This window comes from Cornus florida, unplaced genomic scaffold (genome assembly GCF_030987335.1).
Source record: "Cornus florida cultivar Cherokee Brave unplaced genomic scaffold, ASM3098733v1 CherokeeBrave_3.0.0_Hap2_Chr08, whole genome shotgun sequence".
Taxonomy (NCBI): Eukaryota; Viridiplantae; Streptophyta; class Magnoliopsida; order Cornales; family Cornaceae; genus Cornus; species Cornus florida.
In genome coordinates, this window is record NW_026775578.1 from 6,400,103 (window position 1) to 6,472,191 (window position 72,089).

The following is a 72,089-nucleotide window of genomic DNA, read 5'->3' on the forward strand; positions in this document are numbered from 1 at the left end:
GTATAAATTAATGGCAATATAGGTATTCCACTAACAAGTGCATTCTACAAAAATTATTTATTTAATTTTTATAATAAGAAAAAGACAATTTTACTAAATCATTATATTTTGATGGTATACAAAAATGATATATTTCATATTTTTTTGAAATATTTTCATACATTGATTTATATTTCACACTTGATACCGTGGTACACTTCTTCCATACTACTTGCACGTGGTTGACGCGGGTGAAAGAGGAGCGCGGTCCAGACAACCATCCAGTATTCAAGTGCCCAAAGCAGAAGTGTGTTCAACCCCCGGCAATAAAATCCACCCACCCAGCTCTCCCTCTTTCTCTTGCCGCGAAAGTATTGTTTTGTTGAACTCTAAGATCTATGTTTGGTTCTTACACCTCATCCTCTCTCTCTAAAACATCTCTCTGAAACAGAACATCCAAACCTCCTTTAAGTTATATCCACTACATTCCATGGATACATAAATAAACAGACCTGCATTGTTATCTGTAATCCAGGGTTTACCAACCACTCTTTGCGCATTCAAAGTCATGCACTCTTCTTCTCTTTCGAATTCAGAAGGAGATAAATAAGATAATGAACTCCGCCGACGGCAAGCACCCCAGCGGAACCCTATGAATTTCCGTCAACACTCCGGCGAGGCGGTCCAGATTCGTGGTTTTGGATTCTGACCACGGTGTGTGTGAATTTGATTCTAAACAGAGAAGATGCGACATCTGATTCTTCTTCTTTATCTTCTTCTCACTCTGGTCTCCACTAGCGGTAATTGACCTTTTTCTAATCTCTTTAATTGTTCGGATTGTTAGTTTTACACAATGCTTGGTTACCGAGAAAAAAAAAAAAAAAGAAACGAAAAGAAAAGAAAATTGCGAGTGTTCTGCTTTCTGTTGTTTTGGATTATTGATTCCAATAGTTATTTCAGGCCCATTCGAGTGCGGTGTCAAGATTCTGAAATTTTAATTTATTTTCTCACTTGTTTACAATTTTATTGGTAACCAACCAGATGTGTGCTTGGACCATCAGGGCAGTTGGTGTTGCGTCATTTAGGCTTTCTTTGTGTGACGATGGTCTTTCCATTTTTGTGAAAACATTTGTGATCCCTTCCCATAGAATTAAAATATTTAAAATAAAACATCCATAACAGTGACAATTAAAATAAAATATCCATAACAGTGACAATTATTCAGTTTATCTGATAAATACAAAACCCCCCTTTACAATGTGAAACAATGAACTGCCTATTCAATGATGAAAGCCATGGGTCAATATTACAATGCCACATCCCTCTCCTCCTTTTAAGGAACTGCACTTGTTTTTTCTTAGTTTGGGAGGTAAAGCAGGATTGGATTTATGGTTTCATTGGAATGCTGGGGTATATTTATGGCCGTAAACTAGTGAATGGTATTCTTGATTCCTTGTTTTTGCAGTTTGTGTCAGCTGGCTATACATCTATAACATATTTATTTTGAACTTTTACATAATCTAGTTATCTTACAGGTGAACGCGGTAGCATCTAGAAATGACAACAATTTCTTACTGGCGTTAATTTTGCATTCAGTGTGCAGTGAATTAATGGCATAGGCTTCGCTCATAACCTCCATAGAATATTCTTTTCCCTTATCCATTGTTTTTAACTGCAGACGGGGCATGAAACATTGGTTCTTGGTTAACAATCTTCCTTTTGCCACTATCTTTCTTTCCAAAAATGCAGTTTTTTAGAAAATGAAAGCAATACGATTCATCTTCATCTTCAGCTTTTGGCTCACATGTTAGTGCAACGTACAAGAAAATGTTCTGAAAGAGTGAAATCCAGTATTTATTTATTTATTTGTTTTGTTTTGAAGATTTTCCATGTATTTAGTTAATAATATTGATTTTCTGCAGTGTAATGTGACTTAGCAGTTGCTGTTTGATACTTGAGCTCACTTGTATGAGACGTTGAATTTTACTGAATTTCTACATTAATGTCGATATTGTTACATGTTGGACGCCATGCCTCAGTATCGGGGGAATTAATTTAGATAATGATCAACCCGTTTATAAAATGGTATTATTGTATTCTGATTAAGAATGCAGAAGAAGAGCTATAACGAATATATTGTTTGACTCTCTCCAGTCAGCTAAACTTGAATTTAGAAAACTAATTAAACAATTAAGCATCAATTACTCTTGTTGTGGTCTAGTACAGGGGCAGAGCCAGAAATTCAATTCAGGGGGACACAGTGTAAAAGATAAAATAAAATCAATGATCAATGAACATGACAAATATAGGTTCTTCAAATCAAGAGGTGAATAAGAAAAAAAATGTTGTAAAATAATATGTCAATCGGTGAGTGGTATAAGAAAGATAAATAATTGACAAATATAAGAAAAAGGAAAGAAAAATGAGAGAATTTTGAAAGGAAAAAAAATTAGAGTTTGATTCAAGGGAAATTTATCTATTTATTTATTAATGAAATTAAACAAAACTTTAAGGGTAAAAGAGAAAAGAAATAAAAAGTTAAGAGATAATTTTAGAAAATAAAAATTTTAGGGGGGGAGGCCCCCGGGCATCCACTTGTCTAGTATAATTAAAAAAGTCAATCCAAACATTCAAAGGTCATCGACTATTTGGTTAATGTCATGAACTAAAGGGCATTACATAGTGTTGTTCCCACTTACACGGGCCACTGGTATGGAAACACTGGAAATAGACTTAAGTTAGTATTTTGCACAAAGTGGTTACTCTTAGATTCGAAAATTTAAACCCATTTTCTCACATTTGTCCACGCCAGGAATGTTCATTGTGTCTGAAAAGTCCGCATTTTTAAAGGATGATCTGAAATTTTCTGGTATGCTGGGCACATTAATCAATTTGGCTTTCTCTGCCACAAGACCTGTATTATAATCAAGTATCTTGTCAACGTAGAGTAAATATCAATGCTATATCTTGTGCATTGCGACACATGAAAAGTAGAATTCAATCATATCTCTTGATGCGAGGTAGAGTGGTGTGCTTGTTCTTTACATTATACTAATATATAGGTTCTTCATTCTTCAGGGTTTCCATTACCACAGATAAACTCGTCTCCTACTATACTGCCGCGGGAATCATTATCTTTGAGAAAAATCTCACTGGAACATGGTAAAGGTGCTGAATTTCCATAACTACTTCGCATAGAATTGAAGTTTTATTTCCTTATTGTTCTTCTTCTTCCCTTGTTTTGCCTTCTGATTTGTATTGGTATGCTTTTGTAAGTGTAATCTTAATTTTTAAACCAATATTGTTCACTGAATTGTCTATTTGACAAAAAGGAACTTCATCACAGCATAAAAATTAATGAGGTTGAGGAAGAGTTTAGAAGGAACATTCATATTGGAAGATTCATGCAATTTCTATTAGTTGTGCAAGTCACCAATTAAGGGAAAGTTATTGTTGGGAAGGGAAGCACACATGTTATAATTCTGCATGTTGAAATTCAATGTTCAAAGACACACACACACACACACACACACACATATATGTATATATATATGTTTTATGGGTCATAGGTGTAACACCTGTTCCTTGTCCTTATATAGTTTATTCATCCTTCTATTTTATTGATAAAAAATGCTATGAGTAGATGCTGGAGGATTATGTGGAATTCAGGAAATAAATTTGTCATTTAATTTTATTTTTTGGATGTTTTAGATGATTCAAACTTTATATTCTAATAATTTTTTTTTTAATAAAATGATTTAAATTTTGATTTAAATTTTTTTTCCTTGTAATTGTCACACCTTTTTTTTGAGGATAAGGCTTTTGACCTTGGAAATAAATTTTAATTCTTTTTTCACTCCCCTTATCTGAATGCAAATCTTCTAGATCGCTCTGGATTATATTTAATGTTTTTCTTTTCGGTAGATCTACTATACTTTCAGTTTATTTTGTTGGCTTACTTAACTCTTTAACCAGAATAACACACTCGATTTTTTATATCATTAAAGATTATGCCGATCGTAAATTTTGAATTCTGTGCTCTTATGAAGGAAAGTTCATCTTTAAATATGTAACATATAGGAAATAAGCTCGTGTCATTGTGTGTGCATGCACATATTGCTCAAACTAATATGGACAAAAGTATGAGCCTTTTTACACGGGCATAGTGTATCTGGCTGTGCAACCCAAAACACCTATAATGACTGTTATAGTGGCCATGCTATTATTTGTCAAACATGTGGACATGTTTTATGTGTTGATATGGCAAAAAAAAACTAAAGCGTCCTGCATGTATATTATATGTTGTATAGGTAATGTATTTTGTTTTAAAGAAGTTATAAATGCTCACAGTTCTTTGGTAATGCTAAACATCAAAGAGTATTTTCAATCCTTCCGAATATTAATTTAAATTTTTAGATCACATTTATCAGTTCAAAGAATAACGGAAAAGCATTTTTTGTTATTTATTGGCCTCCTTAGTTTAATGGGGTTCGATACTGCAATGCCTTTTATTTATTATTTTTTTTCCCCCTGGTTATTCTCTCTATCTCTCTGCTTCTTGGTGGTAATCCCTGCTCATCAAGGTCTCATGTTTCATGTCAACTCTTTTTGGTATTTGTGTGAAAATATTTGTCTATGCATGTGGGCAAATAACATAAAATTTGTTCTATTGTTTGCAGTGAGGATGATGTCAATGAGGGCATTGTTTGCTCCATTAATAGCACCCCATACATGGCTGTTTAAGCCTTATTTGGAGCCGTCGATTGTACCTGCACCTTCTCCAGCATATCGAGGTACATACTATTTTCATTGTCTGAACTCTTGTGGAAACACTTTCTAGGTTTTTACTTATGTTGGAATCCTTCTCTTTTAGGTCACATTGCTGCTCCTAGCAATACCTTGCCAAAAAATCATCGTCATCATCATCGGGTGAGAACTCATGCTGTCTCCCCGGCTCCTTCTGCAATATCAGGTATTATATCGGCGTTCATTGTGTATCTGTTTAGTCACAATAAACTGTGTCTTCTCTCATAAATTGTTTCAATCTGATAGGCTTGTTGTGCTTTGGCCCTTCTGGTGGCTTTCATTGAGGGCTGCACACTTGATAGGATGGAGTCTTTATTTGTAGGAATTTTGTGGGACAGGCCCATACATGTAGTCTTGGGCCTTCCTTTCGAGTCTTCTTGAAGATGTGCATCCTTGATCCTTTCTATGAAGAATGGATAGAACTGCTACAATGCCCCAGGGGATAGGTACTGATGTAGTCTCCGTCCCATTCTAAGCGTCCCTTTTTGGGAACCTAACTGTTTAAGATGTGTCTTTTAATACTTTTTTATTGTATTACGGTAATATTAGTGAATGAATTACCAAATCTGTCCATGGTGGGTCCACAGTGATATGATGAAGTTTTATATTTAATTTTTTTTATAAGTTAAATGCAAAAAGGGTAAATTGGAAATGTAGTAAAATATAGTAAATTGACTTTTGAATATGGACAATTATTTTGGAGACAGCTAAATATGGAAAGGTGGACACTTATTTTGGGACGGAGGGAGTAATTCTCATGGTTTTTGAATTTTGATTTGGCTTCTATGACTTTTATCTCTATTCGAAAACTGGGTGCTTCATAAAAAGAGAATGCAGTGCTGTGTTGCCTAATACAAAAGTAGAAAGAGAAAGAAAAGTTTATCATGATTTGTTTTGCTAACAAATCAGCTAGACACAACCTTGTTTTGGACACACTTGTTGCATGAGTTGCTCTTGAGAGTTGAGATTTACCTTCTCCAACAAATGCTGGTTGATCTCAACATGCTTAGAGAGTAATGGGTTTTTGGATCGTAAGCAACACTTATTGTAGCTTTATTATTTTAATATGAACTGATGGATGTATGAACTGTTTCATACCAGAACACTATAATTCAGGACTTGAAAGTTGCTTTGGCACTGGACCTAGCAACCATTATATGCTTTTTAGTTTTCGAATAGATTCGCATGAACCCATCTAATAGCATACAAGAACAACAAGCCTTTTCTCAATTACTTGGGATCGGCTACAAAAGTAGCCATGTTTTGCTACAACAAACCCTTCTTAGGACACAGTGATGCACTTTTAAGTATGTTCAGATATGTATTTTTTAGTTTTTAATATTCTAGCCTGTAGATTATTCTTGGTCTTGTTTCACATATATTTTGATTGAAGAACAAATATTGATTAAAATAGAAGGGTAGGGGACTATGAGGGTGTGAAGCCCATCTATAAAATGTTTAAGGTTCTAACATATGAAAAAAGAGAATACATTTTTCATCTATAAGAAAGTTGTTTATTATAATTAAGATTTTTATTTAATTATTCGCAACTTGAACCACTGAGCTTGGATAACATCAAGGTAGTGGATTAATAAGTGCTCCTGGTACATTAAGGATGTTAAAAAAAAAAATTAAAAAAATAAACTAGTGTTCTTTTTACTAAGGGTTAAGTAAACACCCTTCTTATATGCATATAGTGCATATAATGAGTTAATAAATGTTCTTGGTACATTAAGGATGTAAAACGAAATTCATTAACTAGTGTTCTTTTTACTAAGGGTGAAGTTCAAAAAATATCCTCCTTATACGCATATAGTGCGTATAACCCCCTCTTGTTTGAAAAACACTCTTAAACTTCATTTTTGGTGCAAATGAGGGCCTACCATCAATTTACCGTTAATGGATGTTTTAAAAGACTTAAATACCTTTCTCACTGTTGATGAAAAAAGGAAAGAAAAAAGAAGGAGGAGTTTTTGATAAGGAAATAAAGGACAAGACATACGACGTCATTTGGCTTGCCCTAAAAGACCCAATGGACCTCTCACCACTTTCTTTGTAACTGAGCTCTCCCTCATCTCTCTAACCGCTAATCTCCCCATCATGACCATTGACTCTGACTCATTGAAGTCCAAATCCAAGTCCAAACCCAAGCCCAAACCAATGCCAGTGCCCCATCATGACCGTCGATTCCAACAATGGAGAGAACACTATCTGTACGAAAGTCACACACCTCCACAGCTGACGATGAAACTGGACATTCTGTAATCTCTGTTCTCTTTTCATCGTAATTAGGGTTTCACCCATGGATTCTAGTCAAGAACACGATGATTTGGCCAACATTCCATCCTCACAAGCCCACTTATATCCACTGTATACTTTTTCGTTTACAATCGATTACAATTTCTTCCATCATTTATTTATGCTATGTATATATGTACATGGTATATAATTATACGTATATGTATTGCAATGTATGAATTAGAGTTGTTTCTTGCACATGGACAACACTTACACTTGATATTAGCCTTCTATTTGACAAACGGAAGCAAACATATACAGTTGTGAAAAATATACATATCTTGGAGATGGAATTGCATCTTTGACCTGGAATTTATATATAAAATTTTTGTTAGTTCGTATGATGATCTTGTAATTTAATTTTTTTAACATGCTCTTGGCAGATTGTGGTCAAATATGCATGGAGCCGCTTACTTCAACTCCAATTGGTTCACCTTGTGGTTGTGTGGTTCCTATGAAACTTAGACTTCTTTTTGATGTATCTCTTTATGCCTTTTTTCCCGTGGTTAATGAGCTTGAGGTGGAGGTTGCAGCAGGCACATATCTAAAACAAAGTCAAGTGATTATAATTGGTGCCAGTGCTGATGGTCAAAATCAGGAAAGAACTGTAGTAGATATTAACCTGGTTCCTTTGGGGGAGAAGTTTGATAATACCACTGCTACACTGACATATGAAAGATTTTGGGACAGGAAAGTGCCTCTAAATAAGACTCTTTTTGGTAATTATGAGGTGATGTACATTAGCTATCCAGGTAGTAACCTTGACTCCCTTACTTATTGTCTTATGTTATTCCATTATGTGACAATGCTGTTGTAGAGTCTGAAGGAACTATTATCAGGGCTTCCATCTTCACCATTGTTTGGGAGTCAATCGGGTAATGGTCCAAGTGGAAGCGCAGGAATTCAGCAATTCCCTATCACTGCAGATTTTGTTGACAAGAGCCAGAAGATGAACCCTAGAATTATTTTTATCATTGCTTTGTCTGCTTTAGTACTCTTGGTGGTTTGCTGTGGAGCAGTTTCCCTCGTCTTGAAATGCAGGAAGGTTGGAAGACCATCAAGTGCTGTTGGACCTGTTTTCACACCATCTATAAATAAGAGATCTGGTATGCATTTGGGTTAGTGCTCTTACTTGTTAAGAGGGATATATAGATAGAGATAATTGCATCAGTTTTTCTTGCAGTGGTTTGGAATTTTATCTGGTGAATAAAGCTCTATTGGGTCATTGTTTAATGCATTTTCCATTAGTCTACTGCATCTCTGTGTGTAACTTTGTCTATATACTGGATGCCTTTTCTCTTTGATGAAATAGGAAAGTTAGCAATATGCCTCTAGGCCTTGGCTCAGTTGGCAAAGCAAAATAATGTTTTTATGTAACATAGTGTTCAAAGTAGGCATTTAACTTGTTTTAAAGCAATAATTTAATAAATTAAATTATTTGATATGCTTTTTAGGTAAATGTCCAACCACATGTGCTAGACAAATATTTCATACCTTTGCCTGAGACTCCGAGTGTAGTGTGTCTGACTCGGGTATTTCACATACTTTTTAAGAGTCAATGTAACATAGTTTAAAATTAGTTGCGGAAGTAAATAATTCAATCTGGGGGTTGATTGGCAGTCCTGCGTAGACCTTGCACTGGAACCTTTTCTGTTACATTCTTGCTCAAATCCATTTTTATTACTTGTTTCCATGTCATATCAAATATGCTCTCTTTGTTCATTATCTTGGTTGTGCAGAACTAGCATGAGAAATTGGGATTTTACATATAGTGTTTGGCTTATTCGATATATTGAACTTTAATGGTTGATAGGTTATTTCTGGACATTTCTTTTCTACTATCTGAAGTTGTAAAGATCTTGCAATGACACTTGAATTTGCATTTATGATGCAGGAACTGGGTCAGTTTTATCAAATAGCATGGGAAGCTCACCTTCAATATCCCTCAATTCTACCATTCCAACAGCAGTTCTTTCTGTTAAAACATTTGCACTTGCGCACCTTGAGAAGGCCACAGAGAAGTTCAGCTCAAGGAGGTTTCTGGGTGAAGGAGGTTTTGGTCGTGTTTATTATGGGATCATGGAAGATGGAACTGAAGTTGCAGTTAAATTGCTTACAAGGGATAATCAGAATGGAGACCGTGAATTTATGGCTGAAGTTGAGATGCTAAGTCGGTTGCATCACCGTAATCTTGTGAAATTGTTTGGCATATGCATTGAAGAACACAAACGATGCTTGGTTTATGAGCTTGTTCCTAATGGCAGCGTTGAGTCCCATTTGCATGGTATAATTTTTTTGTTACCCTTGATTTTCTTCCTCTTTGAGTCATTCTCTGAAATGTTGCCTAAAACAACATATTCAGCCCATATTTTGCATTCCTATTACCATAACCTGAAGCACCTCATCTTACGGCGGTGATGCACTCCATTTCTACTGGAAAAAGAATCAGCCTTAGATGATGCAAATTTTTGCAATTTATGTTTTGATTATTAATCGAAAAAAGAAAAGAAAAGAAAAAGAAGGAAATTAACTGTGCGTTAGTGATTCAGGTGTGGACAAGAGCAAGAGGCCTCTTGACTGGGAGGCGCGTTTGAAAATTGCTCTTGGCACAGCTAGAGGATTGGCTTATCTTCATGAAGATTCTAACCCTCGTGTAATTCACCGAGATTTCAAGGCCAGTAATGTGTTGTTAGAAGATGATTTTACCCCTAAGGTTTCAGATTTTGGGTTGGCAAGGGAAGCAACAGAAGGAAGTCATCATATTTCTACTAGGGTCATGGGAACTTTTGGGTATGTTTAACTCATAGCCTGTTGTTATGTTAAAATCTTCCATATTCTTCACAACTCCTGAATTTTGCCGACCTTATTATTTAGCAGATTGAATTACAATCATAACACCAAATGCAAATATTTTGATAAGAAATGTATTATCATATTGTTCAATAATTTCACAAATGTTGGGAGAATTTTAGAATCATTCATGAAGTTATGAATTATTCCAGTAATTTCATCATTAGAAGTGTTTTTCATTCAGCAAAGCAATATATACTATATATATTTATATATACGAAGTTATGAATTATTCCTGCAATTTCATCATGAGAAGTGTTCTTCACATTCAGCAAAGCAATATATATGTATATTGCAATTTTTTTCCTTATTCCATTTTTCCCTATATATATGTATACATTGTAGTTGGGAAAGGGGGTTTTGTTAAATTATGTATTATTTTCTCCAACAATAAGTACAAAAACAAAAATGACTATCCGTTTCTCTCTCTCTGTGGTACCTTCTTGTTCATGTTTTCAAGCCATGCCTTCTGCCAAATAAATTCCTGAATCTTGTACTTTTATCGGCCCACTGCTTCTATAATAGACTGCCTGGTTTTCTTCTTGCGTCTTTGAATTTGAGGCACTGATTTGCAATATTTCTTCTGACATAATGTTAATAACTTTTGATTTGCAGGTATGTTGCTCCTGAATATGCAATGACGGGGCACTTACTTGTCAAAAGTGATGTTTATAGTTACGGGGTTGTGCTATTGGAGCTTCTATCTGGAAGGAAACCTGTGGATATGTCTCAACCTCCAGGACAAGAGAACCTTGTGACTTGGGCGCGCCCTCTACTAACCAGTAGAGAAGGTTTGGTGCGGTTGGTGGATCCTTCTTTGACCAGAAACTATGACTTTGATTACATGGCTAAGGTGGCTGCCATTGCTTCCATGTGTGTTCACCCGGAGGTGACTCACAGGCCATTCATGGGGGAAGTTGTGCAGGCACTGAAGCTCATATACAATGACATGGATGAAACATGTGCAGATTACTGCAGTCAGAAAGATCTCTCTGCTCCAGACTCCGACATTAAAGGTGATCTTGCTCATGCCTCTTCTTTCATAACGATGGAGTACAGTTCGGGTCCACTTGAAGAGATGGAAAACAGACGATTTTCAGCTTCAAGTTTAATTGAGGGAGAAGTTTCTTTACCTATCAGGCATGGGAACCGATCAGGTCCATTGAGAACAGTACCCAGCAAACCAGTCTTTCACAGGTTGAATGGTAGTATGAGCGAACATAGTGGACTCCTCTCAAGGCAATTTTGGAATGACGGTAACGGATTTGATGCTTCCTTTTAGAATATATATATATATATATATATATATATATATATATATATATATATTCACCCTTTTAAATGTACAGTACTGAAGAACCGGTTATTTGGAGATAAGGTCTTTGAGTGTAGCGTAGAAGTTTGGGAATGATGTGATTAGCATAATTGGAGGGTCGGTCCAACTAGAGGAGAGGAGGGAAGGAACAAAGGAGAAAACATCAGGCCAAGCTGGAAAGTTTGAAACTATGTCAAGCCTCACCGAAACAAAGTCTGAAAAAGGCTCGTCGATTGCCTTTCCTCTAAGGTTATGATACTACAATTTGAATGAAATTCATACGCTTTCACCTGTCTCATGCATACTCCTTGTGACCCCTGAAACTGTGGTTTGCATTTCACGTAGGGTGTCTCGTGGGGAGGACGGACTTTGACTTGTAATTTTGGTTATCCAAATTTATTTCCCATACAAAAGGCTGTAATTTGTATAGTCCTGTATTATATACGTGCTAGATGTCTTGGAAGCCAAATGCTGCAAAAACATATCTGTTCTCGAGGTTTTCATGCTCAGGTGGAGCATTTTCTGGTTGAGAGGTTTTCTGATTCTTGTCATTAAGATTTTAATACATTTAAAAAAAACTAATATCAGTTATCCTTTTATTTTTATTATTTTTTATTTTTACTTTCTATGCACTCACAATATTGTTCCATGTAATATGTTGCTAAAATCTTTTTCTTTCTTCAATAAGGTTATTTTGTTTTTCTTTCTTCAATATGGTTATTAAATGTTAAATGAAATTCATGACACATGTTTGAATTTTTTTTTTCACAACTTATCAATTACCCTTCCAAACCAAGTAGTATTAGTAATTTTTTTTCCCCAATTTTGAATAGAATAAAAAAATTGAAGAAGTAGAGTAAGAAAAAATATATATATAAAATTTTATGTGGCATAATATAAAATTAAAATTTTCTTGAATTTTTTTTTTCTTCTTTATATTAATAATAATCAAATTTCTAATCTTTATTCAAATTTCTAACTTTGTTAAAATTTAACAAACACATTACCTGCATTACCTTAAATATCATAATGTAAATTCTATTCAATCCTCTAACACAACCCCGTACGAGTTAGAATCTAACACAACCCAATACAAGTAACACATAGTTTTATACAATTGAAAAATAATGTATACCAAATTGTCAAGAGATTTCATTAATAATAAAAAAGTTTAGATAAGTCCAAACTCCCTCGCCTACTGGGAACTTGTTCGTCACAAATGACCCCTCTTGCCTATTAATATGCATTCTTTCTAACTTTTGAAATTGTTCGTACAAAATTCTTTATCATTCTAATGTATTATACTCTCCACAAATATTCACAATCTCTACAACATTTTAGAATCTCCCAAACTCTCTAAAATACTCCACAACTCTACTGTACTCCCTACTCTTCTCATGCAATGGAGAAGTTTCCTCAGCACACACTTGTCGCCTGTGTGACAAGTGGCTCACATGTGCAATGTGAGAAGATCCATGGTGTTAAAAAAAAAAAAAAAACATTGAGCTAAAATTCTATCGATTGGAACTCTCTTAGCTGTAATAAGAAATAAAAATCTTTAGCCAAACCCAATTGAATAAATTGGGTTCAACCAAAATTCAGGCCCATAAGTGGGCTAGCCCAGTTAAACTTATGTATAAATCTTACAGGCCCATAAGTGGGCTAGCCCAGTTAAGCAGCTAAAATACGGTCCATGGAAATTCAGCTCGGACTACTACTAGCTAACTCTTTTTGGAACTTTTTCTGGATCATTTGATGAAAAAACTTTTTTCTTAATCGGTTTAAGATTGTTTTAGTTGAAAATCCTCCAAATTGTCCTATACATCCCCCGTTAATATTTGTAATTTTACTTAAATCAATGGCACATGTTGAGTGCCACCGGGCAGGGACGGATACAGAAAGTTGTGGGAGGGTGGCAAAAGTGAATTTAGTGTAATTTTAAGAGGGGTAAAGTGAAAATTTTATAGGTATATAATTTGAAAATAAAAAAACTTAGTGGTTTATAACAGTAAAAAAAAAAATTCAATGGGGGCAATGTGCCACCGGATTACATCCCAAAAATGAACCTTCAACCCGTGTTAGTTAAATATTTATACACATTTCACAAATTGCCCACTACGAATTAAATATCCGCTTTAAAGAAAAAAATGTTATATATTGAACTAATGACATTTTGATAACCTTTCCATTTCTTTCTCGATCTCTCTTTCTTTTTATTTTTTATTATTATTATTTTTATTTTTATGATTAACAAGTCATGGAATTGATAAAGCTTGGACTCATGAGGTAGCTAAAATCGACTTTGTGAACACAATAAATGAGCACAGATACATTTATCTATATAAATCACATCAAAACATTTGAGTTTTGAGATGGCTGAAAAACTTGGGCCAACCATAAGGAATTCACATGAACTTCCCAAACACCTTCAACATGTCCGTAGGGGCCTTCATCACGCCCTAAAAAAAGTCTTCATATCAATAGGGTTTGGACCATAAGACCCAGTGTATCAATGACCCTTCTGGACCACCCTAATTGTACTACTAGACATAAAATTCCAGCTCTGATCAATTAATTCCGACCATCGGATTGATTTTTGGGAGTACCCTGTCGACGGTATATCAATGATGTGACGTGCAAGACGTAACCAATATCTACTCCTTGTCGGCATAGGTTGTACAATTAACCAAACTAGTCAAAATGTGTATTCACCCTAATTCGACAATCGGGCCATGTGGATAGGAGGCCCGTGAATTCACCTGACCGAGTCCCTATAACACCCTGCTAAATGGTCCATGGTTTTGGTCCTTTCGGTCCCGTTCTCAGACACTGACACAAGCTATCGAGAAATTCGACATAACCCATGTCATTCACATGATTCATACACTCATCTGCTATGTTTGGTCCAGTGTGTTGGACTAAAAAATCAGATCAGTTTGTATTCATGACTTAATGCAAAATGTTCACACTTCACACTCATGTGGAGATCTGTACGTGGTCATGATTTGAGTTATGTGTTGAATTTTCGATCATTAAAGTGTGGAATTTTCTCTTCCAACTATTCATCAACAGCAATTTTTAGATCATAGATGAAATATCAATCATGATACTGTTGGAAAACGTGCAAGTTTTAAAAACTTTTTGAGCGATTTTGATTCATAGATCTTGATTCATCACATAGAGACAAGTTTTACGCAAAAATAAAATATGATATATCATTCAATTAACAGATTGAATACTTACATCAAAGGTCTGAGTAAACCTTTAAAACTTTCCTCTAAAGTGAATGTTTTCACTTATTGTAGATCCCTTAACAAGATGCCTTCTCCTTGGATCTCCATCTTCTTGGTAATTATTTTGCCTTTAGGAATCACTCACAAGCCTCCATGAATTACCTCGAAAAACTAGGCTTGTGGGAGCTTCCATTAGATGAGAACATAAACCCTAATTTTCTAGAGAGAGAAAAAATATTCCTTTTTCCTTCTCATCAAAATCACCTCCTAAAATATACATAGACCATATATATTTATAGGCAACATAAAAATAAAGAAAAGAAAACAACAAATCCTTCTCCATCTCTAATTCATATGTCTCAAATCTAATATGATTCCAATATCAAGTTGGGCTATGAGTGAGAATCCATTGGGCCTATTATTTTATTGGCTACAATGAATTAATAATTGGCCCGGTCCATGGACCCAATTCAATTAATTCATAAATTAATTTCTACTCCACTAAAAGAAATTAATTGAACTCCAATTAAATAATAAATAACCTCTAAGTCAATATTACACTTTGACCCTTCTATGCATAATTAGTTATCGGATAAATAATGCCATCAATCCGACTACTTAATTAATATATTTATTTTGGTACCTTTGATTATTTCTGGCTCGATCACAATAAAACATTTGTTCGACAAAAATAATAATTTAATAAATAAATATATAATAAATCATTTTGTCTAAAATCATACGAAGGCCTTCGAATTTACTTTGTTATCAACCATAATCAATACAAAATAAATACAAGTAGCAATGATGCAAATATTGAAAATATAACCCTCTAACTATTAATTACATAACTACCCGAAGTGTCGGTCTAAGGATCCCGAAGAATCAGCCGAACAAATCAAAGTAATTATTAATTAATAAAAGAGTCTATACTTTTCTCATGCTTAAGAGTCAAATGCCATGACGGTGATAGGGAGTAATTGCATACGACGGCTCTCGCAATATATCTCAACCTAACGCGGATCCAGTTCAAGTCTTAATTAATTATGAGTCCATCCATAATTACCGACTATGAACAATTTATAATTACTATTTATATATCATGCATTGATTGCCATCACATACATATATATAAATATTTCTTGTAATTACATGGACACTATCAATTTCATAGTGAATCGAAATATAATACATTGAATTCACCAATTGTATAAAACATAAATATTTCAGAAACGTCAGGAACATATGTCAATTAATCCAAACAGGAATTTGCTATGCCAGGGCATATAAATCCCAACAGCTCCCACTTGCCCTCATAGCCAATTCAAATTGCACCTAACTCCAATGTTATCCAGATGATGATCAAAATTATTGATCAATGACACCTTTGATAATGGATCAACAAAGTTGTGTTCCAATGCAATGTTCTAGCTACAAGTACATTTTCTTGCCGGATAATATCATGTAGAACATGATACTTCCTATCAGTGTATTTTGTTCATCTATGGAACCTTGGGTCATTGGTTTGGACTACTTCTGCACTATTGTCGCAATATAGCTCGATAGGCAGGCTAGTATGCTCCACAACCTCTAAATCAGTGAGATCAAACCAATAGGCTTATATTGCCACCTTTAAGGCTGCAATATATTCCACCTGCAGGTTTGAGTCAACAGTTGAAATCTGCTTGACAATCTACCAACTGATTTCCCTTCCATTAAGTGAACATACACTAAGTCATGAACCTCATAGTATCTACTTCTGATTGAAAATCAGAACTAGCATACCTGACTAGGACCATATCATCACATCCATAAATGAGTATGATATCATTGATTCTCCTTAGGTACTTAATGATATTTTTCACAATAGACCAGTTGTCAAGTCCAGTATTGGACTGATCTCTACTGACTATCCCTACTATGTAGCGGATGTCCTGTTTGGTATAGACCATGGCATATATGAGACTCTCATATGCCGAAACATATTGTTCCAGTCTCATTTGCTCAATCTCCTTTGATAGTCTTGAAAAACTACTTACTAGAGAGAGCCATCCATATTAATAAAGCAAGAACTCATTCTTTGAGTTATGCATACCAAACCTGGTCAAAGCTTTATAAATGTAGGATTATTAAGATAAGCCTATTTTCCTTTTAACTTGATCTTGCAAAAGCTTGATCCTAGGAATCTAGCTTACATCCTGAAAATCCTTCATTTAAAAGTAATTGAACAACTACCTCTTTATTGATGACAAAACTTCCACATCATTTTAAATGAGTAGGATGTCATCAATATATATAGAATTAGAAAACTAATGACATTCCCTTGTACACTCATGATTTATTCACTAAGAAATCTTCTGGTATCTATTTGTAGATTAACTTGCCTTCCATAGAAATCACCCTACTAGAAAGTTCTACAAGATCCCAGAATTTATTAGAATACATAGATTCCAACTCTGATTTCATAGTAACTCGCAAAAACAATCTGTATCCATATCGGTTCACGCTTCCGTGTAGCTTACTGGGTCCAACTCATGTTTAACAGGGATGTCCATAACGGTCTCACCTAAAAACATGATTCTGTCGGATTGGATGATAATCCTCCCACTACATCATTGCACCAATGCAGGAATCTGTGTACTAGATGATGCTAACGCATCAATAGGGAATTTATTATTATTCTCAATCTCTATAATAAGTGTGTTCACATGTGGTACATCTGGTACTCTTACCATATTCTCTAACACTATGCTACTAGGTATGTGATTCATAATATGATTCTCTTATAGATAAACAGTGAGTGTAAACAATCAACTTTTATTATTGAGATCATAAAATAATCAGTCCTAATGACATTTTAGAGTAGCTATCAAATCTATCATGCATATGATCTGTTTCCAACTTACTTGTCCATATCAAGCGCACATGTGCAAGACTACCCCATATGTGCATGTGAGTCAAACTAAGATTTAGTCAAAAACACAGCTCAACGGTATCCTTGAGACAGACTAAGATGGAATGCAGTTCATAATACGCATCGATGTCATTAACGCTAAACTCTTAAATGAAAGAGATAATGTGGCATAACTGATCATAGATCTAACCATGTTAAGTGGAATTCTGTTATTCCTATTTGACACCTAAATTAATTTAGCGTTAATTGCGGAAAACTGGTACACAACACCCTCATTGACCATATAGTCTTTGCATTATCCCAAGAAATACTCAAATACTCGATCAGATCGAAGTGTCTTGATAAGTTTACCTAATCTGTGCTCCACATCAGTCTTGACCCTCTCGGAATATACCAAAAGTATAAGACTTGTGTCGCAACAGGTAAATTTATCCAAAACGTGAGTAATCTTGATTGGATGTTCATAAGACTACACGTGTACGTGTGTACCGACTCCAATTGTTCTTTATGTCTATTTCATTTGGCTGATTAAGCCCTTAGAGTTATCTATCCTTCAAAACAAGATTCACAAGTTTGGTTTAGGCTCCTCTGCCTCACTAGGTAATAAACCTTCTTTAACCAATCTTTAAATCTCATTTTGATTGATTACAACCCAAAAATAGACACAAAAAAAATACAATGAGTCAGGAATAACAAATTTTCTCTTAACATTCAATCTAGAAGATGCAACATTAGTTTCTACATCCTGCAAATCTTAAGAGCTTGTGATTATAGTATATTAACCATCTTTCAATGCACCAGAAGCAATCGCATATCTATTCAATTTTATAAAACCAGTTTTACAAAATAACGATCTAGTTTTTATAAGCCACAAGTGAAACAAAAATTAGATAGCGTCTAACCTCTGTGCATAAAGATAATTCTCTAATACTAATATCCTCATACTCTTTAATTTCAGATGTAATACTCCCACTGACTTAGTTACAACCTTGACATCAGGTCAAGTACAAATATATTCCATATCATCGAGACTTCTGGATTCCTGAAATCCGTGCAATGAATTGCAAACATGTTTAGTGGCTCCAGAATCTATTCATCAGAAATTAATAGATACAACCACAGAACCTGGCTCAATGATTAAATATATATTTTCCTATGCCACGTCATTGCTTTGACAGTTTGTCCTTTAGTGTCTTAGTCAGCGACAAAAGAAACAGTTTTCTTTGCCCTCAACATACACTGCCTTATTCCCTTTAACCTTTTGGATACCCATGTTTTGTGCTAGCCTAATCCTATTATCATCCTTTGCCCGTCCACTTGGGCCTAGAAGAAGATGGTATAGACTAGGTTAGATTGATAGGAACGCCCATACTTTTAATTATCCCTTCTTCTGTTACCAATTCTATATGAATATCAGCGAGTGTGAACTCAAACTGATTCCTTATTTAGTTTACTCTGAAAAAGCCGAACCATCTTTGGTAACAAGGCAATAATCATGTCAATTTGAAACTTACCACCCAAGTCAGCCCTATTGATCTCCAGCTAATTTTTAAATAATAAATAATCATTTTTCAAAATTCGATTTCATACTGGAGTTCCTTAGGCTATCTTGATGCTATTCAAGTCTGACATAGTACTTTGGCATACTCTCTATCTAATCTCACCAAAACATCTTATTAAATTTTAACATGATGCTTGAAGAAAATAAAATAATGTAAATGTTAGTTTTGGAGCGTATTCGAGGTAAACTCTAGAATATTGCACCAAGTCATCTCATTTGCCTTATTTCAGTTATTCAAAGCATTAATATTCTCTTGGGTATCTTAAAGTAAAAGGATTAGGTTTAGGAGTAGTAAATACATTTGTACCCTTACGTTGTGAATAAAATATCTAACTTCCTTTCCCAGTCAATATTAATGAAGTCCAGTTACATTGAATATGTAAGCAAGCAGATAAACTGGATTAGACATAATTAATCTGAATATAAATGCATTCATACAATATGCAAAGTGAATTATTAATACTGTCATGCATATTTAAAATTAAAATGAGTTTGTTAACCACATAATATAATAAATCTCAATTGAACAAGAGATCATTATCATTATTGATGAACAATCCCTTTTAATTAATGCGGGTCCCTCAACTCTGTAGCAAAATAAATCAACCAATCAATATGTCAATAACTTATCCTGTTGGAGGAGTTCATTATTACTATTGTTGAGATTCATCTACTATTAGGTGAGCACTTCCATTAAAATAGTATGTGGGTCCCTTAACCACTGCATGAAAAATCGAATAACCAATACGCCAATAACTTATTCGGTTGACGAAGTTCATTATTGCTATTGGCGGGCAAATTCCATCATTTTCATATCTCTTAAGACAATGCCTTGTCTATCATATGAAATGATTCCCGATTTAATTTAACCTTTCTAAAATCACCTAGTACAGACCACTTCGTTGGGAAGCTAACACTATTGATTTTAGATTGAGTGTACAACGTTATTAAAACTCTAACGAAAAATTAAACATTAAATATGTTGTCATTATAATCTAGACTCTTTAAATCATGCGTAGGGTCTTATTTTTAAAGATCTAATTACAATGAACATTTAATATTTGTATTTTCATGAGACAACCATTCTTGTAATATTAAGACTCTTCAAATCATGCGTGGGGCCTTATTTTTGAAGATCTAATTACAATGGTTCTAATAACGAAGGCCATGGGGTAATGTATAAAAATCCCCGCTCCCACTCAATTTTTAATCATTCATAAGTAGGGTTTTGAATTTATTTATTTACATGATATAATGCATGCAAAACGTCTTGATTTTAATCCAATTAAATTTAGAAAATATTTGGACTTTAAACGATTCACTAATATTTAATTTGAAGCACACTTTAAAAATAATTTACAAAAATTTTGCGTTTCCCAATAAGTGCCCTCAAATTAATTAGTAATCAAATCCAATTAATTTTCATAACTTAATTAATATAAATCAAGCCATTTAAATAAATATCATGGATCCAATGCATGAATAATAATTAATTAACAATTATATATTCCATGCATTTCATACATCGCATAAATAAACAAATGACAGATAAAACAAATAAAATGGCCAATAGAATCAGCTTTTAACATTTAACTACTCTAAGTATTACGGGAAGATCATCCATCGGCTTGCAAACACCCACATAAAGCTGGTACGCACCAGGAGAAGCGAAACGGCGGTCCGAATGCGCTTGAAAGGTCTTACACGCATCAACACGCGCTTACCACGCGCCTTCCAACCTCTTCACGCGCCTGGACGCGTCTCTAGAGGTCTCCAGCGCGTGCCACGCGCTCCCACGCGCCTGCACGCTCTGGGAGAATGCTGAAGCGCGTGCCACGCGCTCTCACGCGCGTGTGCGAATTGCCAGCGCGTTCCACGCGCTGGCACGCGCCATGCGCGCTGCTGTGGTTCCGGCGCGTGTCATGCACGCGCCTTGCTAATGCTGGTGCATGGGGCAACTTCCAGCCGCACTCCACTGGATCTTTGCCTCGCTGAACTTTGATCCGACGGTTGCTGATGTGCGCTCATGTATACCGCACCACACCGGATCATCCGTCCACCTTCCGGAGCTGTCCCTTGTCGCCGGCCAAACTCCGGTCGCCGGAAAATCGCTGAAAAATTTCAGAAAAATCAGAAAAATTTCCAGAAAATTAAATTAAGCCTCAAAAAATTCCAGAAAAATTCGAAAAAATTCGAAAAAATTCCAGAAAATTACTGAAGCATAATTTAACCCTTTTGGACCTTCTTGAAGCTTCATAGTATCCTTTGATGAATATTACATGGCTTTAAAAATATTTACAACTTGAAATACAATGGGAAAAATAAATTACATCATTGAACAGTCAAACGGCTAAATCAAAGCCTTAATTACATTCATCCAAAGATAAAATTACATTCAATATTCCTATAAGCTTCATCCATGGCCCAACCATACATCATCATTCATTCACAATTATTCATACATCATCATGTATCAATATATATCAACATATTAAATCATACATCAACATACATCAATAAAAATATATATGAATATAATTTTGGATCCATGAATGATGATTTTCATAAAATCATGATCTCTAGTAATGAATCAAACCATGCTCTGATACCACTATTGGGAAACGTGCAAGTTTTAAAAACTTTTTGAGGGATTTTAATTCATAGATCTTGATTCATCACATAGAGACAAGCTTTACGCAAAAATAAAATATGATGTATCATTCAATTAACAGATTGAATACTTACATCAAGGGTCTGAGTAAACCTTTAAAACTTTCCTCTAAAGTGAATGTTCTCACTTATTGTAGATCCCTTAGCAAGATGCCTTCTCCTTGGATCTCCATCTTCTTGGTAATTATTTTGCCTTTAGGAATCACTCATAAGCCTCCATGAATTACCTCGGAAAACTAGGCTTGTAGGAGCCTCCATTAGATGAGAACATAAATCCTAATTTTCTAGAGAGAGAAAAAATATTCCTTTTTCCTTCTCATCAAAATCACTTCCTAAAATATATATAGACCATGTATATTTATAGGCAACATAAAAATAAAGAAAAGGAAACAACAAATCCTTCTCCATCTCTAATTCAGATGTCTCAAATCTAATATGATTCCAATATCAAGTTGGGCTATGAGTGAGAATCCATTGGGCCTATTATTTTATTGGCTACAATGAATTAATAATTGGCCCGGTCCATGGACCCAATTCAATTAATTCATAAATTAATTTCTACTCCACTAAAAGAAATTAATTGAACTCCAATTAAATAATAAATAACCTCTAAGTAAATATTGCACTTTGACCCCTCTATGCATAATTAGTTATCGGATAAATAATGCCATCAATCCGACTACTTAATTAATATATTTATTTTGGTACCTTTGATTATTTCTGGCTCGATCACAATAAAACATTTGTTCGACAAAAATAATAATTTAATAAATAAATATATAATAAATCATTTTGTCTAAAATCATACGAAGGCCTTCGAATTTACTTTGTGATCAACCATAATCAATACAAAATAAATACAAGTAGCAATGATGCAAATATTGAAAATATAACCCTCTAACTATTAATTACATAACTACCCGAAGTGTCGGTCTAAGGATCCCGAAGAATCCGCCGAATAAATCAAAGTAATTATTAATTAATAAAAGAGTCTATACTTTTCTCATGCTTAAGAGTCAAATGCCATGACGGTGATAGGGAGTAATTGCATACGACGGCTCTCGCAATATATCTCAACCTAACGCGGATCCAGTTCAAGTCTTAATTAATTATGAGTCCATCCATAATTACCGACTATGAACAATTTATAATTACTATTTATATATCATGCATTGATTGCCATCACATACATATATATAAATATTTCTTGTAATTACATGGACACTATCAATTTCATAGTGAATCGAAATATAATACATTGAATTCACCAATTGTATAAAACATAAATATTTCAGAAACGTCAGGAACATATGTCAATTAATCTAAACAGAAATTTGCTATGCCAGGGCATATAAATCCCAACAGATACAACTTTCAAAAAAAATTTCGAGTACTTCGAATATGAAATCAGAGGAAATGCAAACGTGGATGAAAGCCGTACATAAAATCATATCTGATGAGGCCCATCAACAGGAATGTTATTGGGCTTTGTAGATTGGGAAAACTGATAGGTTTCAATCTCATAGTGTGATAGCGACTTTTAAAAAGTGTGGGCCAAGTTTAAAGTCTCGGCCCATGAGAGGACTTTTGGATGATCATTTTCAACCGAGACAGACGTATATCAACCTTTTAATGAGGCACCAATAAAAAAAAATGAAAATGAAAATGAATCAACTTCTGTTTCTCCACATGCCCCTTTTAGCAAGATGTCACTCTTTTATTGATAAAATGACAATTTGAAAAGACCATCTAAATTTTGAGAGTTATAATGACAAGCAAGTTTTTGGATTGAGAATATCCAAATAAAATATTTTCTTGTGATCTTATCTATCAACATTCAACATCAACGCCTACTTAGGGGTAACATGATTAATGTTGGTCACAATCAAAGCTAGATTGTATCTGATTTTGGATTGAGAATTTTGTACTTCAAATTGTGTTCGATTTGACCCTTTAATCTGTCCAACACAAGGAAGCTACACTTAAATTTGATAATTGCAAATCAATTTTGAGTTTTATCGTACAATTTATACCATAACCCTATTAAAAGCAATCATGATATCGCTTATGTATTGTTTGAGAGCATGGAAAGGTGATTTGGATTTCGAATTAGATGAATTTTAGTACCAATTTTAGACTAAATTGCGTTTCCAAACATAACATTAATTAAAATTTGTCTTTACCTTTTATTCTATGATATTTTATTTGTGTGAGATCGCTATAGTTTTCAATTTAAAGGAGGTGTTTGCACTCCTTTATTCTGTATTTACACCTCCATTTAATAAAAATGATATCTGTAATCACAATTTTACAAGTTAATGATTATATATATATATTTCAAATCACATAGCCATCCTTTCAAATATTCCCTCTTAGTCTCCAATCTTTAATGTTTTAGGTCTCTGTATGGTCCAAAATGCAACTTCTGGTCAAAACTAAAGCATATGCAGAGATTTATGATCAAATATTAGTGACCAAAAAAAATAATTAAAAAAAAAAAATGATATGATTAATATTCGATGGACATTGAAGAATATCAATCTCATGTTAGGTGATGAAGAGCATAATTTTTGATGGGGTAAGAGTATCTTCTGCACATGTTAGTTTGGTCATCTAATTTCCCTTTCATGGTCTCAATGAAGTCAGTCACATATATATTCCCAATTAAGTCTAGTTGTTCCAGAAGATCATCCATACAACTCTTCGTTTAAACGGTCGTTCCATGTGGTCTCATGTGTTTCTTCAGCTACTGCATTTTCTTGGTCAAACCTCTTTCATCACAATTAATAAAAAATGATCCCATATAATCCTTGCTCATGCATGTTCTCGTCATATTATAACTATTCACTGGTTGATAAATAGTAATAATATAATGGTATTTTATTATACTACTATATGTTTACAGTTATTTTAGTTATCAAGTTAGTTAGTCGTTAATAATAATAGGCACATAGCTTGCTAATTATGGATATTTGACCAAACCAAACCGACTTTGAAGTTGATTGACGTGGCAAGAAAACTGGATAATTTTTATTTATTTTTTAAATAAATTTATTAATTAGTAACACTAATTAGTTATTAAATAAATCCAATTAATTGAATGAATTAAGCCACATAATGAGTTACGTACTATATAGTTCCAGACTTCCGGTTAGTAAAAAATGCTGAGAGGACAATAGACTATATAGAGAGTTTATAAAATGTTTTTCTCAATTTTGGTTGACTTTGATTTTATTATTATTATTTGTTGTTTAGATAAAATATTGTTGACTTTGTGCTCAGAATTGGCTTGATAAGTAAGTAAAAATGACTTTCCACTTTGGGAAAGTAATGGAGTTATGACAAAATTTTAATGTGTCACATGGATATATATATATATATATATATATATATATAGCTTAATTGTTATCAGTGTTGCACTAGAAATTAATTTGTGGACGGTCCAAATCATGTTTTGAGACGTGAACGGCCTCCATGCCGTGTGCACTAAACCCTTCGGGATAGTCAAGAAATTGATTTTCATTGGGAATTAAACTCCACAACATTTCTTCCACAATAAATGCAAATGCGAGTATATATATGTATATATATATAGACACACATATTTCTATGTGTACGCATATGTTACAAATTTCTAGAGTACAAACTTGAGTAACGTGTGAAAATTAATGTGGACTACACATGATCGGAGTGCATGTATCAATTAATCATGGATCAGCACCTAATACGTGGTCATTTCGAAGTTGTAAAAACTTGGCCTTGAGATTGTTAAAACCAGCATAGCATAGAGTGTGTTTTAAGATCATTACCAATTCCTTTTAACTCCTCAGAATTTTTTCTGGGGGAGAAACCATCTGCATGGGGATAGTCTACACTCTACCCCCCCCCCCCCCACACACACACACACATTACTCTGTGTATGGTACTACTGTATTGCCTAAAAAATTCACCATAATTCCAATGTAATCACTATTTTAACTAGTCATATAATGAGTATATGTTTTTTTTTTTTTTTTGGACGGTCAAATTTTTTATTTTTTATAATAAATATTTTCTATTAACAAGAATATCAAAATTATAGTTAAGTTTATGTAAATTTGAGATTATGGTATATAAAAAAGGGCATCGAGATATTATGAATGTCTGTTGAAATTTACATAATTCAATAAAAAGGGAAAATAAAGATATTTTAAAAAGAACTGGCAAAATTGAAAAAAAAAACCATTATTAGTGGAGTTTTGAACTTAATTGAATATATTTATAAAACTAGGACTAATTAATAATTTTTCTTATTCTCAAACCATTTAACTTGGCTTATATATTTTTCTGAAAACAATTATGATATCAAAGAATTAAAAAAAAAAAAAAACAATTAGTTTGACAATTTATGAAAAATTGAAAATGATTAACTTTATAAAACAATTTATATATTTTAGTTACTTGAAAACTATATAATTTTCATAACTATTTTTTCGAATAGCTGAACCAATATATCCTTTATCTCTTTATTTTTTTTTCTAATACTAAGAGAAAATCCATATGAAGTTTATGAGAGGCTAGTACAAAATTATATATGATGTTTATTATTATTATTATTTTTAATTTAAACTTGGGTTTTACGATTATCCAAACCTTGAAAAAAAAAAAAAAATTATCCAAACCTTGATCAGCTAAACCTCAATCTTCTAGGTGGTCTCATATGCAACACAAAGCCATGTATGATTAGTTAGGTGCATTGGTCTAATCACAATATATTAGACATCTTTAAATAAAAAGAGAGATTAAGAGAATGTGTTATTATCTCTCAATAAGTTTTTTAATATACTAAAAGAAATTCATGTGAGATGTCTTGAAAATTGGTTCATCTATAAGGGGAGTCTTCAAACCACATCTCATTAAGAACCACCACATGTCCACATAAGTTAACCTTTGTTATTATTATTATTATTATTTTAAAAGAAACATAAACAAAAAAATAAACTAAATTCCATTATCTCTCTCTCTCTCTCTCTCTCTCTCTCTATATATATATATATATATATATATAGTTGAAAGGATATAAACTGTGAGAATAGTGTGTGCGCGCGCGCGCTAAAGCCATGCGATTGAGTGAGGGGGGCGGCACCTAGGTAAAAGAGATGACATAAAAAATAGAGGAAATAGTGCCACATGCAAGGCTTTGGTTGCGCCAGGTGCAATGCTAGTAACATAGCATCTGGATGACTAAATAGCTACCTATGTGGACTTCAAACCCCTCATTCAAACGGTTTTACCGACCTCGTCAACAACATACTATATACTATATATATATATATATATTTATAGCCGTTGGGAAGCGTTCTATTTAAGGATGGAATGAAATCACAAGGGAATTAATGAGGACACCCACATTATGGCTTATTAATGACTTATTAAACATCTCCCCCCAACCCACATTAATGGGGTTCTATTATTAAGCTAACCCTTTTAAATTATAGTAATTGTTTATAAACTAGTCCATGTTCTCTTCCATGTGATTAACAAAATTAAAATGCCCACTAATTATTTTGGACCCTTACTTATTAAAATTACTAGGAATTTCGTTTTTATGATAAAATTATGATATGTGGGTAATTGTTAAATTTGATGATATCGAAACCTTTCAGTAGTTGAATCATTAATTAAGTGATTTCCACTATCAAATTCAATGACCGAGAACTTCAGAGATATGACGCCTCCGGATATTATACACTTTCACTTATTGAACTTCAATTTTGATTTTTGAAACTTGAATTTTGTAAGACGTATCTTCCAAATAAAAGACATAATTAATTTTCTTTTTTGTTTCCTGAAGGCCATTTTCCTATTTAACAATCGATACTTTCAATACCATAGCATATAAATATCATGTTTAGATATGTCATGGAAACAGAATAAGTGCACCGTTAATTCAGCTTAAATAGTTTAATGGTCTTGGTAATACACACACATATGTATATATGCTGCTGACCAAAGAGATTGCCATAAATGTTACTCTTGACAATAATCCCACAAAAAAGAAAATTAATTGTGTTATGTTCCAATTATAGTTACTAAAGATTTTCCTTTTGTTCTCATATCACAAAAGATGTTGAAAACACATGCAAGCAAATATGCTGACCAAATAATTTAAGTTCTTATATCTAAATAAAAGATCTATAGTGAGTCACATTAAATATTTGTACAAGAATAGGTTTTGAAAATAGGATCTTCTAAATCTTTCAAAGGTTCTTATGTGACCCCATACATATATAATAGGTCTATAGAGTTTTCCTTTTGTTTTTGTGGATTTATTTATTTTTATTTTTTATTCTTCAAAAGTTCTCATGATGCCATGTGAGCCATCTTTCACCTTGAAACTATAATATAAATTAAAGAGATTCTCTCTCTCTCTCTCTCTCTCATACGGCCTTGGATCCAATGGTTTAACATATGGAAATTCCAATAGAAGATGATCTAGAGCCGTAGATTTGTGAAGCTAGCAAGGGGAGTTATTCTTCTTTTTATTGTTTAATTTAATGATTGTCATGTTATTATGTTTTATTATTTTCTAAAATAAAGTTGATTAATAATCATGATGATATTTTAATATCGGAAGTTGGTGGTTCAATGAGTATGTGTACGTATATATTAAAATTATACAGGGTTGAGAGAGAGAGATCTAGAGAGAGAGAATGCAACCTAGCCTCTTGCAATTTTAAAGAACCCTCTATCAATCATTACGGAACCGAACTCCACTTTTTAATATTTTTGGAACTCCATTTTTTAGGTCACATTGGATCTTGTTGACCAAGAGGAAGTAGTTTAGACTAGGGCTACAATTCGGACGGATTAGGTGAATTTGAGGTTGAGTCCAACTCATTATTTGAAATGTTAAATCCAAGACTAATCTTAATCCTATCCTTAACATTAACTACTCAACCCGAACTCAATCCATCCTTCTAATTTTAAATTCGGACTTGTAACTCGGGCTTAGATTTCAAGTTAAAATTTCGGGTTACTCATATAACTAATCTTTATATCGAAAATTTAATATGATCTCGAATTAGTTTTAAATTAAATTACTCTTAAATAAGAAAAAGTTTAAAGACTTTTTGTAGATTTTTAATAAATTACAAACTTTTTAAAAAATTAATCCTCATTAACATATAATAAGTTAAGATTTAACAAAAAATGTTGAAAAGAAAAAAATTAATCATACTTTAAATATTATATATAATGTATTTAAAAGTAAAAATATGTACCAAGTTCCTACTTCTCAAAGAGAGGTCAGGGGTTCGAGTCTCAGTGGAGGCATGCGTGTGTGAGTACCAATTAGGGAAAAAAAAAAAAAAGTAAAAATATATATGAAAATAATATTAGAATTCGGGTTTGGATTGCTAGCACTTCAACCCAAGCCCAACCCTAATTAAATTCGGGTTGAGATTTTTCAACCTAAGCCCAACCTAATTAATTATAAAAATGATTATCCAAGCTTGTGAAAAATCGGGTTGAGTTCGGGTTACCCAACCCAAGTTGAACCCCTAGTTTAGACCAATTAAGAAAACCACCAAAACTTGTAGGGGAAAGTAAAAATTAGGATCCTTATTGGTATGATTTTAAGTATATTGCGGTTGAACGTATTTAAATCAACAATGTAACAATCATGTAATAATTTTAAATCAATAACACAACAAATAACACACCAAATGTATTGTATAAGTAGGTGTTGCATAAGTGTTCCATCTTTTGCGTATGAAGATTAATGTAATAATAGGAGAGGATCTAGGCACGGGAGGGTGCCACATTGTTTTTTTTTTTTTTTTTAACAAATTAGAGGAAGGTGACTCGAATATGTACCCACCCGTTCGGAAAGCTGAACACTCTACCAATTAAATAGTTGAGTAATAACGGGTGCCACATATTAATTTTGAAAGGAGTTTAACCTGCCCGACAAAGTGCGATTTAAAACAAAGGAGGGAAAATAATGGGAATTGATCAATTATGTGGATAAGATGTATGGTAGAAGTCTTAGCATTGTAGAGGTGGCAAAGCTCAATATGAAACTAATAGACGCTGTCAAGAGGTTAGAATTGGACCTTAATTTCTTTATCCATTGCCCAAGATTCCAACTATATGCTTTTTTAATTCCAACTTACCATTCAAATATATATATATATTTCTATGTAACATGTCCTGCATATGTGGATACACATACGCGCCGCGCACAAACACATTTTTTTAATTTTTGGTAAGTTAGAAAGGATTGGGTTAATGTAATATGCTATTGCTAGTTGCTATTTTTGAAAATGGAGGGGATATCCAGCGAACCAAACGCACCTCATTACTGGCTCTGGATATGAGATTAAATTAGTAATATATATATATATATATATATTAAACGAAGAATGGTTCTATATCTTATAGTACATATTTACGGGTTTAGGTAAATACAGATTTGATAATAGGATCTATATAAATAAAAATAACAATATAATTTATGAGGGGAAACAATAATCAAAACCATCATATTATATATATATATATATATATATATATATATATATATATATATATTTCATCAACAAAGGTGACAATAATTAACCTATATGCATCCAAGGGAATAATGCATATGCATATTATATAAATTGTAGCGGCACCGCCAAATCTCACTCTTAGATACCCATCAGTTAACTTTCTGCCAAATGAAACTTCTTTTTTCCGCCAAGCTAAGTGAAAGTTGGTAACTGAGCTTCCAGGAAGTATATATGTCCTTATAAGAAGACAGTGAAGTTATATTAGACATACATATATCCTAATGCATATATATATATATATATATATATATATATATATGATTTCATTATATATATATTCTCCTACTTTTCTTTACGCGTGACTGCATTCATTGTAGATTTTCGAAAAACTTTTGCATAATTTAGTTAGCTAATCCACACTAAAGATATTCTGCCAAAACGCGCTAGCTTCATAGCAAGTACCGCCGACCATAAAATAAAATAAATTAAATTTGAGTAAAAAATAAAATAAAAATAGAAGGAAAAAAAGCCCTAGCTAGGTTTGTTGCTGTGAAAGAAGAGAAAATATTCAAATAGTAATATATATTAATATATATAATGGCATTTTGATAAATCCTAAAAGTAGACAGCCTCCGGAAAGCTAACAAGCAAGCTGGCCTTGGAGCATTGCAAGGCTGGTGGAAGCTAGAAATGTATAACAAAAAGACATATACATTCCTACCAAATCATTCATGCATGGGATATGGCCAAGTACATATCTTTCTACCTCTTTCATATATATATATGTGTGTGTGTGTGTGTTGTGTGTGTACACACACATATATATCATCCCTTTGTATGTTGCATTTGGAGGTTTGTTTTTAAAATATGGGTTGGGTTGGCCTAAGTGAAGTTTGGTATGATCATGATATTACTCATTCCAAAGCCCTTTTTCATGATATAATACTAATATATATAGCCATAGAAACGCCAAATCCATAGCTCTCAATCTTTTCATAAAAAGGAGAGACTCCATGAAACCAAACAATTCATGCACATGCTTCCCTCTTCTTCCCATGAATTTTCACTCGATTAACACCAGTGGTCCTGGTGGGCTGCACCATCATTTTTCCAACTCAAAACTCTTCATGCACATAGATATATATATGCAGTTAAAAAATATACTACTATTAATTAATTACTATATAGCAGTACTTCATGACTAACCTATAGCTAGCATACAAGTATGAATCCTAAGTACGTTCACTTTTTAATCACCATCATTATCATAGGAAAAGCTCCAAATTCCAGTACTTTACTTCCTTCCTTAGCATGACGACGCGTGTATCAATTGTCAGCCTTATACGTGTTATCACAGGGATTAGGGTTTCCATAGAATTACATGCATGACATTGATTCCTACTCCAAAATTGTTTACTATCATCATATAATATTTTCCATTAAAATTGTTAAAAAGTAATAAATCTTAAACCTAGCTAACTAATTAGTTGAATGCATTGGTTAAGGCCATACTGTCCTATTCTTAAAGTTCATGAGCAGTGGTTCGTACGAAGTTAACAGATGGTCGAACCCTTCATGAAGTGGGCTGAGTTATTTAACCCCTTGCTAGCTTTTTGAATTCTTCAACTTATAAATAAACCATCTTCAATTGTGTAATTTAGGACTCAGAGTTATCATTCCGATTTTTTTCATACTAATTTTTAACTTTTATCCCTCTAAAATTAGTGACGTGTTTAAGAATATTATTATTTTTTTCTTTCAATCAAAATAATAATGAAGGTCTATTTATAATGACATTAGTTAAGGTAATCAGAGTCGGTACGCAAATGAGACATGTAGAGTCTATTTTAACTGTGTTGGACTAGTCCCCACATCTTGTGTGTATCGTATCGACCATGACTGACCTACATGTGAACAACTCTTTCTTTTTTTAATATAGCTTCGTTATCATACAGTTATCGATACATTCTTAGCGAAAGGACAACATTATCACTGCTAAATAATGGTCTCTTGAGGCTAAAAATGGCAATATTGACTTTTTAATCCAAAACCCTAAGATTTTTTTTCTGTTGATGAATTAAGGAAAGGCATTGTACAAAATGTTAGGACCAATGTGGGACTACAGATGCCACCAACGTGGGTGTGAACCATGGGTTGGCAGGAATGGGTTTTGTGGACCTAAACAGCCTTACAAGTCCCAATCCCAATGCCTCTGAAGCCTGTGGGGGGTCCAATTAGAGGGGTTTGACGTTAAAACCCTTGACTGATCCACTCCCACGTGGGTGCACTGTGCCTATTCCAGTCAGCAACTCCTCCCATGCCAGGTAAGCATAGACTTTGTTTCAGACCCATTTGTAGGCCCACCAAAATCTGATGAGGATGACGAGTCACTATCACTGTTCCCTAATTCTCCCTCTAATTCTTTTGTTTCAACATGTTTAGTAGTTTTCCCAAAAATTTAAAAATAATAATAATAAATAAATAAAATATACCTCATTTGTGTTATTCTCAGTGTATCTCTCCTATATTATGCTCATTAATTTCATCCGAGAGTTGAAGATTAAATTATAAAAAAAAAATTAGTCTAATTGTACGAAATTCTCGTCACAGTAGCATGAGGAAAGTCGGACTTACAATTTTATTTTCAGTGGCTATTTCCATTTTCTAAACCTAAATATAAATATCAATATTTGAAAATTATAGCATGGAATTGTCATGTACTCATCCGTCGTTGGAGCCTTTACCTTATGTCACTTATTTTATACACAGCAATAACTTCATATAAATTCTAAATATTTTTAAAATAAAAAAATATAACAATTAATTAAAAAAGAATAAGCTGAACCCTCTTCATTTTTTTAATAGCAAATATAATTTAGTAAGATCTAATTGTTTAATGATTGTAACATAAAAGAAAATATAAAGCAGACTTCAGCTTATGATTTGGGAATGAGCCTTGAAGAGCATTAACTTCCCACTCCCATCACATGCACCTCTCATCAGTGATGTCCCAACACCCCCCTCCCCTATTTAAGCCCCCTCCATCCCCTCATCTCCCATCAAAAAACACAAACTCCATTGTCTTCTCTCACTTCGAACCTCAAAAACCCACCCTATCATCTCTCTTTGCTCTTCTACAAACTACTACCAACTAAGCTCAAAAACTATTCTTTCACACACCCTTTTGTAAGCTGAAAATGTTTAGTGTTTCTGATAACAATGACTTCTGTTATCCTCGTTGTGTTTGGGTGAATGGCCCAGTCATAGTCGGAGCCGGGCCGTCCGGACTAGCAGTGGGAGCATGCCTCAGAGAGCAAGGTGTGCCCTTTGTGGTACTTGAAAGAGCTGATTGTATTGCATCGTTGTGGCAAAAGCGTACTTATGATCGCCTAAAGCTTCACCTCCCCAAGAAATTCTGCCAACTCCCTAAGCTCCCATTCCCCGAAAGCTTCCCGGAATACCCAACAAAGAAACAGTTCATAAACTATCTTGAATCATATGCAGAGCACTTTGAAATCAACCCACAATTCAATGAGTGTGTGCAGTCAGCGAAGTACGACGAGGCTTGGGGCCTTTGGCGTGTCAGGACCGTGTCCACCAGGGGCTCAACCCGGTCTGAGGTTGACTACATTTGCCAGTGGCTTGTGGTGGCCACCGGCGAGAATGCAGAGCGTGTGATGCCGGATATTGACGGATTGAAAGATTTTGGAGGTGAAGTAGTTCATGCTTGTGAGTACAAGTCTGGAGAGAGCTTCTCTGGAAAGAAAGTTCTTGTTGTGGGTTGTGGAAATTCAGGCATGGAAGTGTCTCTTGACCTCTCCAACCACAATGCTAAACCATCAATGGTGGTCCGAAGCTCGGTAAGTCATTCTTATAGTACTTTTTTTTTTTTTTTACTTCGAAACTAGAAATTTTAAGTCATGAAATTCAGATACTTACAAAGTGCACTCTGTTTTTGATCTACAGGTTCATGTTTTGCCGAGGGAAGTATTTGGGAGATCAACGTTTGAATTGGCTTTTATGATGACGAAATGGCTACCACTTTGGGTGGTTGATAAGATTTTGCTGATTTTCGCATGGTTGATTCTTGGAAACATTGAGAAATACGGGCTGAAAAGGCCAACAATGGGTCCATTGGAGCTCAAGAACACCAGTGGAAAGACCCCTGTTCTGGACATTGGTGCAATGGAAAAGATCAGATCTGGTGAAATTCATATAGTCCCCGGAATCAAGAGGTTCTCTCGCGACATGGTTGAACTCGTTAATGGTGAAATGCTCGAAATTGACTCGGTTGTTTTGGCTACTGGGTACCGCAGCAATGTCCCATACTGGCTACAGGTGAGATGATATTCTAAGTTCCCTGTTCATTCTTCACACACGGTCATACACGCACAATCACACACACATACTCTGGGGGAGGGGGTATTCTGTGACAGTTTTGACAGTTGGGACTATAAAGAAAATGATACCCATAATCCCAAAAGGATGTCAGACTATGAACAGATGGCTAAGCTTCTGTTTGGCAGTTTGATCTTTGTTCCATTTCTTTGCAGTCAGAAATATATCATTCCTGACAGTTGTTCTTTTTTGTGTTTTTTTATTTGAGTTTCTGATATTTTGTTCTTTATTAAGTGCATAAAAGATATTTGGATAAATGGAGTAATCTTGTTTTGATTTGATTATGTACAGGAAACAGAATTCTTCTCCAAGAATGGTTTTCCAAAGGTGCCATCAAATGGGTGGAAAGGAAATGCTGGGCTCTATGCTGTTGGATTCACAAGAAGAGGGCTCTCTGGTGCATCCTCAGATGCAATGAGAATAGCACAAGACATCGGCAAGGCGTGGAAGGAAGATTTGAAGCAGAAGAAGCAAAAAGTCCCTTCACATCGACGATGCATTTCACAGTTCTGATCACAGATCTCCGAAACATTCATTGATTTCCCTTTCCTTTTCCTTCTTTGTTAAATACATTGCAGATCAGAGTGAAATGTATCGTGTAAAGATAGCAATTATGAAAACAGAAAGAAAGAACAACTAGCACAGAGACCAGCCCTCTCCAGAAAAGCCCAAAGTTTTGATAATGTTTGGGTGTTTTGTATACCGAGGATGACGAGGCTTTATTTTTTTCTTTAGTTCCAAGTTTTTATGTAGCTTTGTACAATTATCCAGTTATCAGTTATAATGAGAAAGAACGTCCTTCCCCACACTTCATATCTTCATTTTCTCTCCAAATATTCCGAATTTTTATATGTTTTTGAATTATATGCATAGCTTTGGACTACTAGTATTGATAAAAATAAATAATTTATTTTAAAAAATTTCTCATATTGTTCAAGTTTTGGGGCGTTGTTTCGAAGTGTCTTTACCTCTTTGGTAAAGACTGATCATGTTAAATAATAGAATGTCCTATGTCCAGTTGTTTTCAAGTTCTACATCAATTGATGGCACTGTTGAACTGTTTTAAATTGGATAGTATTTCAATCTTTCTTCTCCAGTAGACATCAGAGTTCTTTGGAGGAATGGTCCATTGATATAATATTTGGGATCAACTTGTTGATTGGCATCCATTGGGGTGTAGGGCCTATCAAGGACAATAAACCTCAATTCCACCATATCCACCACATTTTTTCTCTCTCTTCTCAGAATCCCCACATTCAAGATGGCTGAACATCACCTTAAAAATTATTATCTTTCAGTTTGACCAACTCTAATAACTAAAAGCTTCTGTTGCCTAGCACATGGATAGAACCACCAGCCCTCAATCAAAACTACAGGTTAAATCTTCTCTGTAAAGCATAAATGGAAACACGAATAGAACTGAATAAGAACTCGAAGACTAATAAATACGTAATGTGAGAATGAGCTGTTTTAATGTTATGTTTAGATAAAGTAACTCTACTGTGTGACCAAATTATTTTTCTTGGAAAATTTGCGACTGGCAAGCCATGGAGCGCCAAAATGCAGAAAGTTCTAAAAGCAATAATTGTCCACTCAAGCCTCAAACCGTGTCCTTCGTGTGCTTAACCAGTAAGTGAATGTACATTGTTAAACTAGTAGACAATTGCAAGTGCCGTGTTGCCTGAGTGGTTGGGTTGCTCCCCGTGACTAGGAGCTTGTGTTTGAACCTTGCACCCTCCCACACCCTCCTTACCCCTAACATTCTTGCCATGAAAAAAAAAAAAAAAAAGAACTAGCAGACAATTAAAGACAACAAGAAGTAGAAAGTGAGTGATGACTAGAATTGTACCTGTATGATATCTAAGGGCATGGTACAACCAGCAGATGGGTAAAATTGAATGAAGATGAAGACTCTTCATGTACAGAGTTTGCAGTCTTTGATTCTGTGGATTTACATAATGTGTCACTATTAGTTTGATTCAAGAATCAAATTTCATTATGCCATATTTTTTCTGGTCAGAGAATCCAACACTAATCACACAGAGGAACTTACCCTTTCTTATATGGCAAAGGGACCTAAGTAGAGATGAAATAGTACTTTCCAACAGCTTCTGAAAAACTCCCAAGCACTTCATACACAAGAAACTAATCAAATGGCAGCCACTTCACATTCCCAAACAGAGCCTAACAACAAGCCACATGGATCCCCATCCTACTGATTCAAAATTACAAAAAGGTTCTTCATCTCAAAGGGACCTATGTAGAGATGAAATAGTACTTTCCAACAGCTTCTGAAAAACTCCCAAGCACTTCATACACAAAAACTAATCAAATGGCAGCCACTTCACATTCCCAAACAGAGCCTAACAACAAGCCACATGGGTCCCCATCCTACTGATTCAAAATTACAAAAAGGTTCTTCATCTCATCTCAATACCCATCTACATCAATGGCCCATCTACACACTTGACCACCACATCCTCAAATCTGCAACTGAAATTTCATCAACCTGACTGCATCTAACAGCTACATTTTATGTCTTTTTCTATTTAGACTCCTTTGCATGATTTTGCATTACCCTTGCAGCCTCCTTCTCTTTGGACATCAATACTGACATACCGAATGCCAGAATCCCACATGGGTTGGCCACAAGTCTCTTTTGCTACTTCTCAATCCCATCACGAGGGCCAATTTTCTTCTACATGCTACTAAGATAAACCATGGTATGCCAATTAGAAATCATTCCATACCATCGATTTTAGACTTGTAGCAGGAATGCAAGATCATACCCTACCATGGGCACTTAAAATCCAAGTAAATGCAAGTGAAATAAACAACTTGTAGGATGACTTTACCTTAAACCAGAGAGGTATATAATCATGAATTATCTTGGAAGTCAGGGCTTCTTGCAAACATCAGCGACAAGTTCTCAGGCAAGTATTGGCTTCTTCATCAACATTTTCATGTAATGATAATAATAGCTTCTCCTAATACAAAAACCTTTATGCAACAACCATATTCAATTCTTCTGTATACAATAAGCACACAGTTAGCCAGTAGCAAATTATCTGAGAGAAAAAATAACAGAAATTCTTCCATCTCCAATTAACATTAACCTTCATGAATTTATATAATACATCACCCCTAATAGGGAACTATAAATTACACTGAACAAACTAGACATAGTACATAATAAATTCTTAATATAACTAAGCCTACATTACTTGCATATTTTCTCACTAGTCAATCCTTCATAAACTGGATCATGATATTCCTAATTATAATATCAAAGTTCAGGAGTACGGGTATCTTTATTTGGGATCAAACAGAGCTTTGATTACATGCATAACCTAGCAACACTCCCTGTTACATTTTATTGAGGAGCCATGCGACAAGAAGACAGTGTGTTATTAACATGAAAAAATAAAATCCCTAGGCCCTATCATTCTATCATCAAATCCCAAATATGAGAAGTACGAGTCTGTTCCAGATTATGCTATAAGCACTAACAATTAGTGTTTAAATGCACTGGCAAAAGAAAATAAAACATAAGGATAGACTAAATATGGTAAATATTCAACCATGTCCATGTTACATATTAAAAAGGAACATGTTGGTAAGGAGACACACATAAGGCAAAAGAGGCTTCAGAGATATCATTCAAACAACCTCAGTAAAGCCATGTCCTAAACTTCAGACCGCAATACAGATAGAGAATGCACAAAAAAGTTCTAGTTAGAGGATAAATCCATCATTCAAGTCTATCCAACCATTCCCTTCTTCTCTTAACAGACATTGCCATAAACATTTCCTTCCAGTCATCATCCCTAAACATCTCAAGAGCTTTCATATAAGTTCTTCCATCCACACCTTCCATGGCCTCTAAGCACTGTATACAGTTCTTTAAGGAAAAGGAAGGTGATGAGTCTGGAGCTTTAGATTTCCCTTCCATTACTTCAGTCTTTAGCTTTGAAGTTCCAGTTTTTGCTCTTTTCCTTGCTTCAAAAATTTTATCCAAGGCTTCAGTCTTTGCCCTTGTCAACTCAATCCACACTGACACAACTTCCATCAATTCTTTTTCCTGGGCCTTCCTCTTTCGACGAGGGCATAACTGTTGACATTCATAAAACGCCGACATAATGAGCAAAACCACAATCTCATCCTGATCATCTATAAGCCAGTCCAAGAGAATTAAGTCCATTTTGTCCATCTAGCAAAAATTACAAGAGTTGATCATTCTATGCAGGAATCCAACGTAGAAAATATAAAATAAAATAAGCTACAAAAGCATTCAGCTATGTCCTCAACACATGCCCAAAAAAATTGTGATAAAATCATTCTTTCATTGGCAAGATAAGTTTAAAAGCATCGATCAAAGAAACTTAAATAATCATGGAAAAGAAAATAAAGGAAAATAAAGGAAGAAAAATGTCATAACCCAATTAACTTGTTCAGAAAGTTTATTTTTCTTTTTCTGTTTCTTTCAGGATTGTCCATTAGTTAAACATCCACAAAAACACACTTATAACCAAGCACCTTGGCACATCTGGTGCTAAAAGCATGTCAAGGAATGATAATCAAGCACCTTTGGACCTTGCTACCGTCTGTAATTACTACAGCCTATAAGAGAGTAGGTGTCATTTCGAGCTGTAACAAGTACGGCATTTGTGATTAATAGCTGTAACAAGTGTCACACCATCAAAATTCTAGGTGATGCTAAAATTTGGGTGATGATGGTTATATGAAGTATGAACAGAAAGTGGATCATAAATTGAGTCAAAGTTTTGCCAAGATTGAACAACAAAACTATTTTCTTAATTTAACAGCTAAAGCAAAGTTTCAGCTAAAACAATTAGTGCTTCCATATAGTTCTTATATACTTGGAATAATTATAGTGATTTTCCAAATAGAGAATCTGGTACTTTCAGAAAATGAAAGAGTTCTTACTAGATGATGGAAGCGTCTGATGAAGTGGTTACTAGTAACAGAGTAATTTGAAGGAGGACTAATAATGGACCAGCAACAAATTACAGCAATTTGGAAGACAATTTTTGTAAATCAATGTAATTAACAAATGTAGATATTTGGGAAATACCCAAGATGATATGAAATACATAACTATAAGAAGTTATTTCAATAAATTATCCACTGGCAAAATGCTAGATGTTGTCTTACAGAGATAAACTGGCAATTAATGTAATTCAAAATGTAAACATCAACATATAAATCAGGAAAAAAAAAAAATCAATCATCAAATGTAGACAACACAAGGAAATTAATCTGGCAGTCTAAGTATAATCAACAACAGATTAAAATAATGGGGTTCAAAATGGAGTCGTACATATATGTGTGTGTGTATATATTATGTATATATGTACATAAATGCGTTATATATATACATACAATCATGATTCATATCTTGCATATATATACATACAAGAATATAGATTTAACCATAAGAGTTAGTGGTACTACCGCTGTGGTACTACGGCGAGCGAGCTGTTGGCGTTCGTGGATAGAAGAAGGTAGAGGTATCAGTGGGCTGAATTGAGAAGTTGCAAGTGTAGGGCTTGTGGCGGGACTTGTAAAATTTTCGTTCCCGCGTTTAGAATAATGAAATTTTAAAAGGTAATGGAATTTGAAGGGGTTTCAAAGAAAGTTTTATAACGCCAAATTAGATGAAAAATATAATAAATCATTTATTATTATTATTATTTTGTAGATGAGGAATGTAATACTAAAATTATCATTTTATAAACTGCTTTTATATCTCTCATTTTATAAACCTTTTTCGCATAATTTTATATCTTTGAAGAATTTGATTCCAATAAAGTCTTATTTTCTTGGCTGAAGGACAAACAAATGATTAAAAATTGCAACTCCGTTTTTAGGGTTTGGTAACACTGTCTCGACATTAACTCAACTTGTCACTCGAAAAAACTGCAGCAGATTCAAAATAAATTTTTTAAAATACAGTGGCTTTAAATAAATATTTTGATTTTAGTTTCCTCCATATATCAGAAGATTTATTTGAGCGATTTTACCTATCTAACCCTAATATATATATATATATAATACCTATGTTTTCAAGTTTAACAAAGAAAACATTGCATATAATAATACTGTTCATTGTATTGTGACTCTTATTTGTGTCTGTAAAAAGCATGATAATTAACATCATGCAAGGAATGCTTAATAAACCATTTGATTTACATTTCATCCGCGGTTAGCTTTGTCTGCAAAAATCAAAACTTCAATGAATTGTATTTTTTTTTTTTTTAAACATCATGCAAAAAAAACTTTAGATCGTATAAAACTTTTGAGAAGTTTAAAAATTAAGTGTTAAATCTTTTCATTTACTCTGATATTCTGTCTTTCCAGTCATTATTTATTTATTTATTTTGGTGGTTGATATCTTCCTATAATAATAATAATAATAATTATTATTATTTAGCAAGCACAATAAGTCATTTAAAAAAAAATAAAAAATATCGTGACATGGTTTGAACGTGAACTATGAATAAAAACTTGAATAAATTATTCTAATTAGGGATGGTAATGGAGTTGTTTAGGGTAAGGATCTTATTTCCCATACTCATTCGTGTTTAGTTTTTTTCATTCGAGTAACAACCCCAAAATTCATCAAGTTTTTCAAAACAACTCCATCACGATTTATATAATCAATTCCACAAAGTCGCCCCCAAACGGAGCGGACTCGCTAGGGTGGAAAATTTTGCCATTTCTTTATAAATACTTAACCTATTTTAATAATATATTATATAGTATGTAAAAGTAATTTAATAAATTTATAATATATTTGGGGTAGATTGCGATAAAGTAACCATTCCCCGAAACCGCTATAAAATTTAAGATTTTTCAAAACAACTTCCATCCTATCCCATTTACGTAATCGGTTCTCTAAAATTGTTTCAAACGGGACGGGCAGCTCGGGGTGAAAATTTTTGCCATCCCTACTTTAACCTAACATAAAATTTTAAAAAATCGTCATTAGTTTAACGTGGTGCAAAAATTGCTCTACACGAGCTTGTCACAGTTTGTATAACAAAAAGCTAAATTATTAATATGTTCTATAATTTTACTCTCAAATTATTTTAATAGTTCAAAATAAATTTAACAAAAATGAGTCAAAAGACCATTACTCATTGAATCATTGAATCTCTTAAATTTTTTTTTTTCATCCGGAGTTTTATTTACTAAATTATGTTTCAGAAATATTACAGACATACTTTAGTTTATTTTTTTCCTTCTACGAGAAAGAAAATAACCATTCCAAATAAATAAATAAATAAATATATATATATATATATATATATATATATATATATATATATTAAGACCATTATTGAAAAAATGAAAAAGAAAAAGAAGAAGAATAAGAAGAAATACTATAAGCATTTTGGGTGTGGAAGGGCGCACCGTGGCACTACAATGATCATCCAAACGACCCAAAGCGCAGAATAGCCTCGCACTAGTTTCATGTTAGCGACCTATATCAACTGCTGCCTGGTTCTGCTGCTTCTTCTTCTGCTTCGCGGACAGTAGCCATGACCGCAGTGGCTCAACTTTCCTACATAATCGGGTGCCCTAATTTTTATCAACTGGGATTTTCCCGCCAGATTTCCATTCGCAATCTGAACACTGGGTTAACTCCCTCCATCAATTCAGCATTTCGCATATCACGCACTACAAGCCCACCACTCTCCTCCTCCATCACATGTTTTGCCGCCAATAAGCCCTCTTCCTCTACCGAAATCAGGTACTCTCTATCATATATGTATGTATGTATGTGTGTATACATATCTGTCTTTACTCTTTATATGTACGTAAAGTCTTATTTGCTTGGTTCAATTTTGAATAAGTTCTTCCTCGTGTAGAATGGATTGATTCCATGAATTTTAGTATAATTTGTGAATTTTTATTCTCAATTTTGTTCGCTGTTTGATTATGCTAATTTTGCTGTGAATGAGCGATGATAGGTGCTCTTACCAAAATTTCGTACAAGCATTTGTGGATAAGGATATGATAACTGATTAGCAAAAAAAAGTGAACATACACATAATTTGGGTTGTTCGATGTATGAACTTCATGCCTTAATAACATCCACACTACTGTATTTGAATTTCGAATGCAGGTGAATTAAAAACTAGTCTAGCTTACCAGCCGAAAACAATACTTTGATTGCTTGATATAAACAATTTTGTGTATCTAGGCAAATGTCTATACCAGATCGAATACCCATTAAATCGAAAAGATATGAATTCATTGTTAATAAACTCATGATGGTGGGAAGGATTGCATTGATTTAAGTTGTGAAGCATATCGTGGGTATTACATATTGTTGACAAGATGGGAAAATTCATATGCAGAGTGTAGGTTGCTAGAATGTTGAGGATGGCATAATGTTGTAGAGACTAGAAAGGGCACGAATACTAAGTTATGTTCATGGAGTGTGCGGCCATGTGTATATATATATCAGAGAGAGAATGTGGGTCAACTTTTAGTAGTATGGAGAGAGTTGGAATGAGGGAATTGCTGTGTCTGGATGGATCCTGATAGTGACAAGTTTTGTGATTTTGTCTTGATCATTTTGAAAAGATCCAAGATTAAACAGTATGTTCTGTACAGAAACTGAACATTGTTATTTGTTACACAAGAAGTTCAGTTTCTACCTTTCCAAAAAAGAATCTGAACTTGTTGTGCAAACAAAGAGGTTCCTTTGCAGATTTTGCCAGTGACCCTTCAAATTGAAATTAATTTTATATCACTGCTAAAGAATAGATGTGGGTTTGCCCTTTATTATTAAATTGTAAAAACCATGTCTATTAAATAAGTGTATCTAAGATAACAATGCTCCGTTCAAGGAGTGTCAAGAAATAGATCTAGTTAATCACTCGGATTAAGAGGTAGCGGCAAGAGGTGAAAACAGGATAGAGCATCTAATTTAAATGGTTTGGTCTTATGCAGTGAAGGTACGTGACTTCTCCATTGCACAGTAACTGGTAAGGCACATATAAAGCAAGTTCAATCATTGAAGATTCTACAATAACGAACAAAAGGCCAAGGTAGTGAAAATCCTCATAGAAGTAATGCCTTCGATAGGGAAAGAACACGGATGAAGGGTTTGTGCTATTGACCAAAATTAGTTTTATAACTGTATAACAGTACTTTTTTTTGGTATTAAATTTGAAAGAAGATGTTTGAGGACCTAAAATTGGTGAGATGGTTTGTTGAGAGGTGTTCACAGTTGATACCTACCAATCTAAATTAATTCTTTATGAATTGTTTTTGTTTTCTATAGGAAGAGATTTGATGATCACCAAGAATCTAGTCATATGCTTTGCAAATCGATTTGTCAAACTCGTTTCAGTCTCTAGTCTCATTTTGCTCTGTTGCAAGTTGCAAGAATGTCAAAATTTCCTGAGAGAAAACAGTCTCTTGGAACAAATTTAAATTCAAACAAATTTCTGCAGAGTTTTCTCCTTCCTAGCATGTCTTCAATTTCAATAAACTAAAACTCTATATGTTGGGTGCTAGCTACCTGCTCCTGCAACAAAATGAAAAAAGCGGCAATCACTAACTGCTGATTTTAAAAATTATTGCATTTAAAATGTCTGTTATCAGGATAAGGAATCCCAATGAATCGAATGTTCCAAGGATTTCTCAGGTTCATTCTACACAAGTCAAATATATATTGTAAATTTAGTATTGAATGTTGAGAATATTTGTATGCAAGTTTTATTTTTCTTCTTGCTTCTAAACCTTTGGAGTCTGGACTGCTCCGATGAACCTTCTCCAGTATAAATATTCAGTCTTAATATAAAAATCCCCTGCATTTGACTCTTTTTTTCTTTCCTTTTATTTTGATTTGTGGATTCTGATTGAATAACATCAGTGTTCATAAACAGACATGGCTTCTTCAGAAAACCAGGTGTCCTATTAATTGGTTCAAATATTGCATCTAGACCATGCATATCTGAATTCACCATGGATACTGTTCATTGCTTGTTTTGTGGCAAATTTTGTGAACTTAATTCTATCAACACGATTCTACTGTTGGCATGACCTTCCTCAAGAATTTGGGTGTTATAGATGCAAGCATCAGATGCAAATTAGTTTCTTCTTTCCCTTACTTATTTCCTTTTCTTCAGCAGTTCATACAAGTGATTGACAGGTTAAAATAAATGTTCTTTTGTCAAAGAATATAATCGGTGATTTTTATTTTTGTTTTTTAATGGTTCATGGAAGTGCTTGAGTGGTAAAAGTAAATGGTTCTTTTAAACAATGAGGTTGGTCACCTTTTCAGTTTCTTCTCTAACTTGGTTTATTGTTTATCCAAATGCTTCTGGTATCAGGTTCAGTTTTACAAGTGAGGACTCGTTGTAATCATCATTTTATTTGTTCTTCAGTTCTACGGCCAAAATACGGAGTGAAGTTCTTTCTCCCTTCCGATCTGTTCGGATGTTCTTTTATCTTGCTTTCATTGCAAGTGGGACTCTTGGTGGACTAATAGCCATGACACGGCTGATTTCTGCACTGGTAAATGCATCAAGAGCAGCTGAAGTCCCTGATATTCTTAATGGTCTTGGCATAGACATTGGAGCGGTCTCTATCTTTGCTTTTCTTTATTCTAGGGAGAATAATGCTAAGAATGCACAATTGGCTAGACTTGCAAGAGAAGAAAACCTCTCCAATCTTAAGCTCCGTGTGGACGAAAAGAAGGTTATTCCTGTTAGTGCTTTAAGAGGAATTGCCCGTCTTGTCATCCTTGCTGGCCCCGCACCATTCCTTGTAGAGGCTTTCCAACTTAGTAAACCTTTCACAAAGGGCCTTTTGGAACGAGGGGTGCTTGTGGTGCCTTTTGCTACAGATGGGAGTTCGCCTAGTTTTGAATTTGAAGAGAGTGAGGAGATGGATTTAACTAGCAAGCGGAAGAGGCTTTGGCAACTGGTTCCTGTTTTTGCCCCTGAGTGGTCCATGTAAGAGACTATCTTCAATATACATGTACATTTTATTATTTTGCAAGGGGTGAAATGAAAAATAAAAAATAAAAAATAAAATCTCTGACTTTCTTTTATAAACAACAGGTGGCTAGATGAACAAAAGAAACTTGCCAATGTCTCCCCTGAATCTCCCGTGTAAGTACTCTGTGTTACTTCTCTTCTATAACTGAGGGACCCCAAGGATCAATTTTACTTGCATGGACATGCATATATCCTGTTTCAACTTACATTATGCATTTTCGTGCCTCATTACTATTTTCCTTGCTTATTTTCAATCTTCTTTTCTGGAATAGTATTGAAATATGTCAACGTGAAAGCATTTTACATGGCTGAGCATTTAAGAGCAACGTGTTCATTAAATCCATTATTTTGTTTAATACCATTAAAAGTGGGGCAATGACTCAGAAATCTGTCCTGGGATGGAGCCGTTAAAGGCTTAGCAGGGGAAGTTGCCCCCAGTCAATTTCTTTTTTAGTAAGGCTTGCCCAGTGCACGAGGCTCCCTCCAACTGCGGGGTCTGGGGAAGGTTTGACATACGCAACCTTTCCGTATACAGAGAGGTTGTTTCCGGTTTTGAGCCCGTGACACAAGTCACAATAGGGCAACCTTACGGTTCCGCTAAGTCCTGTACTCTTTTATTTTACTTACGTATATATTTCACTAATTTTAAAGTTCCTCCCTCAAAGTTCCAAAGCCTCTTTTAATACCTGGGAAAATTACAAATTAGTTATAGAAATGAAATCGCACTACATTTATGTGCTCTAGAACTCCGTTTTTTTAAATTATTTTTATTTTTATTTTTTAGGAAAAAAAAAAAAGAAAAAAAGAAAAAAAAAAGGATGACTGTGAAACAATTATCCTTCAAGAGCATGTTACTACACAATAATCTAAAAAAATATTTAGTAATTGTGTCTTTTCTTGTTCTTCTTTTTTCCGGAAGGCATGTCATTCCATTTTTCACATATGGTTAATTGGTGAAAATTAGGGCTCTTTCTCACATACGCTGGTGAGGTAGCAAGGAGTTTGTCTCCTAAAGTAAATTTGAATCTGAGCATGATTGAATGAGGTAGTTATCTATCATAAGAATGTTTGCATGAAGAAAGTATGCTTCTCTTTCTGCTCATTTTTGTAGGTATATATCTCTACGCATGGATGGTCGTGTTCGTGGAAGTGGTGTTGGTTACCCTTCTTGGAATGCTTTTGTTGCACAATTACCACCAGTGAAGGGAATGTGGTCAGGAATCCTTGATGGCATGGATGGAAGAGTTCTATAAAAAAAAAATGTCCTTTTTGTTTTTTGCCTTCTGAAGGTCAGATTCTCCATCAACTCACATCAATCGAAATAGCTTTCTCCATTCTTTGTTATAAGATTTTGTTTCACTGTGTATCAGAATGTCAGTTGGTTCATAAAACATTTTAAAACATTTTGACTTGTTGCAAATTTATCAATTGTATTTTAACAATTATCTCTAGTGCTTCTGAGAACATTTGGTCACCGGTTTGCAATAAAAATGAAGTGTAAAAAGAGACTGAATACGATTAAAAAATAGATATTATTTTCTGCATGCTGCAATTAACTGAATAGAGAAATGGGAAGAAAAGTTCTCTTTCCAACTTCTTAGGAAAATTTTCTAAATAAAGAAATGCTTGACATGTAAGTTATTGATTCTTTTTTCATGTTCTCAACACGAACAGGTGAAGCCATAGGTAACTAAGGCATCGTGTATGTGTTTAAAACACGAAAGTGACATCTTAAATATACTCTAAAAGGACATAATTTGAAGATATTTTTTTTTTTGTTTTTGGGTAAATATAATTCGGAGATTGTTTTCACTTTTGTAGTAAATTCAGTAGCAGTTATTATAACAAAAGGCTTCACATGGAACTGGAACGCTCTACTTGGTCATGCAAAACTTGTTAATGATAGTTGCTGACCTGATCTTTCTATTTGTCGAGATGAAAACCTTCATTAATGAACCCTGAAACAGAGAGTGCATAGGATTTTCCCATGGAATTGGCATTTGTTCAGTGTTATTTATTCTTGCAGGACATTGACATCTTTAAATCTTGTGAAAAGTAAAATAAAGTATCATTTAGATATGATGCATTGATAAAATTCTCTGTTTTTTTATACTTATATAGGATCTTGTATAACATAGAACTTATAATTTGCCATCTGATTTTGTTATTTTTCTGTTTAAGCATTTTTTATGTTTCTTTATAAGAAATTCTGAGGAAAGCATGGCAGACTGGAGATGTTTCTAAGGTTGGCTCAAGCTCAAAGAGTCCTCAAGTAAGTGTTTTAGGTCAGCTAAATGGCTACTCGTGAAGCTCGAGCTTGACTCAATTGGCTTGTTAATTTAATAAGTTAATCTTGAGCTCAAATTCGAGATTATTCTGAAGTCAAGCTCTTGCTCGAGTTAATCGATTAGCAAAAGTCAGTTACAATTTATAATTTTCATGAGTCTTATTCTATTCACTGCTCACAAGGCATAATGTTCACCGAATCTTCCTAATGAATAGAGTTCCTTTCACAAGTCCTGTTCGCGAGTCTTATAGTCAGGGGACCAAAAAAATACTACTAGAAGACTTTAACAATTAGATGGTGAATACCTGAATGAGCTCTCTAAGTTGAGTCGAGCTTGAATTGTTCATTAACAATTTGACTAATACAGTGTCCTACTAACCAAACAGTGGAGGAAACCCGTTGGAAGGGATGGAATATCGTGGCATCGAGTGAAAGTTGTGGGATCCCATATCATCAATAACGTGACTAAATTATAGCTAGTAATGTTCCTAGTATGGATATTTTAGTAAAATATATAAGAAATAAAGATCAAAACATGTTTAAAATAGCCAGAGGTTATCAGGGGAAGTATTATACACATTCATAGACAAGCCATTCAGAAAGAGATAAAAATGACAGTAAAACAACAATCACAATTGCAGAATAACTCATTTAACTTCTTGGATCTCATCCAACGCGTAGTTGTTTGTAGATACATTTGCATAATTGACTTTGTTGAACCGAACAACAACTGGGTAGCGAGTCTTTTGGTCCTGCACATTGAAACACAATACAAAAATTATCACACAGTCACACACACTGAAAAACACAGAGAGAGAGAGAGAGATGGTGTGCCCTTGTACCAGTAGGACTCCTTTCTGAAAATTTTCACCTGAGGGAAACAAGTAGATTCTTGATCTCATGTTGTTGTTTGGTAAACAACAACAACATAGATAAAATAAACAGAGAAGAATGTTTACTGCAGCTTAGGGAGTTTCTGTGGTGACTGTTATGTTAGTCATGTTTTCTATATTGCTCATCCTATTTTTGGGATTGGCATACTACAGGTGAGGTGACTCCATAAAAAGAGATTAATCCACGAGACTTCTATTATTGTAGTCCATGTCAGAATGGAGCAACCTTGCGTTGCGTTGCGCTAGTCCATGCAACTGATTATTATAACATTAAAGAATCATGGCTTTCTAGTTTGGTACTACTAACCTTGGTCCCTCTCATGGGTCCAATGGGAGGTGGCTTTGTTGCCGGAGTAGCTTCCCTTCCGGTGTGGCAGTGGTGGCTGCTTTCGGAGTTGCCCGTACAACCAGGCTTGAATAAGTGATCCTAAAGCCTTGTTTTAAATTTTTAATGAATATGTTCACATCTAAACGGAAACTGCTGCTATCCACCAACATTTCATTATTTACATCATAGGATGTAAATTTTAAAGAATATACAAATACAACCCATAATGATTTAATGACTCAAACACACCCACACTCTCTCCTTCTCTCCATTTTCTTTAGGGTAAAGAGCAAAAAAATCTATCTGTTATATTCATAATGTGCAAAAATTATGTTGGTGTTCAAAAAATCCTTCCCATTTTTCAAATTGAGCATATAAAGACATTTTTTCAATTTGAAGACTAAACGGATTAAAATGTCCTTAAAGGAAAATTAAAAATTTTATATGCCCATAATTGATTAAGGGTATTCTGGAATTTATATATATATATATAAATAATTAACAAAAGTCAAAATTGACGATTAGTGGCACTAAATAGCAATAGTGTTTCTTGTACAATTTTTTTGTGTTTTTTTTTTTTTTGGTGTGCCCTTCGCCCTTTTCTTTATTTTGCAATAATTTGTCTGTCCTTCCCTTCTTTTTCTTGTTAGCCCCGAACTCATTGAAATGCGGTGGATCTCAATCGGGTTGGAGGACGAATTGTTCCTGAACTCAATCCCCAATTGTATGACTTTTAGTTACAGACACCCGTAGGTAAGCCCAACTCAACGCATATTAACATCCCAAAGGGTAAGGGATCAACCACAAGGATATTAGTCTAGCTTGGCCCAATTCATAGGCCTGTCTCGAACACAAGACCTCCTACATGCGAAGTTTTTGTGTCCAATTCTTCAACCATTGGAGCTAACTCCTACGGGAGCTTATTTGGGCCAATTTTCCATCTAAACTTAACCTCAAATTCAATTTGGGTACCACATAATTACTCAAATAAGTCAGGTATCCTGCATTTATGGGAATCAATTGCATAGGGCTTTGAAATGAGGGGTGGATGGGATTTGAATTTTTTTTTTTTTTTTGGAATTGAATATCCAATTTCACCTTTCTGCTTAAAAATAAATAAAAATAAAAAACAACTCATACAAACTGACAAGTTTTGCTATATTAGTCTGAAAAGGAGAAGTTATACCAAGTTACCAACTAAGCCAATGTCCAATACCTTTGGTATCTTTATCTTCTTTATCTCAAATTCTAAGTTTTTTTATTTTTATTTTTTTAAGCCACATTTTAAAATATTTTATTCAAAATCCAAATAAGTGTTAGTATCATAATTTCCTTAACTAGATAAATTAGGATCTCATTTCATGTCTTCCATGTACAAGTTGTACAACTAGGTTGCGTAATTGGTTTTACCACACAAACTACCAACAGTCGAAACTTGGCACAGATGCATCATTCCTATCACGTGCCGCTTTGGCGCCTAATCTCTCACTTTTCTCTCTCTCATCAACGGTAGAAAATTTCTAGGTCATCAAGAACAAAATCAAATCTAAGGTTTCGAAAATTGAGTTTTGTCATTGCATTAGAAATCATGAAAAGAAGATCCAAAATTTCCCCAAAGGTCGTTCAAAGATTCGAAGTTCTTGGTTGAGATGTTTTCGTGGAATTCGAAGCTAAGGGAACCTCTTCAGTACTACAACCTTCATGAAACCTAAGATTTTCTTCCTGATATCCTAAAATTGATTTTATTTTTGGCAATCATATGATTAATATGTATATGCCTCGTTATATAGCAATGTTATTAATTGAATTTGAGGAATTACATATTTCTGAAAGCTGAAATGAACATTTCCTGCATGTATTTGGTTAGGATGAAAAAATCTCAAAAAACTTGTAAGAAAGTTCGGTATTATAATTTGGAGAACTTGAAAGTTACACAGAATAGGAGTCTTAAATGAACATTTTTTTGTATTGTACAGAATAAAAAGTATCATTGCGCTTTGGGATGTAAAGGAGATACACAAGTTACAGCCCTTGCTAAAATAAATTTGTTATAAATCAATCATCTTTTTTTACCCATTTTGGTTACTTTTTAATGCTTCTTAAACTGAAGAAAGAATAGGGAATCTTAGATTTGAATGCATCTTAACTGTGGTTGATCGACAATGTTAATTTGTATCATTAATAGATTCGATTCTAATCATGTTTCTTTTTTGTGGATAATTATTTATAGGTGATTCGTGTTGGGAAAAGCCACAAATAACAAAGAGAGATGGTACTCTTTTAATAAGCAATCAAGCAGTTTTGTTCATCCTTTTCCAATCACATCCTTCTCACTCAATATCACATTGCCATTTGGCCAGCTTTGTACTCATGAATTTTAAACAAACACATTTTTTTGAATAAATGAGACGGTCTAGTTGCAGAAATAAACGATTTGTCATAAATTTATCGTGTATCTTTTTCTTCTTTTCTACTGCACGAAGCAAAAAGTAGTTTCCTTGCAAAATTACCCATATTTCCCCCCGAAAGATACAATTCACGGTTATGATTCATGATTGGTCCCCATTAATTTCCATGTGTTTTGATTGAGATAACCACCTATGAATGGACAGTACTACTGTTGTTTTTCTTAGCTTTCAAGGTAGATAGCTGCATTGTTCAACACATACTGCTGATACATCATCTTTAATGTTATGAATTTTTTAGGTACATTGAAGACTTAGAAGCCTTGTGGTTGTGACTGTGCTATAAATAGCTTAGCAGTTGGCATCTTGTGGGGGCTGCATGATTGGCTAACACTTTTTTTTTTTCTTTTTTTTTTCAAAAGGTTAAAGAGTTAATATTACTAGTTTAGACCAGCTTGGAGATGGTGCATTCATGGTTTTTTCCACAAAATAATAATAATAATAAATATTTGACATATTACAGGACTCGCAGGATGCAAATTCTATCCATATGGAGCAGATTCTCGAATGAGTTTTTGCTAATGGCTTGCAGTGTCGATGCTTAATCTTAAATTACACTTCTATATGGTTACATAATTGCACGTTATATTGCCTGTAATTTTATGGGAGTCCACAAAATAGGATTCTTTAGTTTATTAGCTTGATCCTTCAATAATACTTTAGCCTTTAGTTCATGTTTTTGCTTTAACTGGAAAACATGATGTAATAATAACTGATGTTCGACATTGCATTTCCTAGGACCACAATTAATACCTATCATTCGGGAAAAAGAGGTATCCGAAATTGTTCTTAAAATGAAAAATTGCAAAGTTAATAAATTGTTTTTGAATATTTTGCCTTTTTTTTTTAAATTACTGATTTTTTTTTTTCGTACAAGTTTAGTAGCTGCACTTGAAATAGCACATACTGTACTAACATGAGCCGTTGTGTTGTGTTGACTCCAGAAATTATGTACAGGACACCACCTGTAAGTCGCGACTTTGAAATACCTCTATTTTATTATTATTAATTTTATGAGAGTCGGATCATGTGGAGTGCAAAACACCATGTTTAGATGTGCTCAACACAATTAAATTTAATTTTAATATTATTATTTTTAACTTTAACATTATTATTTCTAATTTGAAATAATGTGTTGAAACTTAAGTCACAAAACGAGAACTAACACTATGCTTTTGCTTCGATTCATTATGTGTAACTTAGATTTTATAATTTTTTTCGCTCTTGTGACTTAGGCCGAAACACAATTTAATTTTAATATTATTATTTTTAATTTGAAATAATGCGTTGAAACTTTTAAGAAATGAAAACTAAGTTCTTGCTTCGATCCATTATGTGTGATTTAAATTTTATAAATTTTTTCGTTTTTGTCCCCGACTTAAACTGAAACATAATTTAATTACGAACGTGTACAACCCGGTTAGAATTTAGAAGCCATACTTTTTTTCTTTCTCTAAGCTAGTGGTCCTCGCCGCGTCACCGCATACGTACAACACAGTCGGTCCACACTCCACTTGGTGTGCCGCTTCAATTGCGGGGTTACCTTTACCTTCTTCATTCATTTGTTCACAGTTAACACACACTTCTTCCAGACTGTCCAAGTTTCCATCAATCCATTTATTATTTATTTCTACTTTTACCATATTGCCCCTTCCCTTTAGGGATGTCAATTTTTACCGCCCCGCCCCGTCCCATCCCGTTAATAATGAATATGGGAACACTTATTATACCGTTGGGGCGGACATGAATACAAATTTTGTACCCGTCGAGGATCACGGGGCGGGTAAGGGTTCAATATACATATCCTAGGGGCCCCGCCCCGCCCTGCATATAACTATAAGTTATTTTAGCGACTTACCCAATTACCCATCTCTTATAATCCTAATTTGGGATATAAACTTGGTATTAAATTTGCTTTTGTTTTGGTTATGGTGGAAGTTGGAGCTTACAACTTCTTGTGATTTGGTTGTATTAAACTTTTATTTTTGTTTATTATGTTCTCTGAATTATGTTATGTGCATGTTATTTTTTATTTATTTATTAGGATACATAATTTTATTTATGTTGTGTCATTCCTAAGCTTTGCACATTTAAATAGCAGGAGTTTTAAGTTCCAAAAAGTGGGAGAAAAAAATTTGTTAGTGGGGCGAGCACGGGGGCACAGTATTTCCTAACAGGGCGGGGTTGAATATGAAAATCCAACCTATCGCGGGTCTCGGGGCGGGCATGGACTTGATAAAAATTAAAAGGGGCGGGGCGGGATTTAGAGAAACTCGCTCCAAACCCGCCCCATTGCCATCCCTACTTCCTTTTATATTCTCAACCAGCCAAACGCAGTAGATCCAGGGTAGTTTTGGAAGACAAAACAAAAATAATTCTACAAGAATTAAATAAGAAATTTAAAAAAGTGTCTTAACTTGTTATGGATTCCTTTCGTGTACGGCTGTGCCTGAGGGCATATGGTTGAAGTGACATTTTAAAAACTAATTTTTTATGATATTTGTATAAGGTATCTTCAAAATTTTAAGCATAGTTAAATAATAATGAATAATATAGCTATCGTATTTGCTGGCTATCAAGGAAAGATATATTTTTGTATGTACACAACTTTACATATAGTGTATTTTTTAATTAGTTTTTTAAAATTTGTTAAAATTTTATGAAATGAATTGCACAAGTCATATTAACTTTTTTCAAAAGTTAAAGCATAATTAAAAAAGAATTTCTAATTTAGGAAAAAGAATGTATAATATATAACACCCTTGTGTTTGCTATTAAGGAAATATATTTTTATTTGTGTAATCTCAAATTATAGGTTGGGTTTCTGTATTATGTATACCCTTTTAATGACCATTTACTTACAAGTTGGAGGAATAAAGAATTTAGCGTTTAAATGTGTTTGGTAATCATTAGTTCACTAGAGTGTTTGAATAAAGGTATAATTTATAACTTATAAAACTACGTGTGTAGAGGTTGAATATTTTACTTAACTATTTTTCATTAGATAATTTTGTTCGTTTTATTTTTTATAATGACAATTACACTCCTCCTTTAATAAAGTTGTTATTATTAAGGATATTATTGTAAAATTAGCGATAGAAGTATTTAAAAAAAAATTGCTCCAAATAAATAAAAATAATTTAATTAGAAAAAATTATTTATTATAATGTATTATCAAATATTTAACATGTTTTACGTGTAATACGTATGGGATAATGAACGGTTGGATGTGCGTGAATGAGTGTATTACATGCACAATAATAAAAAATTGATGTGCCCGTTGCATTGACTCAACCAAAATTTTCTCGTATACATATATTCTTAAGTTTCTTTTTAGATTGGATGTATCACATTGCATAAATAATATGCATATAAATTATATGTAAATACTTAATTCCAAACCGCAAATTAACAAATGGGGATACTATTGAAAATTCATTCTCGTTTGAAAAAGAGGGGATTTGTTGGATAGGCCACCAGTTGGTTTAATGTGAGAAAATCTTTTTCTTTTGAGCAATTAAACATTTGGGTCCATGGTTGCCCATAATTTCCATAAATGAAGTAAACTAGATAAATTTATATAGTTTTTTTTTAATGCAATCATGGACCCATATGCATATTAAATTCTTCTCCTATTAATTGACATCTCGACGATTCTGAAAAATTAAGTAATAAACTAAGTTACAAGCAAAGCTCCAATACTGCCTAATGTCTCCTATGCAAATCATCAATGGAGACTAAGAGCTTATTTGGAATTCTCTACTGCTTAAAAGTATTTTTATTTAAAAAAAATATTTTTAAATATATTTAGTAATCATTAACCACACATGATACAGTTGTGTATGTTATTTGTGAGAATAAAATAAATAAATAAAATAACTTCCGGTAAAAATTTAGCCTCAACCGTTATATCAAATTATTAAACATGTGATCAGGATCTCCAGTGAATTAACTTGAGTCAAGACTGTTCAATTTTTAGTTTGTTGGTTTGTGAATGGTGGGTTTAGTTGAAACTCATGTTTGAGTGACTCTACGAGTCAGGATTACCATTATTTAAATCAGGCTCATTAAAAAAACGAGGAATTTTCAAGACTCCACCGAGGCTAAATTTTATAAACCATTATAAATCTTCACTGTTAATCGGATTTTATGTTTACACTTCACATACAACAAGTGTTGGATTGAGTTTCTATAACATACTAATCACATTTATCTGAGTATTGTGATAGATTTGTAAACCTAAATTAATTGAAATGTAAAAAATAAAATAAAATTCAACTGATAAACTCATGTGATAAAAATTTTAAAGAGACAAACGAGATATTGATAGAATGTCAACTTGATTAGTGAAAACCTAACAGTGAAAAATTCGAATGAAAAAGATTAGATCTATGATTTGTTTGGTTACTGATCGCTGATGCTCGGTGAGACATTTATCCAAAATCTATTATCTAGAGTAGTGTGTGTAAAAGAAAATAAGAAATACTAAACACCTGTATCATTTGATATATGTTCAAATGAGACTTTGATCAAAAAATTCAGTCAATGTGTTAAAAGGTTAAACATGAATTTACACTTTGTGACAAAATATTTTTTTTGCCACAAACTGGATTGTACGCGTGGATAATTCTACTTTTCGCCTCAAAATTTATTATTTGTGTCAATTAATTTAGCTTTCGTCCCAAAAATTATTATTTGTGCCAATGATCACTTTTAGGCACGAATTTTTACTCTTGTGGTAAAATAAATTTTGCTGCAAAATTTAGTTTTTGTGTCCATTAGTTTAGCTTTTGTCACAAAAATCAGAATTTGTGCCAAAAAAATTATAACCACGAATTTATTTTTGTAAAAAAAAAAAAAAAAAATTGTTGCCAAATCTACAATTTGTTGTATTGAAATAAATACCCTAATCCAGCTATAAGAATTAAGATTTCCATTACATGATACTTCCAAGATGGGAGAACGATGTCACACTTATTATCAAGAGGATAAATTATCATATTGTATTTGAATATAATATTACAACAATTTTATTTGCATTTTATATACAATGGTTGCACTCAGTATGAGTGGTGTTATAATGTAATAATGTTACACATAAACCGTTAGTAATACTACAAAAAAATTATACTGTTTTGGTTTGAGTATTTTATGCACTGGTGTTTCAAATAAATTTTGTTTTCTTCTATTACTGTATTATAATTTCTTTGTTTTTTTCTTTTCTTTTTAATCTCTCTTTTTTTTCATATTGAGACAATATAAAACTTTCATTTTCAGAAAAAAATATAAAAGTTTATTTTATTTGACCCAAAAATGGCATAGTGCTTGGCGGTGGGTCCCCAAATTGCCAAATGCCAAGAATTGTGATATGTCTTGTACTGTCAGTTCCACCAATCCAACGGTTAATATTGATCAAGACAACATCGGTGGTACACGAGCCGTTAAAATTTGAAACACCAGCGCGTCATGTTATTTTCGCAATTTACATTAAAACGACGGGTTGTTTACGTCAAACTGTCTTTCAACAATCTGGCCGTTGACACCGCGTTGTCGAGTGTTCGCAGACAACGACGAAACTTCGCGTAAAAAACTCAAACCAAAACCTCATAACCTCACATTAAAAAATCTAATCTACTTCGTAATCAATAGTATATTATTGTATGTATATTTGCTTTAATTCAACTCTCATTGTCATATTTTCACCATATACATACACTTGACCATGTTTTAAAATACTCGTATATATCTAAAATAACTTTATGTGTGAATTCATTATCTTCCGATTACAATAAAACAATTTTATCATTTAATTTAAATTTGTGCAAGTCTAAATATATCAAAAAAAAATTGAAAAAATATCTAATCATATGCATGGTTTGTAGCCGTGGTATTGATTGCGATATCCGTGTGATGAATATCTGTATAAATTGACAGAATCGATCAATTTATATAAGTGTGTAATAGTATCAAAATATTGAAAGAAAATTACAAATTGAACAATACTTTTGAAACTTCAAATCTAATTTACGTGAGTTAAAAATAAGTGACTTATCAACAAAAATACTTTATAACAAAGGCAATCAAATTAGTGAATTAGGTAAACATGGACGTCATGGGATATCAAAACATATATAAAAGTAAAACATTATGCCATAAAATATTCATTTTCGTCGCATGAAAGGTCTGTTCCCTTGTTTGGTCAACTAATTGAAACTGTGGTGGGAGTATTAGTCATGCGAGAGATCTACAAATCTAAGTACAAAACTCCACCACCATAATGCAAATTAGTTTAGAATAAAAGTTGGACCTAATTAAAATTTTATCAATGCACAAACTCTCAATTGAAATCATAAAAATTGAAATTTAATTTTGATTTTATGAGTCTTATTTAGCTGTTCACTACATTTTGCAATTATATCATTGGTCAACTTACGGAATCATATATTTTGCTTAAATATTATAAGAAATGGACCCTAGAAGTAAATGAATTTATTTCAATAAAAAATTACACCCGCTACAATAGAGAATTACTATCAAGCAAGTAGAAGGAAAAAAAGAAAAGAAAAAGATAACAAATATGTTTTTTTATTTTTTGATTTATAAATATGTTTTCCTTATATTTCCTTTCTTCCTTCAAATCAAATTTTTATTTTTTAAAATTCATTATTATTATTATTATTATTTTATCAACTTCAAATCAATTGCATTAAGATCAAAAATAGGATCATGAAAGTTTTGTCAAATTAGGTGTGCAAAAGGGAATCTCATACAGTAATTTTTTTTAGTACGCGTAGACGTACCATTCTCTCTCTATTATCTGTTTTTTCATTTCCTTCTCTCTCTCTACTCCCTCTCTCTCTCTCTCTCTCTCTCTCTGGTTTCTTCCGTAATGAACTCGTAAATGAATCAGAATAAACAAATGGAATTCAGGTCGGACAGAGTTGGCGCAGAGAATTCCCTCTTTGCTCTTATCAGAGCCTCTTAGTTCGGCGAATCTCCGGCCACATTCTCGCCGGAATGTGAGATTCAATCGGCGTCGCAGCCACTAGTACCTCTTTCCCTCACACAAGGTCCCAATCCTCTCCCTTTTCTTCTTCTCTCTACTTTCTCTCTCTAAAAGCTCTTTTGATCTCCCTGGAATCTCTCTCTTGCGTCAGGAGTTTGCATTTTGTGATTATGCGACCCTTTTAGTGTCCCCGATACTCTTTTGGTTTCGCCTTTTTGCCCTCTCTCCGTATCTCGCTTTTCGAAGCTAATCGAATCTGATTATCTCTCTGTACTCTCTCTACTTTTTCTCTCTTGATTTGCTTTTTGGCTGCTGTAATTGCAGCCTTTTGAAATGATATTTGAATCTTAAGTAGTAATTTATATGAATTTCTTTGATTTAAACCTAATTTATTTTTAAAAGCTTGAATTTTGACTTCCCAATTATTTATTGTTTGTGATTCAATATGCGGTTTTTAAGGTAATGGTGATATGTAACAGTTTGGTGTCTATCCGAATGAATGTTGATTACTTGATGCTTCAGCTAGTTTTTTTTTTTTTTTTTTTTTTTTTCAGAACACTGAGAGTTTATTCAGCGTGTTGTTACCTCTTGATGTGAACTTTCATGTGAATAGGCCGAATTTTCACACTGCACACAGAGTCTTGTCTCTGTTATTCTTTATATCTTGTCATAATTCTAATAAGCGTTAAAAAAGAGAAGAAATGAAATGAAAAAATCCATTGTCCATTTGAACAAGCGTTCTTTTCCTCTCGATTCTCTCTCCCCCTTCCCTGTTTATGCACGTATTATTCCGTTGCCTGTTAAAATGTTTATGTTTTGCACTAGTTGTTGGTACATTTTTCTGAATTAAACCCTTTGATTGAGCTTCTACCTTGAAGCTTAATGCTCTCTTATTTGGTGGCACTTATTCTTCATTTTTGCACCAGGTATTGGGTGAATTAGGAATTTAATCTTCGTGTTTCAGGCCTTACCTGAGATCCAAACGCAAAATACAACTGATGTTTACCCGCGGGCATACTTTTGTTTCAGGTGTTAGAAATGAATGGGATTCAGAATGGCAAAAGCAACAATCTTGAGAAGTCCTTTCCGGGATGCTTGGGAAGAATGGTCAACCTCTTTGATTTGAGTACAGGTGTATCAGGAAACAGGCTGCTCGCGGATAAACCATATTGTGATCGTGATGGTGATTTCCTTTGCTGACCTTCTCTTCTATTATATTTTACATATTACTTTTCCCACTTCCTGTGTGAGGTATCTCTTAGCTTTGCATTGTTGGCTTGGAAATTTATAACAGTTGTCAAATCATGGATCTATTGATAGTTTATACTCATCACTTATCAAATTGACTATCCCAAGGACTGAGGAGAGACAAGCGATGATAAAATTAATCATATACTAACAAAAAATTGGGCAAGTTTCCTTCTGTTTGATGGTTTGTTGGTCAGATTGTCATCTGGTTCCACCTAGAAGTGGATTAGTTTGTTTGCTAATTGTTGTTGGTCTGGTCAATTCTCTGTCTATTAATATTTAGTCAAATCTTTAATCTCTGTAATATTTCATTTAGAAATTGGTTCAAATAATGAGAAAGCCACAACTATGATTTACCATTTTTTTTTTTTCAACATGTTGAGACTTGACTGTAGGCTAGTGAAAAATTTAGAGTTCGAATTCCTAAAGTGTGATGTTGACTGCCTTAATGAGCAGGTAGTTTAATCTCCCTCTCTCTCCCCCCTATAGGTTAAGTGTAAAATTTGAAGTTCAATCTATTATACCCTCCTTAAAGAGGTTCTTAAGGACAGTCAAAAGGTCATTCCCTGTACTGGTCCCATCTTTGTGAGTTGGTGGGAGGAGGAAAAACTGGAGATGGCCATAACCTTTGAGGCAATGGTACCCCCTACAGGTTCTTTTCAACAGAAATAGCATTTTGATAACTAAAATAGACTAAATATCTTTTCTTTTTAAAATGCCTACACAAATTTTACTTTTCAAACATGATGGGTACCTTTTTTTTGGTACCTGTAATGATGCATTCTTAAGTTTTAAGTCCGCTTGTTGACATGGTAGTAATTGATTAGCAGGATCTCCGTTCTCAAGAAGCCGATCAGATGCGTCAACAAAATATCCAATTGATGATCAGATAGAGGATAAAGTGGTAAATTAGAAGCTTATTACTAAATACATATTTGATACTGAGTTCTGAATTGTGATATTGTTGAAGTACTCATATATGTATTTGTTCTGTTTATGTGGCACATGCAGATAATGTCTGAGCTAAGGAGAACTTCAAATAAAAAAGCAAATGGAACACCAGTGAAGACATTAATAGCCCAGGAAATGTCAAAAGAAATGGATTCCAAGCATAATCCACCCAGTGTAGTTGCCAAGTTGATGGGGCTTGATGCCCTCCCTCAGAGGAAACCTGATTCAGTGGTGCAAAAAATACATTCAAGAGGATATTCACGAAGTTATTCAGGCGTACCCTTGGATTATTGGCAGCAAAAAAATGGGTTCTTGGACGTGCAAATGCAACATGAGGTTCATCAGTGTCCAGAGCAGAATGAATACAGAGATGTTTATGAAGTATGGCAGCAATCACAAAAAGCAAATCTTTTAAGAGAGAAATCACCACAGAAGGGAAGGCATAATGAGAATATGAATGAGAAAAAGATGGCTCTTGTTCGTCAGAAATTCATTGAAGCAAAACGCCTGGCAACCGATGAAAAACTTCGCCACTCCAAGCAATTCCAAGATGCATTGGAAGTTTTGAATTCCAACAAAGATTTATTCCTGAAGTTCCTGCAAGAACCAAATTCCCTGTTCTCTCAGCGTCTATACAATTCACAGTCCATTTCCCAGCCTCCCGAGACAAAGCGCATCACTGTTCTTAGACCTTCTAAGATGATGGATAATAACAAATTTGCTGGATCAGGGAAGAAGGACGCAAAAGAGACAAAGAAGGCACCCCATGTTGGTCAGGTGATTGGGCGGGATAAAAGAATTACTGAATTTTCTCATCCTGCCAATTGTAGGGTTGATAATTATTCTATTCAATCGACGCGAATAGTAGTATTGAAACCTAGCCCTGGGAAGCCTTATGATACTGAGGCTGTGGTTTCGCCACCTTCCTCATCACCAAGAATTCTACATGGTGAAGAATTCTGTGTGGAACCAGAAGATGATGAAGCACGAGAATCAAGAGAAGTGGCAAAGGATATCACACGGCAGATGTGCGAAAATTTGAGTGGGCATCAGAGAAATGAAACTTTGCTTTCTTCAGTGTTGTCGAATGGCTATACTGGTGATGAAAGTTCGTTTAATAAATCAGAAAATCAGTATGCAGCGGGAAATCTCAGCGATTCTGAAGTGATGTCACCAACTTCTAGGCATTCATGGGATTACATCAATAGGTTTGGTAGCCCTTATTCTTCATCCTCCTTCAGCCATGTTTCTTATTCTCCAGAGTCATCAGTGTGTAGAGAAGCTAAGAAGCGACTCTCTGAAAGATGGGCCATGATTGCATCTAATGGGACTTTTCAAGAACAAAGACATGTCCGGAGAAGCTCTAGTACTTTAGGTGAGATGCTTGCACTTTCTGATACTAAGAAGTCTGTAAGGTCTGCGGAAGAAGAAAATGGTAGTAATAACAAAGAAGAACCAAGGGGATCAACTTCAAGATTGATTAGTGGTTTGGATAAAGATGAATCTGTGGATGGTTCTCCTAGGAATCTTTTGAGGTCAAAATCCCTTCCCGTTTCTTCAGCGGCATATGGGGCTAGGCTAAATGTTGAAGTTTCACATCCAGAGTTTGGTAAAACAGATGACCCCAAGGAGCTGACAAAGACAAGGAGCGGAAAATCATCATTCAAAGGAAAAGTGTCGAGTTTATTTTTCTCAAGGAATAAAAAATCTAGTAAAGAAAAACCTAAGGCTTCTCAAACCAAAGATAAGTTTCAAGAATCTTCTGGAATGCCTGTACATTCTCCGGGAAAAGTTGATGATGATATGTCCAAATATGCTAATGATGTTGGCTTTGAAGGGGGTTTGTTGACTGGGTTACACGGATCATTGAGCAAAATGCAGTCGCCAGATTTAATTGGCATGGGACTGAGACAAGGCATAATTTCTCATGAGGTAGAACAATCTTCCTCTTGTTGTCATGCATGTTTGCCTGTAACATTTTATTATTATCATTATCATTATTATTATTCTTGATAAATGCATTTTTCTGTAACTTGTATCGATGGGTATGACATTGAATTTCTGTTTTTGCATATTAAAAGGCTTAATATTTGTGGTGTCCTTTTTTGCTTGTGTCAAGATTAGTGAACTGTGCTCTCTTTATTTACAATAAAATATGCAAAAACAAAATAAGACTTGAAATTCTCAGGCAAAATATTCCGTCTCTCTTCATAGTTCTAAGAAAAGGTGGTATTGACAACAAAGGGTAGAATGTGTGACAAGGGCATTAAGACAGTGGTTCTGCAATGACCTTTAGAAAAATAAATTATGGTTTTAGTTGACATGTTTTAAACAGGCAAATGACAATAATAGTAGGATTGTTCTTGTCATATAAGGTGGAAAACATAAACTTTTATTGTTCAATAATTAATTGCCACGAAAATTTGAAGCATGCTGTAGGTCAAATGTTGAAGTCTATTGCTTTTAGTATGTTGTAAAATTCTTTATGATGTGATAGAACATTAGATGTTCAAACATCTAGCTTATACTGTAATTGTGGCACTAATTAACAAAGCCTTGTCCCAACTATTTGGCTGCTTTCATTAATTTATATCCATTATAATTGCTAAACTTAGGCAATCAATTAACAGGATTTATCTCAATTTTTGCAGGTTGGATTGCCTGTAACAAAGAATGTCGCGCCTGGATATTCAAGTGAGAACCAGGACCAGCCAAGTCCAATCTCAGTTTTAGAGCCTCCATTTGAAGAGGATGACAATGCAACTACGGAGTCCTCTGGCTATGTCAAACCAGACCAACAGGGTAAATTCTGTTCGCTATAGTACTGAATTATCTTGCTTCCACCTCTCTTTACTGCCTTACCTATTTTGTCTACTTCGAATAAAACAGGACCAGAAATGCTTGCCAGACCTATTCAATCAAACCTAATTGATAAATCACCGCCTATTGGATCAATTGCTCGAACTCTGTCATGGGATGGTTCCGCTGTAGAGACAACCACTTCATATCGATTGAAACACTCCTTGGCCTCCAAAGGAGCGGAGAAGGAAGAACAAGAATGGCTCTTCTTTGTACAAACATTATTGTCAGCAGCCGACCTCAATTGTGAGGTGCACTCTGAATCACTTTTTTTTAGATGGCATTCGCCTGAAAGTCCACTGGACCCATCACTCAGAGACAAATATATCGACCTGAACAACGAGGAGGCAATGCATGAGACTAATCGAAGGCAACAGAGATCAACCAGGAAGCTTGTATTCGATTGTGTCAATGCAGCGCTGGTGGACATAACAGAGTATAGGTCAGACACAAGCCTAAGAGCCATACTAAGTGGTCAGGTCCACAACAGGGTATCAGAGGGTGCATCGCCCATAATGGTGGACCGTGTGTGGTCCCGGATGAAAGAATGGTTTTCCAGCGAGGTGAGGTGTGCTTCAGGTGATGGTGGGGACGGTAACAGCCTGGTGTTGGAGAGAGTGGTGAGGAAGGAGGTGGTAGGTGAGGGTTTGGCTGAGCATGTGCCCCGGGAAATAGATAATATTGGAAAGGAAATTGAAGCGAAACTGCTGGAAGAGCTTGTGCAAGAGGCTGTGGATGAATTAACTTGTAAGACATGACGAGGCTTTTTTGTTTTTCCTTCTAATTTAACTCCATTATCTGTGTATTTTTATGTTTTTCAACGATGATGATCCCTCCAACCACTATTTGTTTAGTGCTCTAGATTGTTGCTAATGTGTATTTGTTTTATATATGGATTTCCTTGTACTTTCAGATTTTGTATTTTTCTAATCCAACTCTCCGCACTACATTTATATATATATATATATATAGACAGTTGTATATAGATATACTTCCTACCATTGTATTTATTATGGGATTGTCCTGCCACATTGTGGTGGGTTCCGAGTTCTGACAAGTTAACATATGGTGTGTTTCTTGAGCTTCTCATTTTGAACTCGAATATTGAACTTCTTGTAATCTATATATATATATATATATATCCAAAACTGTTAGTTTTTGTTATTCAGGCCCTGTTATTCTTGAATCCGGGTGGAGAAGTTCCACAGAAATTTAAGGAGCCTCTTTCCTTGTCCCTTGCACAATTGACAATTACGGATAGGTGACTTCTTCTAGGAAACATTCAAATTCAGGTTAAATAAAGCTTAGTCAGGACCATCAATCTTTGCTTATTCATTTCTTAAAAAAAAATCTCATTCATTCAAAATCTGTGTTCAGACTCGTGACAAGTTCATAAAACTAAACCCCCGACTAATCTACAGAACCATGGAATAGTTTTTATCCATGTCAACAAAGAAACTGACAATGCAACTTGTGTTTTCATGTATTTAGTGGGCTTGGCCTAACTAGTGGTGTTTCTTCGTCCTTATTAAAGGACTGATTGTTTGAGTCCACCAAATAGGTTGAAACAAGAGAATATTTTTGTTTTTCTTGGATCATATTGTTTGGCTGTATACCATAAAGAGCTGGACTATATTAAATTAATCAAATTAATTATCAAAGGACAATGGCATTTCTTGAGGGAGAGGGTAAAGAAATTTCCCACTACCATCCAAAAGGTGTGATTGTTAAAGTAAAGGTAGCACAGGCAATAGGACATAAATATTCCTGATTCATTACCCCCTTCACTGAGAGTACTACTCTACTGTATCTGCCTTTTCAATTACTCCAATCTCAACTCATCATTGTCTCCGTGAATTGCTGAGGGAACTAATTGAGAAAAATACTGTATGAGTGAGATTCCTCACATGGAAATGAAATCATTTGGATTTGTTTTGTATTGCCTCAACACTGCTTGCTTTGTCATGTTTCGGTGATTCCTTCTTCGTACAATTTGCTATGCACACACTTTATGTTCGCATAGTGCTCGCTCTTAGAACTAGGGCTTGTAAGTCTTAATTTTGTAAATGCAGACAAGTAGATGGTGACAAACTCATACTTAGATGTTAATTCACGTTAAAAATATAAAAAGAGTCAATATTTCATGGAGATTCTCTCTTAGTTTCTTAATTTCATTTACTTCATTAAGCTCATCAATGATAATCTAACTTAATAACGGTAGTATATTATTTTACCGTTTTACCCATATAGACCTATCAATTTTCAATCAACAGATTCTGTTTGTCTCATGGGGTGTAGGTCTGAAGAACTAGGCCCATACCTGTTCCAGGGTAAAGCCAGATGGACTGGGAAAGACTGGGCCTCAAGTAATATTTGGATCTTCTACTGGCCCAACCAGAAATTCCATTTAACATTTTGAGACGTGTTCTATATTTGGATCCACACTTCAGCAGGACATGAAATGGATCCCAATATACAATCCTAATTCCTAATGTACCCCACTGTAGTGGGATTTGTTTGGATTATTCATGAATAATATTGATTGATTAAATATGGATTGTGTCTATAGATTATATAGAAGATTACTCAAATTTGGAATGAAATATGAACACTAACATTAAAATGCGGAGATATATATGGATTCGCAAAGAAGGAATATGTGAAGCATCTTAGGCTCACCTCATGGTTTTTTTAAAATTATTATTATATATTTTTTATTCTAACAAATTCGGGAGAGAGAGAATCGGACAAAGATTGCTCAGAGAACTCTACCAACTAGGTCACTGGTAATGCCAAATCTAAATAGACCCCCTTGGCCTTCAATCTAAATATATTCCCTCATCCCTTATTTCTCGCTAATCCAAATCCCCCTTCTAAAAAATTGTTGGATATGTTAGTGTACCAGAATATAGTACTCCTCTAGTCTAATGGATTGTGGTTAGGGTTAAAATTATAAGACTCTCACTACTTTTAAATTTTGATCATAAAATCCCAACTTATTTCAGAAAACTCGTACACTTTTAAAAAGTGATCATATTGCCCTAATATTATATCCGACCCGTTAACCTGGCTATGAAATAACAAATTTAACCTTATAATTTAATATTAAATTAAAAATTAAATTTTTTATTAAAATTACAAAAATACCCTTTAATATTCTTCTTCACCCGTCTCTCAAACATAATTTTTATAACTTTAAAGGGTATTTTGGTAATTTTAAAAAATAAATAATTTTTAATTTAACATTAAATTGTAAGTTTAAATTTGTCATTTCATCCATTAACTAAGCATATTGGAGCAATGTAATAATTTTTTTTCTAATTTATTCCTCTTCCTTTTTCTTTTTTTCTTTTTCTTTTTTTATATATGATTTTCGTTTTCATTTTATTTTATGCTATAGTGCGGACAATTTAAACAAACATCCTGCTTTGATGGATGATATAGAAAATTTTGAGTATTGTAATGCAATCTGCTGATAGCTAGATTATTACGGTCCAACGCACATAACTCACATTAATTTGGCTATTGATTTGTTGTCCTATCCATGCAATAACAAAGATTGGGACACGGTGATTACATGCCACTGTTGGGATTCCAACAACAGAGATAACGGTTACAGAGAGTCCAATACTTGGGGCCTTACATGCCACCGTTGGGATTCCATCAAGCACGAATTGGAGGTCTGCCAGTAGAGGCCCAACAAATAGTTGAACAGGGACAACGACTACAAGGAGTCCAACACTTGGGGACTTACATGCAAGGGTGCACAAAAAAACTGTGGAACCGAACCGTACAGGAGTTTCAGTTTCGGTTCCGATTTCGGTTCCAGACCTGTGGGAACCGTTAGGAACCGAACCTAACCACACACACACACACACATATATATATATATTTAATTATATATATTATTAATTACATACTATTATTGTCAGTCATACACCAGTAGGCAATAAACACGTGGTCCACACTGGTCCTTTTGTTTTGAGCCACTTGATGTAAAGTTGTAAACCACAAAAACAAAAGTTAACCTAAACCTAACCTCTCAAGTTCTGATCAGCCACCTCATTTCCCATCCTTAGTCCTCTCATCTTGAGTTATGTATCGCCTCTGCCTCATCAGTCCTCTCATCTTTTGTATCGCCCACATACTATCTCAATCAGCGACATGGTTTCTCTGATAAGAACTTGTTCTCATCTTCTCAAGCCTGAGACGTCTCTCTAATCTACACACACACACCATCTAATTTGGCATAGGTGCATGGATGAAATTTCAGACCTAGTCATGATATAGATATTGTAATTGTTATTTATGTGTTGTGATTCACAATTTACACGGTCATCTAAAACGTTATTTTGAATATACATCGAAAGCTTTGCTTGGATAATGATATGTAAGGGGCTAAATGATGGAAATGATGATGCATTAGTTTGATTTTATTCCAATAGTCCTTATTTACGTAATAGATTATGAATTCATTTGTCTCTCAATTATGTTTATGAGGTACTTATAAGAAACTTGTAAATTCTTTCTGTTTTTTGTGTTGTATTGTTTTTTTGTGATTAAAATGTTTATTCATATTTAGCAATCATGTGATCACTGCAATTGGTAAAATCTTCTAGTTTTTCTTTCCTGGTAGATTTGTCTTTGCTGAACCCTTTTGTTTTCCGCAATGTGCATTGGTCTTTTTCGTTCCTGACCTTTCTAGTTCCTAAATTTATATACTTTCAAGTTGTTGGCATCAGAAACTTTGCCCTATTTTCCAAATTTGAGGTTTCTCCACTAACGAGATGATATTTTGTAGGTAAATGATGAGGCGAATTTAGCAGAGGTTGAGAAGCAACAACAGGGAACCGTGGAACCGAGTCGAACCAAACCGGTATTCCTGGTTCGATTCGGTACGGTTCCATATACACACGGTTCCTATTCAATTTTTAAGAAATCGTTGTGACTGATTTCAGTTCTGGGTACCGAACCAAATCGTGTGCACCCCAACTTACATGCGACCGTTGGGATTCCATCAAGGACAAATTGGAGAGTCGAACATGGACAACAGCCACAGGGAGTCCAATACTTGTAGCCTTACATTGGACATTTAGGATTCCATCAGGGACAAACTGGACGCGGACGCCAACCTTCCATGGGTGTCCAACAGGGCACCAACTTTACCGGCAACAGCTGTTACAACCATAGGAGGAACAACAGTTGTTACAACCATAGCACGTTTCAAACACTAAATATAATCAAGAATATATATAACCAAAAACATCAACTCAACCATAAAAAAATATATGTTCCATCACATAGCCATTTAATAGCATGTCTTTTTCTAATTTATACACAAGCTCAACATATATTCATCAAATAGACAAATTCATACATAAGCCAAACTCTAGAATCAAATCAATCCATTCAAGCATCAAATTGACATTCTAAAGAGGGGCAAAAACATCCAATTAACTACCAAATCCAAAGAAATTGGCAATTAGATAACTCAACCTTGATTTAAAGCAAAAGCCCCAATTTCTCTAAATTTTTGAAAATCCCCATGGTGGTCCAAATGCAATTCTGCTCCAATCAATTCGAAGCTCTCGTCGTGCTCGTTAACATTGCCTTTAGTGGCAAAGTCAAAATGTCGATGGAATTGTGTAAATCTAAGCTTAAAGTGGTGAAGGAAAAAGAAAAAAGAAAAGTACAGAGAAGAGAAAGAAATGGCGTGAGAAGAAAGAAAAAAACAATAGTCAGGTGATGACCATTTGGTCATTATAATGACCAAAATGATGTCGGGCCCCACGGAGTTAAAATATTTTTTTTTCATATATATATATACACACACCAACTAAACACACCACAGCCACACATTTAAACACATATCCACACAAAATACCTCAAATAATAATGTATGAAATACAATGGCCCCGAAAAATAATCCTCTTGTACATCAAATCCAATTACGGGTCGCGTCTGGGATCTCCCGGCTTGAAAAACGGAAAAATGCCGAAATGGCCAACAATGCATTTTTAAGAGTTTTGAACTCGAAGAAATGCTCTAACTAACTCTCAGAATTCACCCGGTACACCCCATTGTGTCTAGCACGCAAAACGAGATGAAAAGAAAATAATCCCCGAAAATGAAAAATAGGAAAAATGGAAAATATTATAGGGAAGTGTCTTATTTTGGAAAGGTGGCTGGAGTTGGTAAGAGCCATTTTGGAGAAGTGGCGGGGAATGCTCGGTTTTGGTGTTTTTCATACGACAATTATAGCAATGAAACCATTCCTGATAAAAAAGGAATTGTAGATTCCATTCTAGATTACAGGAGTCTCAAAACACTTTTTTTCTTGGTACCTAAATATGTCTATGTTGATGTCCACGGGAAAAATATGGTGCTAATGCTGAAAATATTGATAACAATTACATCAATTAGAAAAAGGTTTTGGATAACCAGAAAACATTCCTCGATGCTACTTTCAACAAAACAAATTGGATGACATGCACTGAACAGTTTTTCGCGGGAATCTATAAAGTAACAATCTTTCTTTGTTGTTGTGTTTGAAAAAAAAAATTATATTTAAAAGATAAAAAATATAATTTTTTTTTTCAATGATCAATGTTATTTTGAGGACAGTTGCCTACCTCTATGTAAGGAAAAAGTACATGGTGGGCTCTCAGACCCTTTTTCTTATGTACTCAAGGGAGGTAAGATGCATGTCATCCAAAGCAAAGTGAACCACGTTATGAGAAAGGCAACTCAGGCAGGTAAAGATAATGATCTAAAAGAATTGAAAGAATTTTTAGATAGTGAGATTAACCAAATAAATTCTTCTGCTCCAATAAACTAGCAAAGGTCCATGGAATTCTTTGAGATTCGCGAGCCGAAATAAGTTATTCTTTTGTAGCATTTTTTTCTAATTTATCTCTCTCTTTATATATATATATATATATATATATATATATATATATATATATATATATATCTGATTTTCGTTTTCATTTTATTTTATGCTATAGTGCGGACAATTTAAGCAAACATCCTATTTTGATGGATGATATGAACTCAAATTAATTTGGTTATTGATTTGTTACTCCATCCATGCAATAGCAAAGATTGGGACACGCTGATTACCGAAAATTACTGGGAAAAAACATTATTAAGAAAAAGATGAGCTTGCATTGCGTGTCAGGTTCTCGCATACTAGAAGACAAAAGTGGCACAAAAACAGAAGGCAAAAAAGGCCTTAAAGAATGCCATAGAGACCCAACAACAGAAGGCAATAGAGGTCCAACAACAGAGACAACAGTTATAGAGAGTCCAATACGTGGGGTCTTACATGCCATCGTTGGGATTCCATCGGGGACAAATTGGAGGCATACCAATAGAGGCCTAACAAAGAGTCGAACAGGGATAACGATTACAGGGAGTCCAACACTTGGGGACTTACATGCGACCGTTGGGATTCCATCAGGGACAAATTGAAGGCCTACAAATAGAGGCCTATCAGAAAGTTGAGCATCTGCAATAGCCACGTGGAGTCTAATACTTGTAGCCTTACATGGGATAGTTAGAATTCCATCAGGGACAAATTGGATGCCAGCCTTCCATTGGACGCGGACGCTAGCCTTCCATGGGTGTCCAACAGGGACACCAACTTTACCCGCAACAACTGTTACAGCCACAAGAGGAACAATAACTGTTACAGCCACAAGAGGGATAACAGCAATAGCCACAAAAGGACAACAAAAGCCACAAGAAGAAGTCTAAGACTATAAGGGGAATGTGTTATCGAACTTACTTAGGTTAATTCGAAACGTGATGGGTCACATTAGGTCTCATGGTAACTTCATCAGCTTTTTCGGCCCTAGAAAAAAAAAAAAAAAACAAAGGCTTGTACAAAAGTTAAATAGATGGTATGCTTAATGAAATTTTCAAGACTATTATTAATTACAATTTTAGTTATCTAACTATATGTATGCGTGCAAACTTCAGAAATATTTAGTCAAAATAGCATGTTTTTTATTTCAAATGCATGGACGAGGAGGAAAGGTCGAAAAGTTGGGATGGGGAGGTGTCTTATATTGGAAATGTGGCTAAAGTTGGTAAGAGCCATTTTGGAGAAGTGGCAGAGAGAGCTCGGTTTTGGTGTTTTTCATACGACAATTATAACAATAAAACCATTACTGATAAAAAAGGAATTGTAGATTCCATTGTGGATTGCAGGAGTCTCAAAACTACTTTTTTTCTTGGTATCTAAAGATGTATATGTTGATGTCCACGGAAAAAAATATGGTGGTATTGCATTAATATTTTGATGACTATTACATCGATTGGAAAAGGGTTGTGGATAACCAGCAAACATTCTTTGATGCTCCCTTTCAACCAAACAAATTGGGTGACATGCATTTGAACAGCTTTTGGCGAGAATCTATAAAGTAACAGTCTTTCTTTGTTGTTGTGT

At 34.2% G+C, this 72,089-nt stretch overlaps 4 protein-coding genes across 8 annotated transcripts; all 4 read left to right on the forward strand.

The window, feature by feature from the left end:
* The first annotated feature begins 248 nt into the window (after nt 1–248).
* On the forward strand, nt 249–11,880 carry LOC132269101 (receptor-like serine/threonine-protein kinase ALE2). Of its 3 annotated transcripts, none has more exons than XM_059770135.1 (9): nt 249–779; nt 3,058–3,147; nt 4,659–4,772; nt 4,853–4,951; nt 7,467–7,835; nt 7,923–8,201; nt 8,978–9,367; nt 9,633–9,873; nt 10,549–11,880. In XM_059770135.1, exons 1-9 carry the CDS (start codon nt 725–727, stop codon nt 11,213–11,215), a joined length of 2,304 nt encoding a protein of 767 aa, XP_059626118.1. In that variant the 5' UTR covers nt 249–724; the 3' UTR covers nt 11,216–11,880. The 3 variants fall into 3 exon arrangements, with proteins under 3 accessions (XP_059626118.1, XP_059626119.1, XP_059626120.1); XM_059770136.1 differs by having other exon boundaries at nt 3,058–3,141; XM_059770137.1 differs by having other exon boundaries at nt 250–779; nt 7,923–8,189.
* Nucleotides 11,881–33,239: 21,359 nt separating this feature from the next.
* Nucleotides 33,240–35,371, forward strand: LOC132268362 (probable indole-3-pyruvate monooxygenase YUCCA8). Its single transcript, XM_059769218.1, has 3 exons — nt 33,240–34,020; nt 34,127–34,498; nt 34,850–35,371. Exons 1-3 carry the CDS (start codon nt 33,358–33,360, stop codon nt 35,069–35,071), a joined length of 1,257 nt encoding a protein of 418 aa, XP_059625201.1. The 5' UTR covers nt 33,240–33,357; the 3' UTR covers nt 35,072–35,371.
* A 6,601-nt stretch (nt 35,372–41,972) lies between these two features.
* On the forward strand, nt 41,973–47,104 carry LOC132269102 (protein LOW PSII ACCUMULATION 1, chloroplastic). The gene is made up of 4 exons (XM_059770138.1): nt 41,973–42,335; nt 44,986–45,555; nt 45,664–45,714; nt 46,712–47,104. Exons 1-4 carry the CDS (start codon nt 42,124–42,126, stop codon nt 46,851–46,853), a joined length of 975 nt encoding a protein of 324 aa, XP_059626121.1. The 5' UTR covers nt 41,973–42,123; the 3' UTR covers nt 46,854–47,104.
* Nucleotides 47,105–58,407: 11,303 nt separating this feature from the next.
* Nucleotides 58,408–64,622, forward strand: LOC132269103 (uncharacterized). Of its 3 annotated transcripts, none has more exons than XM_059770139.1 (6): nt 58,408–58,643; nt 59,609–59,762; nt 60,655–60,731; nt 60,839–62,710; nt 63,430–63,580; nt 63,668–64,622. In XM_059770139.1, the coding sequence occupies exons 2-6, from the start codon at nt 59,618–59,620 to the stop codon at nt 64,393–64,395; spliced, it is 2,973 nt and encodes a 990-aa protein (XP_059626122.1). In that variant the 5' UTR covers nt 58,408–58,643; nt 59,609–59,617; the 3' UTR covers nt 64,396–64,622. The 3 variants fall into 3 exon arrangements, with proteins under 3 accessions (XP_059626122.1, XP_059626124.1, XP_059626123.1); XM_059770141.1 differs by having other exon boundaries at nt 60,658–60,731; XM_059770140.1 differs by lacking the exon at nt 58,408–58,643 and adding an exon at nt 58,660–59,505.
* Nucleotides 64,623–72,089: the final 7,467 nt, after the last annotated feature.

Bases quoted from the DNA above. Each gene is read 5' to 3' on its own strand.
- LOC132269103 (XM_059770139.1), top strand. From the start codon at position 59,618: ATGAATGGGATTCAGAATGGCAAAAGCAACAATCTTGAGAAGTCCTTT. The intron at 60,732-60,838 runs GTAAATTAGAAG...TGGCACATGCAG, and splicing joins ATCAGATAGAGGATAAAGTG to ATAATGTCTGAGCTAAGGAG. The intron at 62,711-63,429 runs GTAGAACAATCT...CAATTTTTGCAG, and splicing joins AAGGCATAATTTCTCATGAG to GTTGGATTGCCTGTAACAAA.
- LOC132268362 (XM_059769218.1), top strand. From the start codon at position 33,358: ATGTTTAGTGTTTCTGATAACAATGACTTCTGTTATCCTCGTTGTGTT. The intron at 34,021-34,126 runs GTAAGTCATTCT...TTTGATCTACAG, and splicing joins CAATGGTGGTCCGAAGCTCG to GTTCATGTTTTGCCGAGGGA. The intron at 34,499-34,849 runs GTGAGATGATAT...GATTATGTACAG, and splicing joins ATGTCCCATACTGGCTACAG to GAAACAGAATTCTTCTCCAA.
- LOC132269101 (XM_059770135.1), top strand. From the start codon at position 725: ATGCGACATCTGATTCTTCTTCTTTATCTTCTTCTCACTCTGGTCTCC. The intron at 780-3,057 runs GTAATTGACCTT...TTCATTCTTCAG, and splicing joins CACTCTGGTCTCCACTAGCG to GGTTTCCATTACCACAGATA. The intron at 7,836-7,922 runs GTAGTAACCTTG...AACTATTATCAG, and splicing joins GATGTACATTAGCTATCCAG to GGCTTCCATCTTCACCATTG.
- LOC132269102 (XM_059770138.1), top strand. From the start codon at position 42,124: ATGACCGCAGTGGCTCAACTTTCCTACATAATCGGGTGCCCTAATTTT. The intron at 45,556-45,663 runs GTAAGAGACTAT...TATAAACAACAG, and splicing joins TTTGCCCCTGAGTGGTCCAT to GTGGCTAGATGAACAAAAGA. The intron at 45,715-46,711 runs GTAAGTACTCTG...TCATTTTTGTAG, and splicing joins GTCTCCCCTGAATCTCCCGT to GTATATATCTCTACGCATGG.